This window comes from Somniosus microcephalus, chromosome 13 (genome assembly GCF_052327205.1).
Source record: "Somniosus microcephalus isolate GS21.2 chromosome 13, FLI_Smic_1.0, whole genome shotgun sequence".
NCBI lineage: Eukaryota > Metazoa > Chordata > Chondrichthyes > Squaliformes > Somniosidae > Somniosus > Somniosus microcephalus.
Window position 1 is genome coordinate 146,452,079 of NC_140999.1, and position 72,089 is coordinate 146,524,167.

Genomic DNA, 72,089 nt, shown 5'->3' on the forward strand with positions numbered 1-72,089 from the left:
AAGATAGCAGGAGTCCAAGTGAAAATGGAATTGGACACAGGATCAGCCCTAACAGTCATAAACCGAAGGGACTACAAGCGGCTATTCTCGCATATACCCTTGAGAGATACAAAGATTGTCTTGAAGACGTACATGGGGCAAAAAGTCTACCCCAAAGGAAAAATAAGGGTGAACGTTATATATAACGGCAAGGAAACACCAAAAATGGACCTATATGTATTGCCAGATGGAGGACCACCACTACTAGGACGTGAATGGATCCGGAAGATACAGCTAGATTGGCATTCCATACAAGCACTGACTGTAGATGCCAAAAAGGATGACGACGTCACACCTGGACAACTGTCAAAAATGTTAACTGATGCACAAGAAGTGTTCCAGCAGGGACTCGGAACAATAACAGGCATAACAGCAACGATCAAAATAGAGGAAAATGCAAGCCCAAAGTTTTTTAAGGCCAGACCGGTACCTTATGCGATCCGCCCAGCCGTCGAAGCAGAGCTGGAAGGTTTGGAACGTTCAGGACTACTGTCCAAAAGTGGACTGGAGCGAGTGGGCTACACCCATCATTCCTGTAATGAAGAGGTCGTTGAGTAATACGCCTGGGGAACCAAAGAAGGTTCGCATCTGTGGGGACTTTAAGGTGACAGTGAACCCAGTCCTTCACACTGTACAATATCCGCTTCCGCGGATTGAAGATATTTTCGCCTCGCTATCTGGAGGGAAACGCTTCACTAAGATTGATCTGGCCCAGGCGTACCTGCAAATGGAGGTAGAAGAAGCCTCGAAACAGTACCTCACGATCATCACTCATAAAGGTCTCTACCAATACAACCGGCTGGTGTTCGGGGTAGCATCAGCTCCGACTATTTGGCAAAGGGCAATGGAACAAGTCCTGCAAGGGATTCCAGGGACCCAGTGTTATTTGGATGACATCCTGGTCACGGGCGAAATTGACAATGATCACCTCGCCAACCTGGAGCAGGTGCTCACTAGATTGAAGGAATATGGGCTCCGAGCTAATCGCCACAAATGCGAGTTTTTCCAGAAGCAGATCTCATATTGTGGCCACGTTATTGATAAAGAGGGGTTACATAAGCCCCCTGAAAAGATTGAGGCAGCAGTCAAGGCTCCAGCACCGTAAAATGTGTCACAACTGAGGTCGTTCCTCGGGCTGGTGAACGACTACCATAAGTTTTTCTGAATTTGTCTACCGTACTACACCCACTGAACACCCTACTGCAAATGGGGGTACCATGGAAGTGGAGTGACGAATGTAAATGAGCTTTCCAGAAGAGCAAAGCATTGATCACATCAAAAGAGGTGTTGGCTCATTTCAACCCAGCACTACCAATTTGGTTGGCGTGTGATGCATCACCCTATGGCATTGGAGCGGTGCTGTTGCACAAATTCCCAGACGGCTCGGAGACGCCAGTAGCCTTTGCGTCTCGGTCACTACCCTCAGCCGAGCGTAACTACGCCCAGATTGACAGGGAGGCCCTCAGCCTAGTGTGGGGAGTGAAAAAGTTCAATCACTATCTGCACGGGCAGAAGTTCACCTTGCTGATTAACCATCAACCACTTGTCTCCATCTTTAATCCAAAGAAGATCGTTCCGGTGATGACTGCGCAACGGCTACAAAGATGGTCCCTTTTTCTAGGGGCGCACCAATATGAAATCGAGTATAAGGGCACGAAACAGCATGGAAACACTGATGGGCTATCACGCCTGCCACTGCCTACTGCGGAGGAAGCACCAGCAGTGGATCCTGTCGAAATATTTCATTCGACTATAATTGAATGCTTGCCAGTAACTAATGCTGGTATAGAGGAGGAGACCCGAAATGACCCGACACTGTCTCGGGTATATGATTTGAATGTGAAGGGATGGCCAGCACATGGCGACTCACTTTTGCCAGCATTCTCATCCAGAAGAGAACAGCTGTCAGTATGCCAGGGGACCTTGATGTGTGGATCCCGAGTGGTAATTCCACCCAAGTTAAGGGAGAGAGTGCTCAATGAGCTTCACGAAGGTCATCTGGGAGGGGTGAAAATGAAAAGCCTTGCTAGGGCTTATGTGTGGTGGCCGGGGATCGATCAGCAAATTGAGGACCTGACAAAGAGCTGCTCAGGATGCCAGAAGATCCAAAATGCACCACCACATGCCCCTCTACACCCATGGGAGTGGCGCTCCTCTCCATGGCAACGGGTGCATATTGATTTTGCTGGTCCATTCATGGACTCAATGGCCTAGAAATTGGGTATAGCCCCGCTCCAGGCGCTAGAACTGGCGGTGCGCAAAGTTTATAGCTAGACGAAACTTATCGCTGCCTGGCGAGATATTGGGTTGCATCGCCCCCAAAGGGGATTGAGGCACTAATTCAGCCGTTGCACGGTGCTCCTAAGGCGCAAATGTTCAGGCGCTACTCAATATCGACGCGGACGGGCGCTGCGCAGGTGATCTCAATTACGGGAAACCGCGAGACTTCCAGGCGCCGGCCGACTCTTAAAGGGGTGGGTCAGTCAGCCTGAGCTTCCACACCCAACGCCCTGTAGGCCTCAGATTCGGCGCTCACCCTTCTCTGGCATTAGAAACTTGTTGAGCATGGAGAAGGTTAGACAGAGAGCAGAGCGCTTCAGCACTGAGGCTCTGGACCAGTTGGTGGCTGCAGTTGAGCGCTGTCGAGATGTCCTGTATCCGGACAATGGCAAGAGGACGAATCAGAAGGCTTCCCGATGATCTTGGAGGGAGGTTGCTTTGAGGGTCAACTCCAGCAGCATGGCGACCAGGACCCCTGTTCAGTGCAGGAAGAAATTCAACGACCTGACACGGATCGTTAGGTTGAGTGATGGTTTAGCAAACTTCTGATTCCCTCCATCTGCAGCTGACTTCGGGCACCCTGTTGCCATGATGCCCCAGTGGCCATCTGTTAGCAAGCACCCATGGCCCTTTCTGGGCACACACATGGACAGATGTCTCAAGGCCTCATGTAAGGGCTCTTTCAGCATGGGGTGCATGCGATGATTTCTCAAGGCCTCATGTAAGGGCTCCTTCACCATGGGGGGCATGCGATGATGTCTCAAGGCATCATGTAAGGGCTCTTGCACCATGGGGGGCATGAGATGATCTCTCAAGGCCTCATGTAAGGGCTCTTGCATCATGGGAGGCATGAGATGATCTCTCAAGGCATCATGTTACAGAACTTCCCCTTCTTTCCCCTGCAGTCCAAGCTGGCGACGATCCAAAAGGAGCAGCATCGAACCGCTGGCAGACCTCCACAAGTGGTCACTCTCACGGATCTGGAGGAGAGAGTGCACCAGATTCTTGGAGGACGTCTGTCTGGTCCTGTGACCACTGCATCTGCCGACCCCATTTCCGACAGCGAGGGTAAGACTCTCACGTTTTTCACCTGTTGCCTTCCACTTGGTCCCCCCGCCAGCATGCTTCCTCAGTGTGCAGCCATGTCAGAGCCTTGCCGCAATCTGGCATGCCTTTCCGCAAACCTGTCCTTTTGCTAAAGCCACTCTTCCACCTCCCTGCTTTCAGATGAATCAGCACCAACTCGGGCTCAACGCGCTGAAGCTGCCAGTGCCAGTGCCACCGGAGGCGAGGAGCAGGAGGAATCCGGACCAGCCGTTGCAAAATCCGGGGAGCGGACACATCTACAGACTGGGGATAGTAGTCCCCTAGAGGGGAGGGGGGGCAGCTCTGAGGATGAACCAGTTGCCGGAACAAGCGGCATGCAGCAACGCAAGGGGGATAGGCAAGTTCGGCCACCGTCTCCCCGGAGGGCAAGGCAGGTAGTGATGACTGCTGCACAGAGTGCAGAGGAGGTGCGTCGCCTGGTTGAATTAAGCAAACAGGCCCGGCTCAGACACACGGAGCTGATGGCTGCAGTGGAGAAGATGCCTGAGTCAATAGATTCATTGGCTAAGAGTATGTTGGACTTCGGGGCAACAATGAAGAGGACTTTCCAGGGCTTTGGGGCAACAATGGACAGGACTCTCCAGGGCTTCGGGGCAACAATGGACAGGACTCTCCAGGGCTTTGGGGCAACAATGGACAGGACTATCCAGGGCTTCGGCCCAACAATGGAGAGGACTGTCCAGGGCTTTGAGGCCGCTATGGAAAGGGCTGTTCAGGGCTTCGGACAATCCCTGGAAAGGTCTGTCCAGGGCTTGTCCGAGGCAGTGGAGCGGTCGGCACCTGCCTTGTCTGAAGCAATGTGAAGAACTGTCCAGGGCTCCTCCGAAGCACTGGCACCTGGCACACAGGTCCTCACTGTTGCCACGCAGTTACTTGCTGGGCTCCTCCACACCCAGATTGAGGCAACGCGATCTCTCACTACAGCCACCCTCTCTGCATCAGTTAGGATCACCCCGGGCCCTTCCAGTCCCATACAAGGCCAGGAATCAGTGGAGCATGAGATTGTGGTGGATGAGCCGAGCCGCTCCCCTCAGATAGCCAGTGTGTCGTCCGACCATGGTGCAGGTGTCCTCTCTCAGCAGGAGACCATTGCACATGCCAGCGCTGGTACGTCTGCAGTGCAGCTGCCACCACCTGCAGGGCACACTGCTTCCAGCCATGGTCACATCAAGCATCCTGCGTCCGCACCCTCCAAGCCCAGAGGTCGGCCAGGCCGTCCCTCAGTGGCTTCTGCGCTTCCACACAGTCAGCAGGCATCCCCCAGCCTTGAGCCCGCCACTGGGGTCCAATTACGTAGGAGCAGCAGGGAGGGAAGGGGCCGGGCGTGAAAGAGAAGTCGTTCTCCCTCAAGGGGGCAGTTGTAGAGGGAGGTGCTGAGACGTTTCTTTGTCCAAATTCAAGGACACCATCACCTGTTGTTATATTTGCAGAAGGTTTGTTGAGTTTTGTGGCTTTGCCGAAGAGTTCACAGTTATTTTGTTACTTATGGTTTCTGTTGACATTACGTTGTTTTGCTGTAATGAAAGACTTTTGTGACAATAAACAGAAGTTTCAGTGTGGCATGGTGCACGTGACTACTTTCAGTGATGCTGGCATTCAGAGGCCGTCAAACATCCAAAGTGCGCAGGAGTTAAGACTCTCATCATTCCGCCACAGGGGTCTCGAAAGTAGTCCTGATGAGCCTCTGATGTATGGCCCTTCCACTTTCAGGAGCCCTTCCATCTTCCTCCTCCTCCTCCTCCTCCTCCGCCTGCTCTTCCTCCTCCTCCTCCTCCTCATCCTCCTCCTCCTCCGCCTGCTCTGCTGGTCGTTGAGGGACAGGTGGAATTGGCTGGGTGTGTCGATTCGCCAAGTTGTGGAGCATGCAGCAGACGAAGACGATGTGTCCCACTTGCTCTGGCGAGTACTGCAGGAATCCCCCCGAATGTTCCAGACATCGGAAATGCTTTTTGAGAACACCAATAGTGTGCTGTTTACTGTGCCTGGTCGCCTGATGGCCGCTGCTGATCAGCTCTTCTGCTGGGGTGTCGGCCACACGGAGTGTTGTCATCAGCCATGGGCAGAGAGGATAGCCCTTGTCCCCAGTAAGCCAGCCTCGTGTTCGAGCCAGCCCCTCAAAAAGGTTACAAACTGAGGTCAACCGCAGGATAAAGGCATCGTGGCTGCACCCTGGGAAATGCGCGGTGACTGCCATGATGATTTGGCGGTGGTCATAGACCAGCTGCACGCTGAGGGAGTGGAACCCCTTGCGGTTGCGGAAGTCCTAAGGATGCTGGCATGGCGCCCTCAAAGCCACGTGTGTGCTGTCAGTCGCCCCCTGCAACATGGGGAAGTCCGCAATAGAAGCGATGCCCTGCGCGCGCTCCGCCTGCTTGTGCAGGGTCAGAGGGAAGGTCATGAATTGACGCCTTCGCCTATAAAGGGCATCTGTAACTTGCCGGATGCAACAGTGGACTGTAACCTGAGCGATAGTCGCAATGTCCCCAATGGCTGACTGAAAGGATCCGTTGGCATAAAAATTGAGGCCATCAGTCAGTTTAGCGAACACGGACAGAAAGGTTCTGCACCGTTCACGCGGCTGCAGATCCTGACCAAGCAGGTGGCACAGATCAGTAACAATGTCCCTCCAGAATCGGAGCCTTCGCAAACACTGCTCCTCCGACATGTCAAGGCTTGACACCTGCTGCCTAAAGACCCTCGCAGCATCCCGTCGGATTGGCCGACCTCCATTGCCCCTCCTCCTTCTGGCCAATCCCGGCCCTCTCTCCCGCCGTCTCTCTGCCCCTTCACAGTGTTGGGCCATGAGGCCGTCGCCCTCCAAAGCAGCTCCCATTCCGATGCCAGTTGGTCAAAAGGCTTTTAGGTGTAGTGCTGCAAGTGCTTCGGACAGGTTTGAAGGTCCCAAGTACTCTAAAGCTAAATTCCCAAAACTCTGCTCCACAGTAGCTCGCCAACTCTCTCCAGCAACGATCGCAATGAGCAGGCCAAGTGGCTGAAGCTTCTGCACTAGAGCTGTCCCCTTTAAATAGCGCCCCCCTACTCCGAGAAGGGCCTGCTAGCCCTCCCTCGAACTGTCACTAATAGCGCTAGGCGTTAAGGCTCCGGGCGCCACCCAATATGCGCTCAGGCACTCCTAAAAGGCGTTGCACACTGAAATGACGTCATGATCTGCTTGCGCTCGCGAGCGCACGCAAGCACTTAGCGCAGGCGTTAAATGTATAGTCAATATCTGAGTTGTCGCTATCTTCATAGCGACCGCCCCAACATAGGGTATCGCCCCAATGCTAGGTCTCTTTAGGCGCTCAGCGCCGGCGCTACCAACCGAATTTCTAGGCCAATATTTTTTACAGCCGTGGATGCGCACTCAAAATGGCCTGAGGTGATCAAAATGTCCTCCACCACCACGGAGAAAACTATTGCAGTCCTACGGACCATTTTTGCCAGGAACGGCTTGCCAGAGCAGATTTGCTCTGATAACGGACCACAGTTTGTGTCCAAAGAGTTTCGAAGATTTATGAAAAGGAATGGGGTAAGGCATTACACATCCGTCCCGTATCATCCAGCCACAAATGGATTGGCTGAGAGGTTCGTACAAACCTTTAAAAAAGCACTAAAGGCCATGTGCGATGACGACATTCCACTGCAGCATAAGGCCTGTTAGCCTACAGAAATGCGACACATGCAGTCACCAACCAGGCCCCGGCCATGATGTTCTTTAACCGAAGGTTGAGATCTTGTCTGGATTTGCTCAGACCAAATGTACGAAGAGATGTTGAGAGTAAGCAATTCCAGCACATCCATGAGAAGCCGACAAGGAGCTTCAATGTAGGGCAACCAGTCTTGGCCCGCGACTACCGAACAGAGAAATGGCAACCAGGAACGATATGCACACGGCAGGGGCCACTAATGTACACAGTGGATGTTGGGGAGAACATTGTGAGATGCCATGCTGACCAGATCCTAGAGTTACAGGAACGAGTCAACCCCATGTCTCGGCCATACGTACCAGGTGAGGAACCCGACGTACAGGTCGCATCTACCTCAGAAACAATAGCATTGGAAGCTGATGAATCAACTGACGACAGGGTGTTAGAATCGCCTCCACACCAAGAGTGAGACACTCGGGAAAGGCGTTATCCAGAAAGAATCAGGAAGCCTCCCCAAAGACTGAATTTATAAATAGACTATTTTCAGTTAATGTTGCATGTTAAAAGTGTTAATTGTAATTAGTTGATATTTAATTGTTAAATGAGTGTTATGGTACTGTTAATCTAAAAGGGGAGGAATTGTAATGTATGTACCTTTAAGGGGGAGAACTACTTTTTACAGCTCCTGTATCCTGTAGTACCAGCAGTGACCACACCTGTATAGAAACCCTGAATAGTGATCTGTACAGTCAGTTGCAGTTTGAACCCTCATTCAGTAAACACCTGTTGATCGTTCCCTGCAGTCTTTGTCTGATTATTGAAGGACAGAACATTAAGATACACGGATGTAACAGTTACCCTCCTGCAGGCTATCAAATCCTGAGCAGCAAATTCCTTCTCTCTGCTGAGATGCACCTTCCAATTAAGGCAATGTTGGGATGCTGAGGAATTTATTATAATGAGCCTGATGGCAGGAAACCCACTCGGTCAGGAACGCAGGTGCATGGTGAGCGCAAGTTCCACCCTCCACTTAAAGCACAGGTGAGAAGCGACTGTTAAACAAATGCAGGGTCAAATCTGGAAAAATAATTCTGAATCTGAAAAAGTGACATCAGAGCAGAAGCGTGCCTTATGTTTGGTACAGATTGTTGGCAGATGAGTGATTGGAGGGGGGGTGAAGTCATGCATTGAGAAGTGTGTGAGGCTGGTGGTGCAGTTGGTAGGAGACAGCTTTTGAAAATATATGGTCTGAAGTCATGAAGCTTCTTTGGGCACAGGAGCCAGGTGGTGGGGGTGACACTGCTGGCAGTGATGGGCTCGGTGATGTGGTCCCATATTGTTCTTTCTGGAGGGCCTCCTGGCCCCTGTGAGTAGAAGACCTCTCTTGCAGTGTTGACCCTCTGCACAATGCTGGAGTGCTGTGTGCAAGACCCTGGGTACCTCTTCCCTGGCTTGTTGAGCCATTTGTTTTAATGCTAAAGTACTTTTGGCATTTTTTTTAGATGCGGTAGGCAATTCAGATTTAAGAGCTGAAGCCTCCCATTTGGGAATTCTCTTTAATGTTAATTTTTTTTCAGAAGGCAGTTGAGATGTAAGGGCTCAAAACTGCCTATTTTTACATGATTTCTATTTTTTTCATTTCAGAAGGCAGTTCCCCTTTAAGGGACTGAACTGCTTTCTGAAATGACAGCCTTGCTTTAAGAGCAGGCTGTTCTTGCTGCAATGGCACTACAGCTATGCTACATTGGGCCTCCTGCTGGTATGAACATCACCAGAATGACGTTGCACTGTAAGTTTAGCGTTGGGCGAATGTTAATTAGCCACCAGTGCCAATTTACAGGTCCTGCCAGCGTCACCATTTTCAGTGGCTGTTAACATGGTGGCACCGACAGATTTTTACCAATAGCCAATTTCTAGGCCATAGAATATAAGTATAAAATGACAGTTAAAAATGAAGTGAGGAGAACGGTTAATATAAACAAATTAAATTGGCTGTACAGCAATGTGCACAGTATCCATAACAAAATGGGGGAACTGGAGGCAATAATTCATAGCAAGGAGCCAGAGGTAGTAGGGATAACTGAAACATGGCTTAATAAAGAAACAGACTGGCAGTTAAATATTGCAGGAAATAATGTATTTAGAAAGGATAGAGAAGGAAAAAGGGGGTGCCGTGTGGGTTAGCTCTACTAATATATGGAATAGCATAAAGGCAGTAGAAAAAAGGCTCATCATTTACATTAAGACGGATACAGAATCCATATGGAATGAGATTAAGGGGGCAAAATTCCCTTCATTTGCACCTCCCATGGGGGGTGTTAATGGGGTGCAAATATAGAAGATAGGAACAGGAGTAGGCCATTCGGCCCCTCGAGCCTGCTCCGCCATTCAATGAGATCATGGCTAATCATCCAAATTCAGTACCCTGTCCCTGCTTTCTCCCCATATCCCTTGATCCTTTTAGCCTTAAAAAATATATCCAACACCTTCTTGAATATATTTAATGAATTGGCCTCTACTGCCTCCTGTGGTAGAGAATTCCACAGGTTCACCACTCTCTGGGTGAAGAAATTCCTCCTCATCTCTGTCCTAAATGGCTTACCCCTTATCCTCAGACTGTGACCCCTGGTTCTGGACTCCCTGACCATTGGGAACATCCTTCCTACATCTAGTCTGTGCAGTCCTGTCAGAATTTTATAAGTTTCAATGAGATCCCCTCTCATTTTTCTAAACTCCAACGAGTATCAGCCCAATCGACCCAATCTCTCCTCATACGTCATTCCTGCCATCCCAGTTATCAGCCTGGTGAATCTTCGCTGCACTCCCTCCATGGCAAGAACATCCATCCTCAGATAAGGCGACCAAAACTGCACACAATACTCAAGATGTGGTCTCACCAAGGCCCTGTACAACTGCAGCAAGACATCCTTGTTCCTGCACTCAAACCCTCTCGCTGTGAAGGCCAACATACCATTTGCCTTCTTAACCGCCTGCTGCACCTGCATGCCTACCTTCAGCGACTGGTGCTCAAGGACACCCAGGTCTCGTTGCACTTCCCCTTCTCCCAATCTATTGACATTCAGGTAATAATCTGCCTTCCTGTTTTTGACACCAAAGTGCATAACCTCGCATTTATCCATGTTATATTGCATCTGCCATGCTTCTGCCCAATCACCCGACCTGTCAAAATCATACTGGAGTTTCTCGGCATCCTCCTCATAGCACACACGCCCACCCAGCTTTGTGTCGTCCGCAAACTTGGAGATATTACATCTAGTTCCCTCGTCTAGATCATTAATATATATTGTGAATAGCTGGGGTCCAAGGACCAATCCCTGCGGTACCCCACTAGTCACTGCCTGCCACTCGGAAAAAGACCCGTTTATTCCAACTCTTTGCTTTCTGCCTGCCAACCAGTTCTCTATCCAAGTCAATACCTTGCCCCCAATCCCATGTGCCTTAACTTTACACGTTAATCTCTTATAGGGAAATGGTGTTACCTGTTATCGAAAGCCTTTTGAAAGTCCAAATACACCACATCCACTGGTTCTCCCTTATCTATTTTACCAGTTACATCCTCAAAAAATTCCAGCAGAATAGTCAAGCACGATTTACCTTTTGTAAATCCATGTTGACTTTGTCCAATCCTGTCACTGTTTTCCAAGTGCTCTGCTATTACATCTTTTATAATGGACTCTAGCATTTTCCCCACTACCGATGTCAGGCTTAACAGTCTGTAATTCCCCATTTTCTCTCTACCACCTTTTTTGAATAGTGGGGTAACATTAGCTACCCTCCAATCCATGGGTACTGTTCCAGATTCTATCGAATGTTTGGAAGATGATCAGCAATGCATCTACTATTTCTAGGGCCACTTCCTTAAGTACCCTAGGATGTAGATTATCAGGCCCTGGGGATTTATCGGCCTTCAATCCCGTCAATTTCCCTAACACAATTTCCCTACAAATACTGATTTCTTTCAGTTCCTCCCTTTCATCAGACCCAATGTTCCCTGACAACTTTGGGAGGTTATTTGTGTCCTCCTTTGTGAAGACAGAACCAAAATATGTATTTAATTGGTCTGCCATTTCTTTGTTCCCCATTATAAATTCCCCTGATTCTGACTGCAAGGGACCTACGCTTGACTTCACCAATCTTTTTCTCTTCACATATCTATAAAAGCTTTTACAGTCAGTTTTTATGTTCCCTGCAAGCTTACTCTCATACTCTAGTTCCCCCTTCTTAATTAATCCCTTTATCCTCCTTTGTTGAATCCTAAACTGCTCCCAATCCTCAGGTTTACTGCTTTTTCTGGCCAATTTATATGTCCTCTCCCTGGGTCTTATGGTATCCCTAATTTCCCTTGTTAGCCACGGTTGAGTCACCTTCTTTCTTTTATTTTTATGCCAAACTGGGATGAACAAATTCTGTAGTTCTTCCTTGCGGTCTTTGAATGCTTGCCATTGCCTATCCACCATCAACCCTTTGAGTGACATTCCCCAATCAATCCTATCCAACTCACACCTCATACCATCATAGTTTCCTTTATTTAAATTCAGGACCCTAGTCTCTGAGTCAACTACTTCACTCTCCATCTTAATGAAGAATTCTATCATATTATGATCGCTCCGACCCAAGGGGCCTCGCACAACAAGATTGCTAATTAATCCTTTCTCATTACATAATACCCATTCTAAGATGGCCTGATCTCTAGTTGGTTCCTCAACACATAGTGCAGGAGGAGCATACCACGGGGCTGAGCTCTCCTGCCATGTCTTACCCTTTAATTAATTCAAATTAAATTAAATCAAATCAAGTGTGAGTGCGAGTCATCAAAGAGTGCTGTGAGTTTGGGTAAGTGTGTGAGTTCTTTAATTGTTATTTCTCTTTAAATCATTCCTGATAAGATTACTTAAGCAGTTTAAGTAAAGGGGAAAAGTTAAATATTTGGGATTCTGTTGGTTTAAGAAGAGTAAAACAAGGTTACACTGCAGTAGGAGTAAATTGGCACAGCAGGCAGTGGAAACCAGTTTTCTAACCAATCAGCAGGGGTGACTCATTTGGCTGTAAACAAACAAACAATATAAAAAGACCAGTCCTAGTGCGAGCAAGCACTGAGTGTGAGTCATCAAAGAGTGCTGTGAGTTTGGGTAAGTGTGAGAGTTCTTTAATTGTTATTTCTCTTTAAATCATTCTTGATAAGATTACTTAAGCAGTTTAAGTAAAGGGGAAAAGTTAAATATTTGGGATCCTGTTGGTTTAAGAAGAGTGAAACAAGGTTACACTGCAGTAGGAGTAAATTGGCACAGCAGGCAGTGGAAACCAGTTTTCTAACCAATCAGCAGGGGTGACTCATTTGGCTGTAAACAAACAAACATTATAAAAAGACCAGTCCTAGTGTGAGCAGGCACTGAGTGCGAGTCATCAAAGAGTGCTGTCAGTTTGGGTAAGTGTGAGAGTTCTTTAATTGTTATTTCTCTTTAAATCATTCTTGATAAGATTACTTAAGCAGTTTAAGTAAAGGGGAAAAGTTAAATATTTGGGATTCGGTTGGTTTAAGAAGAGTAAAACAAGGTTACACTGCAGTAGGAGTAAATTGGCACAGCAGGCAGTGGAAACCAGTTTTCTAACCAATCAGCAGGGGTGACTCATTTGGCTGTAAACAAACAAACAGTATAAAAAGACCAGTCCTAGTGCAAGCAAGCACTGAGTGCGAGTCATCAAAGAGTGCTGTGAGTTTGGGTAAGTGTGAGAGTTCTTTAATTGTTATTTCTCTTTAAATCATTCTTGATAAGATTACTTAAGCAGTTTAAGTAAAGGGGAAAAGTTAAATATTTGGGATTCTGTTGGTTTAAGAAGAGTAAAACAAGGTTACACTGCAGTAGGAGTAAATTGGCACAGCAGGCAGTGGAAACCAGTTTGCTAACCAATCAGCAGGGGTGACTCATTTGGTTGTAAACAAACAAACAGTATAAAAAGACCAGTCCTAGTGCGAGCAAGCACTGAGTGCGAGTCATCAAAGAGAGCTGTGCGTTTGGGTAAGTGTGAGTTAGGGTAAGTGGGGTGTTAGGTGCTCTTTTCAAACTTTAACTCTGTGGGTTGTAGTTAATAAGGTCTTTCTGGTGCAGAGTGACTGTTGGTAAACCATTTAACTGGTGTAACCAGAGGGATTGATTTAATTTAAACCCAATTAATTAAAGGGGATACTATCATCTAAAATCGGGCAGAGGGTGTCCATAATTAACAATAATAAATTTAATTAATTACATAGAATGGAGCAGGTGATGTGTTACTGTTGCGAGATGTGGGAGCCGGTGAACCCCATTGAGGCTCATGGTGATTACGTCTGTAACAAGTGTCTGCTGCTACAGGAACTCCAGCTCCGTGTTGATGAGTGGGAGTCTGAGCTTCAGACACTGCAACACATCAGGGATGGGCAGAAGTACCTGGGCTCTGTGTATCAGGAGGTGGTCACACCTATGAAGTTAATTAATTCAGATGTAGCCCATGGTCAGGGACAGGACGGTGTGACTATGAGTGAGGCAGGTACGGGGATCCGGGAGGTATAGCTGGAGGAGCCGCAGCCCTTGCTCTTGTCCAACAGGTTCAAGGTTCTTACTCCCTGTGGGGACAGGAGCAGGGACTGCAGGGAGGATGAGCAACCTCTGCAGCTGAGAGCGAGAGTCCCGAAGGCTGTGTTGCCTACCCGGTGCCAGGGTTAAGGACATCTCCTCTGGGCTGGAAAGAAACTTGCAGTGGGAGGGGGTGGATCCAGTTGTCATGGTCCATGTTGGTACAAACGACGTAGATAGGACTAGGAAGCCGGTTCTGTTAAAGGAGTATGAGCAGCTAGGGGTCAAATTAAAAAACAGAACCTCAAGGGTAATAATCTCTGGATTATTACCTGAGCCGCGAGCGAATTTGGCTCGGACAAATAAAATTAGAGAGTTAAATGCATGGCTCAAAGACTGGTGTGGGAGAAATGGGTTTTGCTTCCTGGGACACTGGCACCAGTACTGGGGCAGGAGGGAGCTGTTCCGTTGGGACAGGCTTCACTTGGCCAGTGCTGGGACTAGAGTCCTGGCGGATCATATAACTAGGGCTGTAGAGAGGGCTTTAAACTAACTAATGCGGGGGAGGTTCCTAGAGAGCAAATAATAAAAATGACAACAGAGAAGGTCATAGACTTAGGTAGCAGTGGGGAAATTAAAAAACAGAGCATGTCAGGAAGGGGCAGAAGGTACGGAGTAAAAGGTAAAGTAATAAAAAGGGAAAAAGCAGGAACTAAGTGTCACAAAACATATTTTAAAGTTCTCTATCTGAATGCACGTAGCATTCGTAACAAAATAGACGAGTTAATGGCACAAATAACTACATATGGGTATGATCTTGTGGCCATTACAGAAACATGGCTGCAGGGTGACAATGCCTGGGAATTAAACATACCAGGTTATTTAACGATCAGGAAGGACAGGCAGGAAGGAAGGGGAGGTGGGGTGGCTATGTTAATAAAGGAAGGAATCACTGTAATACAGAGAAATGATATTGGGTCAAAGGATCAGGATAATGAAACAGTTTGGGTGGAGGTAAGGAATAATAAGGGGAAAAAAACACTCGTGGGCGTAGTCTATAGGCCTCTGAACAGTTGCAACTCTGTTGGATGGAGTGTCAATCAGGAAATAGTTGAGGCTTGAAATAAGGGAACATCTATAATTATGGGGGATTTTAACTATCATATTAATTGGACAAATCAAATTGGGCAGGGCTGCCTTGAGGATGAGTTCATTGAGTGTATTAGGGACGGGTTTCTTGAGCAGTATGTAACTGAACCGACCAGGGGGCAAGCAACCTTAGATCTGGTCCTGTGTAACGAGACAGGATTAATTAAAAATGTCCTAGTAAAGGATCCCCTTGGAATGAGTGACCATAACATGGTTGAATTCCATATTCAATTAGAGAGTGAGAAGGTTGGATCTCAAACAAGTGTGCTAAGCTTGAATAAAGGAGACTATGAAGGTATGAGAGCGGAATTGAGTAGCGTGGATTGGGAAAATAGATTAAAGGGTAAGACGATACATGATCAGTGGTGTACATTTAAGGAGTTATTTTACAACTTCCAAAAAATATATATTCCACTGAGAAGAAAAGGGTGTAAAAGAAAAGACAGCCATCCGTGGCTAAGTAAAGAAATTAAGGATAGTATTCGACTAAAAACAAGGGCATATAAGGTAGCCAAATCTAGTGGGAGGATAGAGGATTGGGAAAACTTTAAAAGACAGCAAAAAATAACAAAAAGATTGATTAAGAAAGGGAAGATAGATTATGAAAGTAAATTAGCAAAAAATATAAAAACAGATAGTAAGAGTTTTTATAGTTATATAAAAAGAAAAAGGGTGGCTAAAGTAAATGTTGGTCCCTTAGAGGATGAGACCGGGAAATTAATGGTGGGAAATATGGAGATGGCAAAACACTGAATTAATATTTTGTATCAGTCTTTACAGTAGAGGACACAAAGAATATCCCAACACTGGACAAACAGGGGGCTATGGGGGGGAGGAGCTAAACACGATCAAAATCACTAAGGAAGTGGTACTCGGTAAAATAATGGGACTCAAGGTGGATAAATCACCGGGACCTGATGGATTACATCCTAGGGTCTTGGGGGAAGTGACGGTAGGGATTGTGGATGCATTGGTAATAATTTTCCAAAACTCCCTGGACTCAGCAAAGGTCCCGGCAGACTGGAAAACTGCTAATGTAACACCCTTATTTAAAAAGGGCAGTAGACAGAAGGCTGGAAACTATAGACCAGTTAGCCTAACATCTGTGGTAGGTAAAATTTTGGAGTCCATTATTAAGGAGACAGTAACAGGACATTTGGATAATCATAATTTAATAGGGCAAAGTCAGCATGGTTTTATGAAGGGGAAGTCATGTTTGACAAATTTGCTGGAGTTCTTTGAGGAAGTAACATATAGGGTGGATAAAGGGGAACCAGTGGACGCAGTGTATTTAGACTTCCAAAAGGCATTTGACAAGGTGCCGCACAAAAGATTATTGCTTAAGATAAAAAATCACGGGATTGGGGGTAATATTCTGGCATGGATAGAGGATTGGCTATCTAACAGAAGGCAGAGAGTTGGGATAAATGGTTCATTTTCAGACTGGCAATCAGTAACTAGTGGTGTTCTGCAGGGGTCAGTGCTGGGTCCCCAACTCTTTACAATCTATATTAACGATTTGGAGGAGGGGACCGAGTGTAACATATCAAAGTTTGCAGATGATACTAAGGTGGGAGGGAAAGTAGTGAGTGAGGAGGACATAAAAAACCTGCAAGGGGACATAGGCAGGCTAAGTAAGTGGGCAGAGATTTGGCAGATGGAATACAATACTGGAAAGTGTGAGGTTATGCACTTTGGCAGGAAAAATCGTAGAGCAAGTTATTATCTTAATGGCAAGAAACTGGAAAGTACTGAAGTACAAAGGGATCTGGGGGTCCTGGTGCACGAAACTCAAAAGGTTAGTATGCAGGTGCAGCAAGTGATTAAGAAGGCCAACGGAATGTTGGCTTTCATTGCTAGGGGGATAGAATATAAAAATAGGGAGGTATTGCTTCAGTTGTACAAGGTATTGGTGAGACCGCACCTGGAATACTGCATAGAGTTTTGGTGTCCATACTTAAGAAAAGACATACTTGCTCTCGAGTCAGTACAAAGAATGTTCACTTGGTTAATCCCGGGGATGAGGGGATGGACATATGAGGAGAGGTTGAGTAGATTGGGACTCTACTCATTGGAGTTCAGAAGAATGAGAGGCAATCTTATTGAAACATATAAGATTGTGAAGGGGTTGGATCGGGTGGATGCGGGGAGGATGTTCCTGATGATGGGTGAAACTAGAACTAGGGGGCATAGTCTTAGAATAAGGGGCCGCTCTTTCAAAACTGAGATGAGGAGGAACTACTTCATTCAGAGGGTGGTAGGTCCATGGAATATGCTGCCCCAAAAAGCTGTAGAAGCTACATCATTACATAAATTTAAAACAGAAATAGATAGTTTCCTAGAAGTAAAGGGAATTAAGGGTTACGGGGAGCAGGCAGGAATTTGGACATGAGTCTAGGTTCGGATCGGACATGGCCCTGTGGGTAGCGGAGCAGGCCCAGGGGCCGTGTAGCCTGCTCCTGCTCCTATTTCGTGTGTCTAATTCTGTTAGATTCAGGAGATGGTTCTGTGATAGTAGATTGGCAGTTAGGATCAGATCAGCCATGATCTTATTGAATGGCGGAGCAGCCTCAAGGGGCCGATTGGCCTACTCCTGCTCCTATTTCTTATGTTCTTATGTTCTTATGTAATCCCACCAATTACACTATAGTTAAATGAGATACTTAAGGGCCCTGGTTTACTAACATTCCCCGCTACACCACAGAGAGCTTAGAAACTATAAACCACAGAGTTTAAGTTTAAAAAAAGAGAGAAATACTCACCAACCAATCACTTACCTGCTTTCTGGTGACGTCACACTTCGATTATTTTTTACTTCTCTCCCTCCCTCTGAGATCAGAGCTCGGAGATTGGTAAGCCTACCTGAGCCTCACCGCTGCTTTTATCACCACTGCCGCCTCGCTCTTCGCATGTCCGCCGCCGCCGCCGCTCTGATGCCTACCTGAGCCTCGCCACTTCTTTTAGTCACCGCCGCCACCTCGCTCCTCGCAGGTCCACCGCCGCTCTGAGGCCTACTTGAGCCTCGCCGCTTCTTATAGTCACCGCCGCCGTCTCGTTCCTTGCAGGTCCGCCGCCACCAGAGATATGGCGATGGAGCTTTGGATGAGGTGAAAGGCTGAACAGGCTGGGGCTCTTTTCTTTAGAAAAGAGAAGGCTGAGGAGTGACCTGATAGAGGTCTGTAAGATTATGAAAGGGTTTGTAAGGGTAGATGTAGAGAAGATGCTTCCGCTTGTGGGGAGACCAGAACTAGGTACCATAAATATAAGATGAGTCACTGATAAATCCAATGGGGAATTCAGGAGAACCTCTTTACCCAGAGAGTGGTTAGAATGTGGAACTCGCTACAGCAAGGAGTAGTTGAGGCGAATAGCTTGGATACATTTATGGGGAAGCTTGATACACACATGATGGAGAAAGGAATAGAAGGTTATGCTGATAGAGTCAGATGAAGAGGGGTTGGAGGAGGCTCGTGTGGAGGATAACCACCGGCTGAATGGAAATCATAGATGGGGGGGATTTTGGAGATCTCGGGGGGAGTCGGAGATGGGGGAGCGGTTGGAGCATTCAGAGATTGCAGGGGAGTGGTGAGAGGAGTCAGGGATCGTGGGGTGGTGTTGGAGGAAGTCGGAAGTTGTGGCATCCAATTATGGGGTCTGGAAAGAGATAAGCTTGTTGGGTGGGGATTCACGCCTGCTCCTCCTAGCCCACAAGTAGTGTTGTAAATGCACTTACCTCATGGATCTGGCACTTCCTGCCTCCTTTTACCTGACAGGTTTCATGAGCCCTGGGAAACACATCTTCCATGGTTTAAAAATTAAAAACCTGTTAAATTGGAGGCATGCAGCCTCCTTAATAGCTTTTACTGACCGACCCACCTCCTGAGTGCGGATTTGTCATCCTCTCCCCTACCTGCCTCTGTTAAAACTGGAAATGGACAGGTTGGGGTCAGGTTTGAGATTTAACACATTTTTACTTCCCACCCACCCCCAACCCACCCGTCCTTATGGGTTAAAATTCCCCCCTCAAAGGTGCAAAGGTGAGAATTGTACCAGGGGATTGATGTGATTATGAGACAGTGAAAGACTTGGCGGGATGAAGCTGTCATAAGCAGAGCAAGGGATTCACTGAGGAAAGGTCCTGTACTGAAACATTGATGTATTCACTCAATAGATGCTGCCTTACCTGCTGCACATCTCCAGAATTTTGTATCTTTGTTTCTATAGCAAGGGAGTTGCTGAGCAGGCCAACAGTGGCAGAGATGCCCTGTCAGGTGAAAGGCCAGAGAAGAGGAAGCTGAGAGGTGGACATCATGTTGAAGAGGGAGTTTTTTTCAGGAATTGAGAGGCCTGGCAGAAGGGTTGGAGGTGGGTAGGGTAACATGGATGTTGAGCAAAACTAGGACATGATCAGTGATGGCATTTTGAATAATTAAAACCTTGGAGGTGTAATGGTTTGCAAGGCCTCATGTGATGGCAAGGTTTAAAGAATGGTTATGGGTGCGGATGGGGAGTTTATGTTTAGGGTGAGGTTGAGTAAGGACAGAAGTGCAGAGAAATCACGAAAGAGGTGCAAAGGGAATTTAAATGAAGGTTGAAATCACAGAGGATGAGAAGATGCTCAGTGCAGAGAGTAAGTAAAGATAGCAGGTAAGAGGTTCTGGTAACAAACTTGCTAGGGGACTTGGGGAAGGCAGTATATAACAAGGACTTTGAAGGAAAAATTAGGGGGTACTATAGGGTGAGGAGGAGGTATTGAAGGAGACAAGTCAAGATAAGTTAAATCTCTGCCTCGGACGGTAGGGTGGGTGTTGCATTCGAATGTGTAGCCAGCTGGCATGACCTTGGGAGAGAGTCAGTGGATAAGCGAGATGCGGAGTCTTTCCAATCTGGGACTCGCAGTTAGCTGATGATCATCCAGAGTTTGGGGTCTGCTTGGTGGTTGGTCAGGCTCGGCACCTGGCTGACTAGCCGGTACGTGGTTGGAATCTGGGACCTGGCTGGCTGGCTGTTTGGTTGGGCCCACAAGCTGGGTGGCCGACAGTCAGGGTGAAACTGGCTGAAGGGTTGGTTGGGTCAGGGACCTGGCTAGCTGAGTGGTTTGATTGAAATCAGGGCTTTTATTTTCCTACCAATTTTAGACAGTCCCTACAAATTCAGATCCCAGAAGGAGCTCTTGTAATATAATTCATACAGTGGAGTTTCTCCTTCTCTGCTGCTGTTGGAGCCTTGTGAGTGTGTTGAGATCTTCCATAAGGTGCTCAGTCATTCCCAAAAAGGAAATTGGAATTTTAAAATTCCAAGGTTATAATTTAAAATATAAAAACAATCCCCTTTAGCATTACCAGCCGATGCTCTAGGACGAGAACGGGAGCTTCAAAAGAGGAGATGGTGGAACATTGCTTCTTGTTGCTGGATGACAATACATTTTAAATCTATTCAGGGAAGCATCTACATGTCACCATCTTTAACTTTATATCTTCAATTAGCCTACGTCTTGAATTTTAGTAATGTTATTACTGTACTAGGAAGAGGTGGGGAGTTGCGGGGGTGGGGGGTTCAGCTCTACCTTACATTGGCTGAATTCTTTTTTTAAATGGCTAACCCAAGGAATATAGAATTCCCTGAAGCTGCCAGTGGTCTAAGGCCAAGAGTTTGATACCAAATATGACTGGAAATAGTCCGTTTCTTCAAATTATTTGTTACAAGGCAAGCTATCTTCCATATACAGAAAGTAAGAAAAAAGAAATCAGAATCCAGAGAATAAAAGAGCATTACTTGTGCCCGAACATAAGAGACAAAAAAAAGCTGAACACATGACCACCTCGCAGCTTGGCCTTCTAAATATATGAAATGGTAACAAGTAAGAATGAAGTATGGAATGAATGAAGAAATTAAGAGATATGATTTTTATTTATCGAGTTCTACAAATTATTACATAAATCATACTTCACTCTTTATCTAGAAAATAGTAATTAACTCCAGCATTAGTTTTTAGGTGTAAATAGTTATTAGATTAGAAATTGCTACATTTATAAGTTGATTCACTGCAAGAAGGGCCACAGCATTGTGCTCTGATTGTAGTGGCAAATCACATTAGAATGTGGAACTTGCTGCCATGTGGAGTGGTTGAAGCAAATAGCATAGATGTATTTAAGGGGAAGTTAAGTGAGCACATGAGGGAGAAAGGAATAGAAGGTTATGCTGATAGGGTTAGATAAAGCAGAGTGGGAGGAGGCTCGTGTGGAGCATAAACATCAGCACAGACCAGTTGAGCCGAATGGCCTATTTCTGTGCTGTAATTTTGATGTAAAGTTCTATGTAAATTCTATCAACAATGGTAGGAAAAGGGACTGCCTCCAGATTGCAGGCTGGCAAGAGGAATCCCAGGGGACTGGATTGGTGGCACACTGAGCTGCAGGGAGGAGGGAGAGTGGTTGTGAACCAGTGCAATCACCAGATTGCTCGACTGTGTCTAGCTTACTTGCATACTCTGAAGCAAAGACATTAAGTCATTATGAAGCTGGTGTAAAGCAAACTGCACAGCATTGATAGCATATTCTGTACCAAGCCTTCTTCCATATAGCTCTGAATGAGGGATATTGAAGGAGAAATCTTGATCCCTTTGGGTGATGCATTCCTTGAGTGACTCTTCAGGTGACCAAAGATTTTTTAAGGTGAGATCTTCATTAAGTAATCAACTGTTTTTTGAGCTATAGATGAATCATGTGTTAAGATTTAGTAATGGCCTTTACATACTGCAAGGTGATGACAGCTAAAAACAGTTTTACTGCTAGGAAGACCTATTTTTTGAGTTATGTTGGAAGCTACAGTACATCAAGTGTGGTTCAAGTATAACTGAAGACACAGTGGTTACTCAGGAAAGATCAACCTGAGGAGCCCTACTGTGAGATCCTTTCTCTGCTGAAATAGTGATGTTGTTTTAGCATGTTCTCAGGGCAGACTTAGAACTGAAATTATATTTTATGTTTAGTTTTCATGCTTTTTTTAAAGTGTGTTTCTTTTCTCTGATGTGTGTCTTGAATCACAATTGCTTTGTGTCATCACAAACTCCATGTAATGAGATATGATGGCACATGAGATGAGATATGGAGTGTCAACTGTGGCTCAGTTGGTAGCACACTCGCCTCTGAGTCAGCAATGGTTGTGGGTTTAAGTCCCACTCCAGGGACTTGAGCACATTGTTAAGGAGAATTTCAGTACTAAGGACTTTGCAAAGACTGTCGGGATACTTGACATTAAACTGGTTGACAGAGGGGCCCCCTGAACTCGCACGTAGGCTGGGATGAGATAATGCCAGCTGCAGTTTTGTTATTGAACGATTGTGGTCACCTTGCGACGGAAAATAGGTTGGACTTCTGCTTCTCCTGTCTGCGGTTAAAGGTCCCGAAAAAGGTTTTAGACCTAGGGTCCATCGCTTGCTTAAAATAGGTAACCATTATAGATGTCACGGGGTATCGCGGTGATTAGTAATATGAGGTAATTTGTTTTGACCCCTGTATATAGGCAGGGGCTTTGTGTGTGTAAAATGAGAAGTGTGGCGATTGCACACCGGGTGTATAGCTGCTTCTCCCAGAGCTCTGCAATAAAGCATTCTTTTACTTTGCCATTCACTCGTGGTCAGAGTTTTATTTGACTCCAAAGGCTTCTGTTGGGATTGTGTCGACCTAGAATATCACCTGGTCCACGTAGCCCCAAATTAGCTACAACAATTGGCGCTGCGAGCAGGGTCACCGAGTGACTGGCCGCCCTGATCAAGCGGACACACGCTCGAGTGATCTAAAAGAACAAAAGAGAGGTGAGATGGCATATGTAAAATTGTGCTAGGATACTAACAACCGTAAGACTGCATTATTTCTTGTAATTCCAGGGAAACTAGGTATAGCCTGGGAGGAGAACTGGAGATTCCAGGGAAACCAGGTATAGCCTAGGAGGAGAACTGGAAGAGAGGAGAGGTAAAGGAGCCGGACCAACCTTTACCTACACGTGACGGACCCCGAGAGAAAGGTATTTGTGTTCTCAGAATCGGGGGGCCGAAGATAGTGACCAAGGGACATAATGTCGAGTAAGGATCTGAAGCGGGGGCCCCCGGGCTCCCTCATCGATACTTTTATGATGGATAGATGTACCCTTATTGAAAGAATGCAGGAAGACGGGTGGGACGTATCCAAAGGTTTGGACCGACAGCGGTCATGGTGGGACACACAGAAAAAGGGAAGAACTAAAAAAGCAGGAGTACTGTTGGTTCATCAATTGGCAGGATTGATAGAACAGGCAGAAAAGGCAGCGGTGAGTCTTAAGGGAAAACAACTTCAGATAGATAACCTCCGAACAGAGTGTGAGGGATGTAAAAAGCAAATAGAAGTCCTCAAAGGAGTTAATGAAGGACAACAACAATGGCTGAGAGAATATAACCGACAAACCTGGGGAGAGACAGGGAGAGAAGAAGCTCTGCCCCCATATACCAACCCCAGCGCACCCCCAGTTTATAATGTAGCACCGGTGACAAGGCAAGACCCACTGAATGACCTAGTGGTTGCTAATAGGGGAAGAGCAGATTGGAAAGCATTTACCCCAGGTGAAAAGGAAGCCGTTATGAGCCGTCTGGGAAAACTACAGACCCGGAGTTCTAACACTAAATTTTGGGCGGAGCTGGATTCAGTTTGGCAGGGTCATTCCCTCCACCTTAGGGACGTACACCAATTAGTGCAGGCAGCATGCCCCGTGGACAGATGGCGGTTGGTACCTGAAAACCAAGGCGCTGGCAATGCCAACACAGACTACCGCAACGGAAGATGGGTGAATCAATGCCCACTAAAAATGAATAAGGAAGAAATGACTCCCGCCTTCCAGTTATACAAAATAGCAGTACAAGGGGTGTTAGGAGAGGCCCCCACAAATTGGAATAAAATAACGTTGTGTAAACAAAAGAAAGGAGAGGGCTCTTCAGAATACGGGGAACGATTGTTCGCCGTCTACGGAGAATCCTCTGGACAGCCAAACGCGGTGAGAACAGACCCAGCCTTTATCCAGGCATTTAAAGATGGGCTGTCCCCCCCCCCCCATCAGGCAATCCTAAAACTAGGAGTACTGACTACCAGAGTATATGATGAGATAGTTGAATGGGCATGTGGCGTTGACGGATTACAGACTAGGGAGAAGGAAGAGGTGCAAGTGAAGAAGGAGAGAGTAAGTGCAGTCCAATCCGACAATGTCGGGTCAGGGACAAAACCGAAAGGCGCTTGCCACAATTGTGGTAAGGTAGGACACTTTATTAGAGACTGTAAGCAACCAAAACCGTTGAAGGAGTATTGGGGTCGGGTATTTCCCATGATTGTGGAGATGTAGATGCTGACTTAGAGGGAGACAAGATAAAAGACACTCCGTTACCAGGGGCTGAAGAGACCCTGTACGTGGACGGGTCCCGAAAATATATAGACGGACAGCCTCGTACGGGCTGGGCTGTAGTAAATAGTCAGATGAGAACTGTACGATCGGGGAGACTTGAAGGAGGCTTGTCAGCCCAAGTAGCAGAATTAGTGGCTCTGACAGTAGCACTAGAAGAGTCCGAGAATAAAATTGTAAATATATATACAGATAGCCGATATGCGTTCGGTGTAGTCCATGACTACATGACTGCATGGGGCAGACGGGGATTTGTAACTACCGGAGGAACCCCCATAAGACATCAGGAAAGAATCGAAGCCCTCCTGGAAGCGAGTAATAAGCCTAAACAGGTCGCAGTAATAAAGATTAAAGCACACCAAAAAGAACCAGCCAGAGACAGTCCAGAATGGACGGGTTATATGGGCAACCAGGCAGCTGACAGGGCAGCTCAGGCAGCCCTGATCTTGGAACGGAAAGAAGCAAACCTAGAACGGAAGGAAGGAAAGCAGATAGCGAAACAATCCGCGGAGTTAGCCTTAGGATGGGAACCCGAGGAACCTGTAGCCAGTGTAGATAGCCCAGGAAATGAAATTAGTATCGCTGAGCTACACGAGGATATATTACCTAGTGAAAGGCAAAGATGGAAAGAACAAGGAGCCAGACCAACAGCAGACGGAGTATGGCGAATAAATAACAAGGTAATGGCCCCCGAGTGTATACAGAATACCCTACTCGAAATACACCATGGATTAAGCCACTCTGGAAAGGAGGCGATGCAACAGACTTTAGGTAAGGAGTGGTGGTGGAAGGGTATGGGGCGGGACATTGCTAAGTATTGTCAACGATGCATCGTGTGCGCTCAGCATAACCCAGGAAGACCGGTTAAGATTAGATTAGGACACCAACCCAGGCCCCGAGGGCCATGGGAGCACTTGCAAATTGATTTTACGGGGCCCCTACCCATGTCAAAGGGTAAGACGTATTGCTTGGTAATCATTGATCAATTCACAAGATGGGTGGAGGCCTTTCCCACCAGAAATTGTACGGCCACTACAGTCGCTCGAATCTTGGCGGAGGAGGTAATCCCACGTTGGGGAATGCCGCTCCAGATAGATTCGGATCAAGGGACCCACTTCACAGGAGGTGTGGTCAAACATATGTGCCAGTTAATGGGAATTAAGCAAAAGTTTCATATACCCTACCATCCCCAGAGCTCGGGGATGGTAGAAAGAATGAACCGAACACTAAAAAATGCGCTGGCTAAGGCCATGCAGGAATCGGGGAAAGATATATGAGCCAAAGTCATCCCTGGAGCCTCCTGAGACGGAGACTACCGGGGAGAGTGTAACCACGAAAGAAAAGACTGACTAAATGAATGTAACCAGCATAAAATTAAGATTAAAGTTGTTAAGTTATTGTGTTAAGGACTCAATCTGTAGGGGCGTACAACGCAGATTGAGAATTGATACTGTTTGGTTAAGGCATAAGGATTACGCTTCGGGGTTACAGAACTCGTACTCGGCCTTGGAAAGGTGACTGCGATTATGCGAGATCTGTTATGGTGTTTGGATCGTTCTGACCTGCTGACATCCAACACCCATTTTAAGTTTTAAGCCTTAATCTACCTCAGAAGGGGTGTGCATAGAAGTTACTAATAATACACCCTTGTATTATTTTCCAGGTCAACATCAGCTGATTAATGCCTGATACTTTGATCTGTTTGCCTGTGTGGGCATTTATTTCGTGGCTTATTGCATCGGTTGTGCTTGTGTGCTTTTATCTTAACGCGTTGTTACAAGAGTGTTATCGGGAGGGCCAGAGAAACCATAAGCCAGTTTCAGACAGGCAGTCCTTACTTAAAATTGAAAATGAAGACCGTAATATGTTTAGTTGCGATAATATGCATTGTTACGGTAACCCGGGGCAGACCGCGGTGTAAGCGTAATTTACACGTAAATACCTTTGTTTATATGTCCTACGAGTATGCTAAGAAAAGGGAGCAGTCCAGCTGTTGGGTCTGTATCCACATCCCGTTACATAGTAGGGGTGGAATACCCCTTCGTCCGGTGGCCTTTAATGTTACTCAAATGCTGATATGGATGCACCACCAGAACCAAACTAACGTACCGTGTGAGGAGGCAGTCGGAAACCGTACTGCCACCAGGGGTGCAATCCGACGGAACCCTTTTACGGAATGAATTGTTCCGCCCTCAGGACGGCGGGTTATGAAATGACCGAGTTTGAGGGATGGTATTATACATCCTATAATACCAGTGTAAACCCCCCTTATCTGGTACTAACAAATACCAGTGGAATGGGAAACCCACGTACGGGAGTGTGTATTATGCGTAACCTAGAGAAAGGTGGGGTCCCGGTAGGAAGCAGTAGCTGCTATAAGATCATTAACTGTACCACCGGGCCGAACGGGACGTCCCAGGCAAATAGGATTCTGATTCCCCCCCGGCCGGGGTACACGGAGTCCGTTATCCTAACGGGACCCAGCACATTCAATCAAGAGCAGGATCCAAATAACCCAAGTCCTGGGCTAGATAGTCTAAAAGCCTATAATGGTACATATTTTATATGTGGTCACCGAGCCTATCCATGGTTACCCCGGAATTGGACGGGTTCGTGTTACTTAGGTTATGTAGTACCCTACATTCACCTCTTGAATGAGATTGGGGAACACCACGAATTTAAGAAATACCGGATTAAAAGAGAGCTAGGAGCTTATCAGAGATTTTTTGGTGTAATAAACCCTCCCTATGGAATAATGAACTTAATGGATGAAACAAGGAGGTTGGCAAGGCTAATAGAGGTAGTTGCCAATGTTACTGGGGAAGCTTTAACAGAAATGAGTACTGAAATGGTAGCCATTAGAACAGTAACCCTCCAAGATCGAATGGCCTTAGATTACCTCCTTGCGGCACAAGGAGGAACCTGTGTCTTGATAGGAAGTGAGTGCTGTACTTATATCCCTGATAGTGCGGAAAATATCACAAACTTAGTAAACCACATGAAGGATGAAGTGAAGAGAGTACATACCAATCCGGGAGAAGGATGGTTGGAGTGGCTAGGACTAACAGGATGGGGTTCCTGGATAACGCATGCATTGGCTATCATCGTTGCGATATGTGTTGCAATATGCTGTCTGCTAACTATAGTGAGAGCTTGTTGCAAAATGGCAATGACACCGGTAATGCCAGTCAGTGTGATTCAGGCGGATGAACTATCGCTTATGGAAAAGGACAAGGAGGACCAACCTGAACCAACTGCCTTCCCTCGGATGAGTCAGTGGTTGTAGGAACAACACTGTGAAGAAAGAAGATTGATGGTCAGCTGGACCAAGAAGATCGTGATCCAGGACCAAAAGGAGGGATTGTTAAGGAGAATTTCAGTACTAAGGACTTTGCAAAGACTGTCGGGATACTTGACATTAAACTGGTTGACAAAGGGGCCCCCTGAACTCGCACGTAGGCTGGGATGAGATAATGCCAGCTGCAGTTTTGTTATTGAACGATTGTGGTCACCTTGCGACGGAAAATAGGTTGGACTTCTGCTTCTCCTGTCTGCGGTTAAAGGTCCCGAAAAAGGTTTTAGACCTAGGGTCCATCGCTTGCTTAAAATAGGTAACCATTATAGATGTCACGGGGTATCGCGGTGATTAGTAATATGAGGTAATTTGTTTTGACCCCTGTATATAGGCAGGGGCTTTGTGTGTGTAAAATGAGAAGTGTGGCGATTGCACACCGGGTGTATAGCTGCTTCTCCCAGAGCTCTGCAATAAAGCATTCTTTTACTTTGCCATTCACTCGTGGTCAGAGTTTTATTTGACTCCAAAGGCTTCTGTTGGGATTGTGTCGACCTAGAATATCACCTGGTCCACGTAGCCCCAAATTAGCTACAACAACATAAAGCTAGGCTGACAATCCAGTGCAGTGCTGAGGGAGTGCTGTACTGTTGGAAGTGCTGTCTTTCAGATGAGACGTTAAAATCGAGACCTCGTCTGCTTTCTCAGGTGGACGTAAAAGATCCCATGGCATTTCGAAGAAGAGCAGGGAGTTATCCCTGGTGTCCTGGCCAATATTTATCCCTCAACCAACATAACAAAAACAGATTATCTGGTCATTATCATATTGCTGTTTGTGGGACCATGCTGTGCACAAATTGGCTGCTGCTTTTCCCACATTACATAAAAACTGACTGTAAAAGCTTTTATAGATATGTGAAGGGAAAAAGATTGGTGAAGTCCAGCGTAGGTCCCTTGCAGTCAGAATCAGGGGAATTTATAATGGGGAACAAAGAAATGGCAGACCAATTAAATACATATTTTGGTTCTGTCTTCACAAAGGAGGACACAAATAACCTCCCAAAGGTGTCAGGGAACATAGGGTCTGATGAAAGGGAGGAACTGAAAGAAATCAGTATTTGTAGGGAAATTGTGTTAGGGAAATTGATGGGATTAAGGCTGATAAATCCCCAGGGCCTGATAATCTACATCCTAGGGTACTTAAGGAAGTGGCCCTAGAAATAGTAGATGCATTGCTGATCATCTTCCAAACATTCGATAGAATCTGGAACAGTACCCATGGATTGGAGGGTAGCTAATGTTACCCCACTATTCAAAAAAGGTGGTAGAGAGAAAACGGGGAATTACAGACCGGTAAGCCTGACATCGGTAGTGGGGAAAATGCTAGAGTCCATTATAAAATATGTAATAGCAGAGCACTTGGAAAACAGTAACAGGATTGGACAAAGTCAACATGGATTTACAAAAGGTAAATCGTGCTTGACTAATCTACTGGAATTTTTTGAGGATGTAACTGGTAAAATAGATAAGGGAGAACCAGTGGATGTGGTGTATTTGGACTTTCAGAAGGCTTTCGATAAGGTTCCACATAAGAGGTTAGCATGTAAAATTAAGGCACATGGGATTGGGGGCAAGGTATTGACTTGGATAGAGAACTGGTTGGCAGATAGAAAGCAAAGAGTTGGAATAAACGGGTCTTTTTCCGAGTGGCAGGCAGTGACTAGTGGGGTACCGCAGGGATCGGTCCTTGGACCCCAGCTATTCACAATGCATATTAATGATCTAGACAAAGGAACTAGATGTAATTTCTCCAAATTTGCAGACGACACAAAGCTGGGTGGGCGTGTGTGCTATGAGGAGGATGCCGAGAAACTACCGGATCATTTGGACAGGTTGGGTGATTGGGCAGAAGCATGGCAGATGCAATATAACGTGGATAAATGTGAAGTTATCCACTTTGGTGTCAAAAACAGGAAGGCAGATTATTATCTGAATGGCAATAGATTGGAAGAAGGGGAAGTGCAACAGTCGCTGAAGGTAAGCATGCAGGTGCAGCAGGTGGTTAAGAAGACAAATGGTATGTTGGCCTTCATAGCGAGAGAGTTTGAGTACAAGAACAAGGATGTCTTGCTGCAGTTGTACAAGGCCTTGGTGAGACCACATCTTGAGTATTGTGTGCAGTTTTGGTTGCCTTATCTGAGGAAGGATATTCTTGCCATGGAAGGAGTTCAGCGAAGATTCACCAGGCTGATACCTGGGATGGCAGGAATGACATATGAGGAGAGATTGGGTCGATTGGGCTTGTACTCGCTGCAGTTTAGAAGAATGAGAGGGGATCTCATTGAAACTTATAAAGTTCTGGCAGGACTGGACAGACTAGATGCAGGGAGGATGTTCCCGATGGTCGGGGAATCCAGAACCAGGGGTCACAATCTAAGGATAAGGGGTAGGCCTTTTAGGACAGAAATGAGGAGGAATTTCTTCACCCAGAGAGTGGTGAACCTGTGGAATTCTCTACCACAGAAGGCAGTAGAAGCCAATTCATTAAATATATTCAAGAAGGAGTTGGATATATTTCTTAAGGCTAAAGGGATCAAGGGGTATGGGGAGAAAGCAGGGACCAGGTACTGAACTTGGATGATCAGCCATGATCGCATTGAATGGCGGAGCAGGCTAGAGGGGCCGAATGGCCTACTCCTGCTCCTATCTTCTATGTTTCTATTACAATAGTGACTCCACTTCAAAAGTACTTCATTGGCTGTAAAGCGCATTGAGATGGTCGTGAGAGGTGCTATATAAATGCAAGTCTTTCTTTCATTTGTAGACATTAAATGAACCAGTATGTTGTATTTTGTCTCATGTTATTGGGTACTATTAGGGAATTGGCCTGTAGCAATGTTTGAACCATGTTTTCCACACGTTATACAGAGCAATCTCATAGAAAATTCAAATACACCTGTATGAGTAATCAAATTTCAAAATGGCTAAATGCTTGGGGCTGTTAAGGGATGGAAGCGACATTGTCAAAATGATTTAGTTTATTCTATAATGTTCAAAGAGTCACACTGAATATAGATTTACTATTACCAAGTAGATACTTCATTCTCAAAGAAGAGTTAAGAGAATATCTGGATTAATAGGCCTCAATAATTTAGCCTAGTGACCAGGACAATGATGGTAACAACTGCACAAATCTTCAGTATCACTAGCACTTTTGAGGTCATTACAGATGCAACCCCAGGTACCAACCATCAAAGTCAAACTGTATATGTCTCAGGTCGCTGCTCCATTGATCAGGAAACAAAATTGCTTTCTCTGCGGTTTTGACCCTAAAGCAGCAACTGAGAACATAACAAAAGTGATCTGCAGGCTTTTCCAACACACGAGGAGGCATGTACCAAAGTGACCTTCTGAGTACCGGCACTCAATTAAACTGTTTTATTTTTTTGGAAACTGGAAAGAGGTTTACTTACAAGGCTGAGTTCCTTGGCAATGTGCAAAGGACCCAAAAACTGATTTGGATAACAGGAAATCGTTAATACTGGAAACATTTCACGAGGTGTCGCTAAGGCTATATAGCTAATTAGAAGTTTAGAAAATGCAAGCTAGTCACAAAGTGGATTTGCAACATGAATAATGCGTGGTTGAGAAAAGAGAAGAGCTTTGATGTCTATTCAAAAGTAAACTGGCTAGTTATTTCCCCCATGATGTTTATTTAGATTAACAACCCCTTACCAAAAATAATTGATGGTTAACTGTTTTCATTCAGTAAATCTTCAGATGTAATTTTCTAATATCATTGTGGATGTGCTTTGAAATTATTACCAATGGCAACTGTAGGGGGTGGCGTGTGGTGGTGTTTGGCGCGTACGCCCAGTCAGTTATGCCTCTGACTGTTTATGAGTGGTTCGAATCGCTCCCACACCCCTGGGTTCTAGACACCGGACTTAAGTACAGGCGGCGATACATAAAAGACTCGAGTAGACAGGTGGTTTGGATGTAAGCAAAACTCAGGATTTTATTAAACAGAAAAATAACACAGTCTTATGAGAAGTTACCAGTGTAAAAAATTACAGGCAAATACAAATAACTATACTTATACAGGGAATGGGGAACACACGGCACATCGAGGGAAAACAATTATCTTAACAATCCTCTTATCCTTATCCCACCCCCTATACCTAACTAGATTAAGCTATGAGGGGCCAGAATTTATGCTCACCAATCAAAAGGGTCTGCTGAACTCAAAACAGCGGTGGGGTTCGGGGTTCGCTCTTGGTGCTCTCTGGAGCCTGCCGTCGTCACGTGGTCTCCGGGTGCTGCAAGGGCGTTGTCCAGATACGAGTACCCCAAAGTTAAAGTCTCTGCTTGGGTGCTTTACCTTGCAGGGATGACGGTTCCTCTTCCTCGGCCGACAGTTTGAGTTTGCATAAAGATAGTCATAGGTCAGATGAGACTGAAAGCCCGATGATTCAAAACTTGTCTTCAGTCGTCTTCCTCAGTTTGTCTCCTCGGTTCGTCTCCTCAGTTCGTCTCCTCAGTTCGTCTTGCCTCCTCGCCTCATCGCGTCCTGCCTTGCCTGGCCTGGATTGTCCGTGTCCGCCCGATGCAGTGCCTGGGCGATTCCAGATGGCGTGGGGAAAGGCATGGGCAAAGGCCAGGGGGTAAGCGCGGGACAGGGAAAGAGCAACAGCCACGAGGGCGAGGAGCAAGGAGAGGCCAGAGAGAAGAGAGAGAGATTGCTACCCAGGGCCTTCAATTATACTCCTTTTGAAAACCCTTATCTGCGTGCCAAATCAGGTTAGTTCTTTGTCTTAATCTTGGCGGGCTATTTTAAATAATGGTGGCTGTTGTGTATGTACCTTTAAGAGAAGAACTGATTCTATACTGCAGTACCGGCAGTGACCACCCCTGTATATAAAGCCATAGCAGGCTTCTGTATTTCAGTCTTGAGTTCCCCTCTGTTCAGTAAATACCTGTTTTATTGTTCTCCTGCAGTCCGAGTATTATTGATACCCGGACACTACAGTGGCAATCTATACTAACTGTTTTTAGATGGCCAGTAATCGCATCTACTGGCCCGATAATTGACTTGTTTTGTTATGAATGTACCTTGATGGGCCTGTCCAGCCTCAATGGCTTCCTTAATCTGTTGCCGATTATTTATGCAAACTGCTTGATGGCCTTAACTATAGGCCTAACTGGATTTTGATTTGTCTCCAATTTGATCTAATACATAATTCAAAGTCCTGTCTGGTTTTCAAAACGCAAAGTTTCTCTTCACAGAAACTGCAGCTTTGGTTTCAATTTCTCCACGAGCTGCCTGCGTCGCAGAGTCCAAGTTTTTAAAATCTCACAGGCTTTCTGCCACGAGGCATGGATGCCATCTTGGGTACCCTTTTTTATTAATAATAACCTTCGGGGAAATGTAGAAATTTTGCAAATCTCACACAACCCCTCTAAACTTGACCTTGAAGTGTCGAGGTGAGAAGAGTTGAACACAAATATAACTGGATATAATCACATCTTACACTATGTAACTAACCCAGCTACATCTCTCTCTCCATCGCTGTCCCCTCCCCCTCCCAATATACCTTTAAAACTATGAGGGTATTGAGAACTACAGGGTCATTAAATTAATGTTCAAAAGCTGAAGATGTTCTTGTGCATGATTTCCCTCCTAAATTGATTTAGCTATGCATGTCTGACAACCCAAATGTAATGAATCATCAGAGAGCTAAGTCTCCTACTTTAGAGGAGCATGGAATGGTCAGCTATTTTGAAAAGTTGAGGAGGACAAGGAGGCATAATGTGCCACAATTGTAAATTATGTAATTGACCAGGGTAATCTTGGTGCTGTGGGCAAAGAAGAATCTGGACTGAAGGATTTGAACAGGGAATAGGGCAGGAGGTCAGCAGAGAGCAGGATGGTGACAACTTGTTTGGGGATTTTGGAGAGGAAGATGAGATTAGAGATCAAGTGGTGGCTGGAGAGAATGGAGGCATTCAGGATGCGCTTTTAAGGGAGGGAGTGAAGGCAGCAATTGTTTCAGAAATGCCAATGCAGCAGAACAAGAAGCACAGGTTCAGGGTTATGAAGGGAAAATGTTTCTTTACACCGAAGATGATCAACAGATGGAACGAATTGTAAGGAAGGCTGCTTGTGGCCAGGACACTAAACTTATTTAGGGAACTAAAGGCTAGAATAGAAAGACAGTAGGGTTGGTATTCTAGAAGGATCTTCATCCAAACCTATTTTTTTTACCTATGAATAGCCGTTTGGCTATCTTTATGGCTAATTACATATGATCGGCAGGAAATTACAGTGTTAGCCATTGGCACTTGAATGTGACCGTTATAAAAGATATACCAGCATATCTATGGAAAAGAATTTCAAAATAAAGATTCAGTGAAAAATTATTTTTGTTTAGACTTGGAATGTCTGAATGCTGAAATTTCCTGGATGGCTTAATGAGGGTGGAACCTCTGCCTGCTCCTTACAAAGCCATCAATGTAATGGGTGTGGGGATTCCAAGCATCAGAGGTCTCACACCCCGGGCCCCCTTTGAGACCTGGCATATGACTGACCAACTGACAATTGTGGGGCCCACCTGGGGAGCCAGGCCAGGATAATAGCTTGGACCGCCAAAGCTTTGTAGATAAGTTGCTTTTTAATTCTGAGACAGATCCCTCTGTACAGAGGCTGTAGGCAGACAGCTTCAGTTTCCTTCTGGGGCAACTCAACATCCTGTTGGCCTGGGAGTCTTCCACTGGAATTTCCAGCCTTTTTCCTGGTGGGGTGCGATGGGGGGGCAGGGGCTGATGGGGTGGTCAGATATACAACCCTAGCCCACCAGAAGCATAGAAATTTTGGGACCTCTGCCTGCCCCCACAAACCTTGACAGGGTCGGGGCAGGTGCCTCTCAGCACTTGCACTGAGATATACCGGCCCTGTAGATTTTTAGGGGCACCATGTATGGGAAGAATTACTTTGATTTTCTGAAATGGCCACTAGAGGGAGTGGACGAAACAAGAACAAGTAATACTGAACTTGACCAGAAAAGTTGAACACTGGAAACAGGAGCATTCTCATTAATAACCTATATCATGATTCTCAGTACCACAATACATAGTTTAAGATTCTGTCCTTGCAGAATTCCAGTTGTAGCATCATCTCCAGATATGAGTTTCGTAACACAGATGAGTAGAAACTGTAACTGGAGAGCTTAACTGAAAAGGCCATATGGTTGCCTGTTGTAATTTTGACAGCACATGTCTGGGAAACAAACTCTTAGAGATTTCATGTAGTTTATTTTTATTTAAGTGAAAGTAAAGCCTGTGTGTTTGTTTTCTCTCTCTTATTATTCAGTTTTGTTCTACAAAATTCTGGGTATAAGTCTGCAAGCCACCATATCTTGTAGATAAAGGGAGATTGTAATATTGAGAACAAATGTATTATCCAACTCCATCTGTCATTTTAATCTCAATGTAACATTCCTCTGATCTTTTACTTATAGTGCTGTAGGGTTGCTATTTTACAATTATCTAGCTGTCATCGATCTGGCAAACAGTAAGCATCACAAAATCAATGTAATTTACCCAAAATAAAGGAAGGCCCAGGCTCCTACATTTTGAATGCTGAGCAATGACACTGAAGATGCTCGATCACTGATATGACTTTTCCCCAGGCAACTTCATGTTGGCCTCACATCTTTCTTACTTCACCACAGAATGCACCCTAAATAGGCCCCAAACCATCTGCTCCTACATGTCTTGCTTTACTATTCTCTGAGCCTCATCACATCTCTCAGAAATGTCTCAAAGCACTTCAAATACAATGAATGATTTTGAAATGAAGTGACTGTTGTTACATAGGTAAATGCGGCAACCAATTTTAATGCAGTAACATTCTACAAACACGAATTAATCTTTTTTTCGTGGTGATGATTGGGAAGAAATCTTGGCCAGGGCACTTTAATGGGACTAATTCCACTTGAGCAGAGAAAGTTGAGAAGAGATTCAATGGAGATTCTTAAAAATTATGAAGAGTTTTGATAAAGTGGATCAAGAAATATTACTTCCTCTGGTTGGGGAGTTAGTGAAGAGGGTTCATCAATTTAAAATGATCACTAAGAGAGTGAGGAAAGAGGTTAGAAGAAATGTATTTTACAGGGAGTTGTTAGGCCATGGAATGCTTTGCCACAGAGAACAGTTGAAGAAGGATAATTGCATATTTAAAGGTAATATTTGAAGTAGAGGAAGATACAGAGCTATAGTGAGGGAGCATGGCTACAATGATGATGAGGCAAATCACTCATTCTGTGCTGTATACTCTTTGGTTCCATGTTTTTTCTATGTTCAATGTAACAGGCAGATTAGGTATCTATGTAATGTTTTACCCAAAGGACAGCACCTTGGATAATGCAGCATTCTCTCAGTACTGCACTGGAGTGTCGGCCCAACGTATGTGTTCATTGCAGGCTTTTTGGATCTTCTTGGATACATACCATGTTAAAAAAATCACAACAGAAATGGTTTCACTCATTTTTATTTAAACATAGGATACTAATATTTTTGAAAGAGTGGGAATCATTTTGGTCCTCTGTTCACTCTGCCTTTATTGCAGTAAGATCAAAGATAGCTCGTTGAAAGTTCTCCTCCAGATGGTGTAAACCTCATATAAGCGATTTGAACTCAGTGCTCTTACTTTTGAAAACTGTTGGAAAATTCTTAATGAGACATGGACCACTTTATGTGATATCTGTTTCTGTAAAGGTTTGCTAATTCAGGGACTCAGTGGCAGTTAAAATTAAACACATATTTAATATTACTATTCCCACTGACCCAGCTGTTTGTATTTTACACCTTTCACTGGAGCTGCTGTTCAGTGACCCCAAAAGCAAACTCCTACAATTAATGCTGTGTGCAGCCCATAAGTGTATACATACTGTGCTGGCAGACACACTTTATTAATATGTAGCTCAAAATTCTATGAGATGACCATCTCTGTGAAAATAATTGGCCTGCAATAAACGAATACTTGATATTTAACAAACCTGCAACAACTCAAGGATAGAATGTTATAATTAAATCTGTTTAATTTAATTTCCAAAAAATATGTAAATACCGAACTATATCCAGTTCATAAATTTTTAACAAATGTTGTAAGTTTTAAGTCTGCCTTAGAAACCCTCTCAGGTATAGCGATGCTGGTCTTTCCATAAGTGGTCCAAGCATCTTATGTTCAGGGGAGTGTGCCTGCAGTGCCTGACAGTGAAGGGATAATTACAAGTCCTAGCCCTTTTGTGCTATCCCAGATCAGGCGTATGCCCCAAACGTTCACCCTCAACTTAAGTTAGAGATAGCCGAATTCCATAAGATGCTTAAATGGGTCTAAAGGTTCAGGCTATCTCTCCCTAAAGGAAAGGAATGACTGATGATGTTACTGTCCTCCAGATAGCACTTTTAATAAGTTGAACTAGACTGTAACCTTCCGGATATTATGAGGGTCCAGAATACTCCCCCAGAATTCTGCAACTCCTTACAAAAGAGTGTACAGAATTTGGGTTTGCGAGTTTATACAGAATTACTCTTTGAGGCAATTCTAAAAATATGTAGCTTTATTTAAGAGCCGACTTTAAGTTAACAGCTGTTAAATCAGTCGCAACATTAACATTTCAAAATACAATTAGCTTACATTTCTTATTTCTCAGAGATCCTTATTCTCAAATCTTTACTTCGTTACATTTCTTATTTCTTACTTATTTCTAAATCCAGAACATCCACCAAAATCAATTACTTTGACTTCCCGAGACTCATAGTTAAAGCCTTACAGAGCTGCCTCTGAAGTGTTGAGAAACGCTTTGCCCATTCAGCGAGTTCTGACTTTTTGTTGAAAAGGTCTTATTTTTATACTCTTTTGGCAGTGGTTTCTTCTTTGAAGTTCTCTGCTGATGTTAGCTAATTGTCTTTATTGATACCTCTTTCGAATGCTTTCCATCTTACTGTCAATTCAACTATTGCATGCATTATTATATCTATACCTTTAGGTGTTCCAAAAACTATCATAAAAATAATGACAGCAATGGTTTCTGTTTGATACCATTCTTATCGAAGATTCTTCATTCAATTCTTAATATTGGCTTTACTGGTTTTTAGCAGATATTTTGACTCCGTGGTGCTCCAAGTTTAATACAAACACAATGCAATTGCTTGGTGTCATCTATTGAAGTTATATCTTCAAAGTGTCCTTGTTGGTATGGTTTTTACTATGTCAAAATTAAAGACACTTTGACCAGAGTGTTTCATGCATTTCTTGCTATCTCAATTGGTTGCATATTTAATCTTATGTTTCCTGTCATCCAAGTTTAACATAAAAACTATTTGACCAGCAGGTGTTTCTTTTACTTGATGTCATGCTTTCAAAGGCACATGCCTCTTTTAATGTTTGTGTTTCTGTTTTACGTGTTAGTTCTTAACACTTTAAACTGGGCAGTTTCATTGTGTTGGTTGCAAACCGTAGACTTTTCAGAAGCACCAATGGTTTGCTTCAATCTTTCATTGTTTTAGTATATTTAACTAATTCCCATTTCAAAGCTTGTTTACAACTTTGTTATCAACTGATCTTTACCTCAGGAGCCAATATTCTGTTTGCAGCCTGTGTCTCTGAGGCTTTAGATTTTTAAACCCAGTAAATTCTGTATTAATAATATCAGTATTCTGTTCATATTATGGTGTATTTTTCTGAAATATGGCTTATTCCCTCACAATAGTATAATCCTGGTATGTAACAATAGAACTTCCATGCGGTCTGGATATCATGTATTTTGCTTGAGGCCTGACATGGATAATCATTTTGTAGGTGGACTGAGAAATACTTGGTGAGACAAGATTAGATATGAAATGTTCAACTGCTTTATTTCACAGACGTCAAGTGAATGTGCAGAGTAACAGTCAAAGCCAATTCCACTTCTTTTAAATCAAACTCATTTTTCTGGCAAAATATAATAAACCATGTGCCTAGTTCCTTTATTGGGCTGACTTGCTTGTTTTTGGCATGAATTTTCTTTCTAGATGACTTCCAAGTGATTTGTTGCATTTTAGCTTCTAGCTCCAAGCTGCAGGACTACATCTCGCTGTAACTTGTTTTTGGAACCTGACTACCCATGAGCTGCTTTGTTCTTTCTTCTTCATGTTTCTAGCCAGAGGGAGAGCTGTAATTCATGAATCGACCTGTCAATAAAAAACAGCTACCTCTCCTAACCTTTGTAATGAGAATTTTTTTCCCTGAAATTGGCCTGGTTTTTTATCTGGTTTTGCACCTCTCCCAGGAGATCACATGGTTTTGGGTGGGGTTGGAGAGAGTATATAATGGCCTGCATTTTCCGATCCCTACGGATGTGTACGAGCTGTGTACACACCCGTAGGGGCCTCGCAAGTGCCGGTTTCAGGGCCTCTTAACAGATCACACGCCTGCCCTAGAGAAGGGCCTCTGCGGGCAGGGAGTTCCACTTTCTGCAGCACCTCCGCCTGCTGAAATCCTTTAGAAATCTTACGCCTGGTAAGGCCTGCTTTTACCAGCATAAGAGTTTAAAAAAGTAAAAAAATAAGTTTTTTTTCACTCATTTATAATTTAAAAATACGTTTTAAAAGGTATGTTTAATTTTAGCCTTGTAAAAAACTTCAATTTTCTTTTCCAAAAATTACATTTTTGTTTAAAATATTTATTTTAATGTCATTTTAACTGATTCTAAAAATGTGATTTAATTTTTTTTTAATATTTTGATGTTTTTTTGGAGTGATCTCCATTCATACTTTTGATGGGTCTTAGCTGAGAGACCTGTCAAAAGTATGAAGGGAGATTCCCTTCTTCCATTAGTTCCCCATGGCCCACGTGATCCCAGGGACACTTGCGAACCGCAAGCACCCCTGGGATACGTGGGCCCTGCACATTTCGTCGCGGAGAGGCCCAGGAGTGGAAATGGCTGGACCTCGGGTCAGGGCATAAATTTTTTCCAGATCGGAGGCCTCCGCACGCAGAAAGCCTCCGATCGGAAAATATGGGCCATTGTGATACACAAGGTATCACAATTGTGTAGGGCAGGCTGAATGGACCACAGGATCTTTTCCTGTCCATCATTGCTCGTATGTTCGTAGGTTTAAAGAAAACTTATGGTGTTCTCAAAATGAATGGGGAACATCCTGATTAAGCCAAAAAGAAAATACTGCAGATGCTGGAAATCTGAAATAAAAACAGAAAATGCTGGAAATACTCAGCAGGTCATCAACCTGAAACATTAACTCTGTTTCTCTCTTCACATATGCTGCCTGACCTGCTGAGTATTTCCAGCATTTTCTGTTTTTAATCCTGATTAAGCCACCTGAAATAAGACAACTGACCCCCATTCCTGCAAAATGTAAAATTTTCCATTTAAGGTACCCATTGTTAACATCCAGCATTCCCAGAAAGTATATAGCATGGTTAGATGCTCTGTTCTGCTCCAACAGTGTGTGTCAAATCCAACCTCAAAGAGACACCTCCCGAACTAATATTGCAACATCATTCCATTTCCACATCAGCCAGCCTGAGAACTCTCTGAATGAGACTGTCAATACAGTTCTGAATTAGGGGTAGTTTTCTGTGTTGGCTCTTGCCCACTAGGGACTGCACTGAAGTTTCTCAAAACCTATTTTATGCAGGGACCTTACATGCAGTGGTTAAAATGTAATTTGTTAAGAAGTGGTTCTTAGCCACCTCACGCATTCTGCCTCTTTAATCTTTTGACCACCCTCCCTGTAACATTTAGTACTGCCAGTCGGTGAATAATCCCAGCAAAATGCTAATCTTGTTACTGAAATCTGCTAAGCAATAAGGTGACAGGACCAGGCTGTGGGCAGGGGAATATTTAAAAATGTGTGAAGGGGTGTGAGCACCAAGATTTACTTTCTAGGTGAGTCCAGTACATAGTACTCTGCAACCGCATCCCCCTTCCCCTTCCCACACGCACATACACAATTTGGATTTTTGACACTTTATGAGTAATTTTAACCCCTGGGCAGAAACTGCCGGGATACGCAGGCTGCCCACCTGGGAGGGGCAGTGGAAATCAAGCGGCTCGGAGGTCACCTAGCTGGCACTGGGAGGTGGAGAGTCCAAGAGGGAATGGTGGAAAGAGGGAGCCTGGCATGGCAGTGGCTCAAACTTTCTTTTTGGACCCAGAGGAAGATTCCTGTTCTTGCTGACCCCACAAAGATAAGATTTAAACTTATCTGACAGGGTCTGGACTGGTGCTCTGCTAGGTTTAATAGGATGTTAAAATTGCTTCAGAGTCCTAATGACACCATAGGACTCCAATTTACATTTATTCATGAGGCACAATTGTAGAATTTCTTTTGCATAATAAGACTACAAATGTAAACACATACAGATGGAGGAGAGAGGAAAACGAAACCCACATCAATGTATAAGTTAGTTGGAGGACATGAATACCAAATGTGAGAAAACCTAGATTTTCATTTGCAGTTGATACAAAAAAAATATTTGCTTTGCACACCAGAAAAAAAGGGTCTAAACATTTATTTGTGCTCAATACCTGAAATGATATACTAAATAATGTGATAATACGGGTAGCAGAGGAGAAAGTGATATTCCATATACAGGTATTCTTTTTTCCTTAAACTATATCTACCTTGTTGTAAGTGAATGGCATCTATTTTATTTCCTTGACAAACATCTACAATAAAGATTATGGATTGCACAATGCACACAGTAATCCCTTTGTAGCCACTTACAGATGAAAAATATGATGTAGCTAGAAAACCGTCAGTGTCCCTTCAATTATTGTTATACTCACTAACAACTGGAGATTCAAATCCAAAATCCTGAAACTAAATCACCAGGGATACCACACGCACACATTACGCACAATCTCTAAATGACTACAAATGTTGACTGCCCACATCTCAGCAGACTCCAGGGAGATCAGATGCACATGCGACACTAATAGGAACATTGTATTCCTCATTCAAATGTCAAGGGGATCATATTCATATATCCCACAGGATTATTTGAGATTACCTTGTACCTGAAACCTGTCTGTAAGTCGAGTCAACGATATGGGTATCATGAAGAATGCTCATGACCTGAAGGACATTGCATCTTCTCATACAAATTTGGTGCAGAGAGATTTTTGTACAGGAGAGCAAGTACAGTGATTTCTTCACTGAATATAGAACATCTTTGCAACCACCCCAAATGTTTTGCTCACAAAGCTGTCAAATAAAGCCACAGCAGCCATCTTCTCTAAGGAGATAGTGGGGGTGAAATTCCCATTGTTAGCGCCTCCAGTGGGTAGCGCTAATGGGGCGCAAGTGGCTTTTCGCCCCCGCGAGGCGATAACCGTGCCTCCCGCAAAATTCCGCAGGAGGTTAGTGGCGGCGCTACTGGGCATCGCCCCGAGCATCTGCACTCGGAGATGATGACGTCATCTCCGGGCACAGCGCCCCCGGTAGCGCCTCAGGAGAAAAATTCCCTCTCGCGCCCCACAGCAGCGCTGGGCGATGTTACCGACTGCTGCAGGGATTGCGAACAATGAGGCCGGCTGCTTGCGCGGCACCATTTAAAGGCGTGGTGGCCAGCTGACATGAAAAAAAATCGGTGATTAAAAAAAAATTATTTCAGAGCACCGGACGCGGGCTAAATGCCACGATCAGTCAGCCCGGTACTCAGCTGATTGCGCGGCACTCCCGCACCCTGGTGCTCCAGCAGATGGTAAAAACAATGCAGAGCTCGCCGCGGGAGCCCTTCCCTTTAATTGAAGGAAGAGCCCCTGCAACACGGCAGCACCATGTGTGGCCACATGTGGCGCTGCTGAGCACATCGCCCCGGATCGGGACATTCCCCGCCTCTTGTGCTCCAAGAGGAAAATGGAGTGCTTGATGTAGCACGCCACTTCCCTCTTGGAGCAAAAAATGGGAATTTCTCAAATGTTTGAAAAGGTTAGCGCCTGGTGCTAGCTTTTCAAACATTTTTGACTTAGCGCCCCAAATGGCCCTCTAGGGGAATTTCTCCCCAAGTAATTCTAACTAAATCTAGGCTAGGATCAATGGCAGAGCTCATTGCATTGACTCTGTCATTGAATGAACTGTGAGAGAACTGTAGCACATACAGTGATTCTACTGGGGATTAAACAGGGTTTAGGACCTCATTCCTCCAGCATGGTGTGCAGCGAGGACACGGCATAGTACTGATGACAGCTGTTAATGTAGATTGTTCACAATTTATATTAATGGTTTAGACTTTGGCATCAAAAAATAAATTTCTGAATTTGCGGACGACACCAAATTAGGGGGGATAGTCAATACTGAGGAGGACTGCAACAAATTACAAGAAGACATTAATAAACTTGCAGAATGGGCATGTAATTGGCAAATGAAGTTCAACACAGATAAATGTGAGGTATTACATTTTGGTAAGAAAAATAAGGTCACATGTTACTTGGAAAATATGAATCTAAATGGGGTAGAGGAGCAAAGGGATCTCGGAGTACAAATACACAAACCACTGAAAGTAGCGACACAGGTTAACAAGGCCATAAAAAAGCAAACCAAGCACTAGGGTTTATTTCTAGAGGGATAGAATTGAAAAATAGAGAAGTTATGCTAAACTTGTATCAAGCCTTGGTTAAACCACACTTGGAGTACTGCGTACAATTCTGATCATCATATTATAAAAAGGATATCGAGGCACTGGAGAAGGTGCAAAAAAGATTTACAAGGATGATACCAGAAATGCGATGGTATACCTATCAGGAAAAAGCTGGGTCTCTTTTCTCTTGAAAAGAGAAGCCTGAGGGGTGACCTAATAGAGGTCTTTAAAATTATGAAAGGTTTTGATACAGTAGACACATGTTTTCAATTGTGGGGAAGAGCAAAACTAGAGGGCATCAATACAAAATAGTCACCAAGAAATCAAATAGGGAATTCAGAAGAAACTTCTTTACCCAGAAAGTGGTGAGAATGTGGAACTCACTAACACAGGGAATAGTTGAAGCGAATAGTATAGACGCATTTAAGGGGAGGCTAGATAAGCATTTGAGGGAGAAGGGAATAGAGGGTTATGCTGATAGAGTTAGATGAGGAAAGATGGGAGGAGGCTTGAGCGGAGCATAAATACCGACATGGACTGGTTAGGCCGAATGGCCTGTTTCTGTGTTGTATATCCTATGTAATCCTATATAGCGATGGGTCAAACACAGGAAGCAGGACTCTCCTAATCAGATGATCAGTGAAGCTGTGATCACCTGACTAGTGGAAAATATTGCCCAGTCACAAATCAAAATAAATGCTTGGTGTTCATTGTCAGGATCCTGTAGAAATAAATGGTAAAAACAAGTAAGAGTACTGCTATACTAAAGACTTATATGTGTATATTGAAACCCTGAATCATTCTACCAGCTGCACCTCGAATTGTGCTCAAAGACAAAGGGCCATTGTACATGGGCTGGATTTTGATACAGGAGGCATGTAGGAGGCGGGACTACAACTTTCGGGGTTGTAGTCCCGCCTCCATTGAGTTGTGGCCAACCCATCCGATTTTCACTTGATTGACCTTGTTGAGCCCACCCAGCGGGCTCAGCAGGCCAATTAAGGGCCACCCAGCAACAGGTGGCGTCACAGATTGACATTTCTGTTAGAGTTTTTTGTAACTAGCAGGATAGATAAGAGGGAACCAGTGGATGTAGTGTATTTGGATTTTCAAAAAGCATTTGAAAAGGTACCACACAATAGGTTATTACACAAAATTATGGTTCATGGGATTGGGGGTAATATATTAGCATGGATTGCGGATTAGTTAATGGACAGACAACAGAGAGTAGGAATAAACGGGTCATTTTCGGGTTGGCAGGCTGTAACTGGTGAGGTACTGCAAAGATCAGTGCTTGGGTCTCAGCTATTTACAATATATATTAATAACTTACATGAGAGCACCAAGTGTAATGTATCCAAGTTTGCTGATGATACAATGTTAGGTGGGAAAGTATGCTATAAGGAGGATGCAAAGAGGCTGCAAAGGGATTTGGACATGTTAAGTTAATGGGCAAGAACATGGCAGATGGAATATAATGTGGAGAAGTGTGAATTTATCCACTTTGGTAGGAAAAATAGAAAAGCAGAGTACTTTTAAAATGGTTAGAGACTAGGAAATGTTGGTATTCAGAGGGACTTGTGTGTCCTTGTACATGAATCAAAGAAAGTTAACATGCAGGTACAGCAAGCAATTAGGAAAGCAAATGGTATGTTTGCATTTATTACAAAAGGATTGGAGTTAAGAGTAAAGAAATCTTACTGCAATTATATAGGGCTTTGCTGAGAGCACACCTGGAGTACAGTGTACAGTTCTGGTCTCCTTACCTAATATACTTGCCTTAGAAGAAGTGCAACAAAGGTTCACTAGACTGATTACTGGGATGGAGGGATTGTCCTATGAGGAGAGATTGAGTAGACTAGGCCTATATTCCCTAGAGTTTAGAAGAATGAGAGGTGATCTCATTTAAACATTCAAACGGGTGTGACAGGGTGGATACTGGGAGGATGTTTCCCCTGGCTGGGGAGTCTATAAAAAGGGGTCACAGTGTTAGAATAAGGGGTCGGCCGTTTACAACTGAGATGAGGAGAAATTTCTGCACTTAAAGGATTGTGAATTTTTGGAATTCTCTATGCCAGAGGGCTGTGGGTGCTCAGTCGATGTTTATATTCAAGACAGAGATCGATAGATTTTTGGATACCAAGGGAATCAAGGGATATGGGGATAGTGCGGGAAGGTGGAGTTGAGGTAGAAGATCAGCCACGATCTCATTGAATGGTGGAGCAGGCTTGAGGGGCTGAATGGCCTAGTCCTGCTCCTATTTCTTATGATCTTAGGTGGTTACCTATTTCTTGGCTTCATTTGCCAATGAATGAGATCACTTCCTTTACTGTTGAGTTATACTGTTGCTCTAGCATTGTAATACAGCAAAATTAGCACACATAGTGCAAATGCGATACTGATTGGAGTTTTCAGTCTCAGAACATGAATGGGGTAGATATACTATACATATCCACTCACAAGCTTGGCATCACCTTAGTACGAAAACAACCTTAAAAAAACACAACCATAGTCCAACTTGGCACTGCTGTTATTTGAAGATGTTTGCCAAACTGAATGTGAAACTTATTTTCATACCCAGGTAGACCTTTGTTTCAGTAACATTGGGATAGTCATAGCATGGTTGACAGATATCAATTGAGACCTCAAATAATTGATTTCAGTCACCGGTTTTAGAACAGAACTACAACCTAAGACTCCATGCTTCATTCATACCATGAATATTTGAAATTCCAGTGTTAAATTATAACTTGAAATTAAGTGCAATTTTGAAAAAGTAATAATGACACGAAACCAGGGAACAAAAGACAGATTACTAAATAATTTAGCTGGCATTGTGCCTTTAAAATAGTAATCTCAATCAGACATATCGTGAGAAGTTCTATGAACAGCTTCTTTAATTTTTAATGAATTTTTGGTGGAGCAATGAAATTGCTTCACACTTTCCCCCCATTGTTTTATTTAATTATATATCTGCTTTTGTTAAGAAACACTATAGTATTTTTACACCATGAAATGACAGAAGATCAAAGGTTCCTATTTTCTTAGCGTCTACATTAAATGGCTACATGTTCCATTAGTTCCAAGCTTTGTCCTACTGTGTTCTGTATTGTTGAATTCTATGATTGCGAAAAACATTCTTCCAGAAAAAAATACATGACAGGCTTTTAAAAGGCTGCAAACTCCTCAATTAACCCTTTGCGTAGAAAGTAGTGATTCTGTACCTGATTGATTACAGAAGTTGAGTCTGCTATCAATGATGGCATCGAATATACTTGCCTTAGAGGGAGTGCAACAAAGGTTCACTTGACTGATTTCTGGGATGGAGGAATTGTCCTATGAGGAGAGATTGAGTAGACTAGGCTTATATTCCCTAGAGTTTAGAAGAACGAGAGGTGATTTCATTGAAACATTCAAAAGAGTGTGACAGGGTAGATGCAGGGAGGATGTTTCCCCTGGCTGGGGAGTCTAGAACTAGGGGTCATGGTGTTAGAATAAAGGGGTCGGCCATTTAGGACTGAGATGAGGAGAAATTTCTGCACTCAAAGGATTGTGAATCTTTGGAATTCTCTACCCTAGAGGGCTGTGGGAGAAATCTAGGAAGTTTCTCCCTGATTCTCAAGGTTAATTGATTCAAAAGCCTTAATATTTGAATTTAACATTACAGTCTCCATTATTTAAGCATGCCCAGTTATGTGCCACACTTGACAATTCATGGTCCCAGTTATGGTTATCTGTATCTTTACTTATCCATGTAACCTTGGGTTCCTGGGAAGGATAGTGCCGACAAGTAAATGAGGTGGTGGTGATGTCTTCACAGATGTCGGGATCTGCCTGAAGTGATATTTTTCTCCCCATTTGCTCCTGGAGGCAGAGATGGTGTCACTAGTGATAATTAGAAGTACTGCTGGCAGTTACTATTTTTTCATACAGATAGCCCACACAGGTTCTCCTCAACCAGAGAGAGAGGCTTGGGAGTCAGAAGTGCAAGTTATGAATTGTGGATTTCAGGTGACAGTCTATGAACATTTTTTTTACTTGAATAGTTGGTTGTTGCTGCTGATACTGTGGAATGCACAAGGCAATGTAAATCATGGCAATAAGTACAGATGAAGGAGTCCATTTGATTCACCCTTCTATAAAAACCTATGACCCCCCCCCCACCCCACCCCACAACAAACCACAGCATCTAACTGCCTCTTGAAAGACTCCAGAGTTTTTGCTCCCCTGATTCTGCAGCACTGGGAGCCCCAGCTTATTATAGAACCACTTCTGCTTGAACAGTCCTGAAATATAAAGGGGGGCATTCAGTGTCATTGGTTCAAAAAACTAAGCATCACCTGCAGAATTAGAATTGTTGGAGTGTATAATATGCCATCAGGGTCAATTTCAAAAGAATTCATAAGAATTTGAGACCAAATTGAATGGGAAAAGGTTATTTAGTCCCTGTAGCTTTTTCCTTCCAATGTACCATGTATTTGGCTGGTTTTGGCCACTTGTTAATTACTTAATGTCCTGAGGAGGATGAATAACCAGCAGAAAAACTTCTAAGAAGAGAAATCTAGGATGTTTCTCCTTGATTCTCAAGGTTAATTGATTCAAAAGCCTCAGGATTTGAATTTAACATTACAGTCCCCATTATTTAAGCATGCCCAGTTATGTGCCGCACTTGACAATTCACGGTCCCAGTTATGGTTATCTGTGTCTTTACTTATCCATGTAACCTTTGGTTCCTGGGAAGGACAGTCTAGGGGAGCATGTTTTAAATCAAAGTACTTCCATATTTTATACAAAAAGTGTTTGCCTCAGGAGAATTTTGATTGACAATATGTAAAAACATATTTTTTTGTACCTGGAGGAAGACCTTCTTTCCTTGCTCGGCCATTCTGATGATACCACTAATAGGGAACATTGTTGCGTGGCTCCATTAGAAACAGCAGGGCTGCGATTTTAGTCCAGCTTGAAAGCCATTGTAAAACAACAAGACCCCAGTAAACCATGCAACTGGCTGTGAAATTTGCATTTCTGACTATTAGCATGGTTTCACACTGTCAGGTGACTCTGGAGTGGCTCTTAGATCAGTCCAAAGTCATAATCTGTTTCTAATGGGACCACTCTGGGTTGTGTGTGTGTGGTGGGGGGGGTGGGGGGGCTTGTTTGGGGGGGTCCGGGGGTTGAGGGAAGAATGTTCCCTATTGGCAAAATTACCTAAGTAGTCCAGCAGGAAGCAAAACCCAACTTAAAGGCTGCGTGCTGGAAAGAATATTGATACTTTAAAAAAAAATTCGATGAAAATTCTCCTGCGGCTAATATTTCCCTCTATAAAATAAGGGATTACTTTGAATCAAAGCTACACGCTAGATTTTCCTTTCCTTTAGTTACCAGATAGTCAATGTTCATTTTTAAAAGATTGGATTGACCTAGCAGTAACAACCTTTGCTGAGAGTCTATTACCTTGTGAGGAAAATATCTTCTGTGTTCATATTCTCTAAACAAACAAGTAGGCTAATTAATAATCTGTTGGCCTCATTTGCCTCACCATTCTCATTGGATTTCATTGTTTTAAACAGCTGTGTGCACCAATGCGAAAGGGCCACATACTCTCCTCCCTACCACACTGCCAAACATGATACAGATAGAGCAGCTGCACAAGGCCACAAGACTACTTGGACCCAATATATTCAATGAGAAAAGGAGGTGTTACAATATTGATTTCTCCATATGTTCAATATAACAGCACATTCTTCAAATCACTTTATAGAGATTTTTTGTGTAATATTTCACTACCTATGGAAGCTCCTTTATTTTGCAGGGAAAATATGTCCAAGTTGAAAATAGGACGTAAAAGCTGCTGAATCAATGGAACATTAGGGGCTGGGTTTTCCTCAATGCCAGAGAGCTGGGGTATAAATTTTTCTTGCCATTGCAATCCCATCATGACTTTGATCCATTATCCTGGGTCAGGGATCATTAACCATGTAGGGCAAGGCCCCTTGTGGAATCTACAAAGGGACCCTGCAAGGAGGAGGAAATTTGCTTCAGTGCCAGAAGGAGTAGAAACTGCTGTTAAAGAGGGCAGAAGGACCTCAAAGATTTTTGGAAATGTTTTTATTAAGGGCTTTAAATGAGACCAGAAGGGAAAGTATGGTGGCTACTACTAGGCCTTCTCCCTTCTACAGGGCCATGACTAGCCTTCCCACCACTGCAGCAGTCAGTACCGCTTCTGATCTTACCTGTGATCAATGGTACTGCAGTGAGAAGGCAAGGAAATCGGCTGGTATCCCTAGCCCCACCCATTATTATCAAAGGTTGATAAATCCCCAGCTAGGTGGTGGGATTCAATAGGATGCCTCCCTGCTTTACATTACTTTTTCCTCTGCCACTATATCACCTGATTTCGGGCAGTATAGAGAAGGAGAATCTAGGCCTAGAGTTCTTATTGTCTTCTCTCCTCATCCCAAAAATGGCTGCCTCAGGTTTTCAATATGTAAAATGGTGTCATGAATTGTGTGATACTCTGATTAGGTCACAAGTTTATTTGTATCTGTGATGTGTCTAACATTCCTCAAAATGTTTACTTATGAGTACATTTGGAAAACATACAGGAAAGTGGTCAAAGACTTAAAGAGGAAAGTAGGAAAATTCCAAATCTGAAGAAAGGCTTAGTCATTATCTGTGAAAAATTATTCCGTTATGGGTGATTTCTCCTTTGACGTATCAGACTCCATATAATTCTGATAGGGATTACTCTACTAGCTATATGGCTGGCCTGTTGTGTGGTGTAATGGGATAACTGTGACTGGCGTAATCTGAAATAGGCCAGCAGCAGGACTTCTGTTTAAAACAGAATTTTGATCTGGGCGTCATTTATCTTGTCATTTTATGTGTTTATCAGGATTCAACTGTGTTATTCCTTCATGAAGAGAATGATTTTATCAATCATACTGTTTTAATGGCAGCAACTATTATTACTAGAAGCACAATGGAGAGAACAAAAGCATTGTACGCAAATCTAAATGGTAACATTTACTACAGTGTACTGGGTTTTTCATGTGAATTTGATTTTATTCAAACTTAAACTGCTGGATTCCCTGCCCAATAATTATTGCTGCTCTCCTCTCAAACCGATACACTGAGACAAGTGTTACATTGCTGTCATTTTGCTGGCATGGTGATGCCACAATATATGACATAAAAGATGTAAAATTCCCTGGACCAACATATCTTAATGTTAGCTAGAGACTGAGAAAGGCATGTAGAAATGTGCTGTATGCTAATAGTAAACCAAACAATATACTGTAACTGGCAAAAGTTACATGAGCCACCTTGAGAAAATGACAGGGTTTTACTGTCTACTGAGGAAAATATCAGAATCCATTTAGTCTATTTTCACACACATCATTATAATTTATTTTATTGAAAATGTTAAAACAGCTTTAAATAACAAACAATTGCAGAGAACCCAAGACTTTTCATCATATGCTAACCAGTCTCACTTATGTAGAAGCAATGAATCATCATCTCACAATCTTATATTGTTCCATGCACTGACCCTGAAGGAGCTGCCATTTATGCAGTATACTCCAATAATTAATATCTGTTAAAAATTGTAGAAAATTAGTCAATCTCCTGTGGCATTGTACATGGGCAAACAAGACCAACTGCAGTCTTCAGATGAAGCAGAGTTAGAGGTCGATGGATAATTGGATGCATGTAGGCGTAATTCAGTCGCCATTTTAAATTCATATATTCTGGCATCCTCTTTATATAATACTTTGACTTTGTTATTTACAGTTAAATAGGGAAACATTGAAATTTGAGAAGCAGAGAAATAGAATTGTTTAGAACATAGGAGCTTCTCTAAAGCACTGGCTAAGGAGTTAAGTGATGCAACACTGAGGGACTAGAGCATCACCACTGGGAAGAGGTTATAAATACAGTGAGTCAAGTTTATACCGGAAGTTTCCATAATACATGTGGACATAAGAATTTTTAATGGAAAATTTGACAGCAGAAATTAAGATTTTGTAGATAGGAAGTGCATGCAAATATATTTTTACTACATTATAGGTAGATATGATTGATGATATTCCTGATATCTAAAATTCTTACAAAATCTGTATATTCCTTTTCACTTGTAGTAAATCACACTGCACCGTTTGTGAGAAATAAAACTACGGTATAAATGCAATGTACAGGAAACTTTCGATTTACCGGCACCTAAATAACCGGAAATCTCGGTTAACCGGCAAAATTCAGGAGTAGGTTTTACTTCATATGTATTTGCCTTCTTCCATCTGTGCTGTGCAAGGGTGTGGCTGCAGCTGTTGCTAAGCTACAGAGACGCTTGAAACTTGAGGCCATTGTTCTACAGTTGGGTTTGTTGCTTTATACGGAGCTGTCAGCTCTCCCTATCTTTTACTATAGCGTTCGGTTATCCGGAATTTTTGATGAACCGGCACCACATCGGTCCCATCCGTGCCGGATAAAAAAAAGTTTCCTGTAAATATTGTTTGGAGTTACTTCCCAATTAATTTATTTAGTAGGCACCTGAGCCGTTTAGACCAGGAGGATTGCAGGTTTGGTACCCAATATGTGCTGAGTTAAGTGATCTTGGCCAAGGAGGTGGTAGGGGCTCTATAAGTAGCCTAAGCCCTGTAGATTAGGGAGGGAAAGCTAGCCAACATTCCTGATCCTTTGTGCTATTCGGTGACCACTGCTGAAAATACATGCGTGCGATTGTCAGGTAAAGCCAGGACTCGGCTTAAATGTGATGCCTTCCATGATCAAATGGCCGGCTAACTCTGGCTATCAAGGCACACACATGTTTAAAGGCCATTCAGATGAGCTACTGGAAAGCAACTGTCACCTGCAGTTTGTGCTGTAGGAAGGACTCTTCAAGAGAAGAAGGAAAGGAGAAAAGGTTGGTGGAGAAATCAGGACCAAAATATATATTCAGCAGTTGCATAGGTCTTAATATGTGCCTGTGCACCAAAATTGGATCTTGAACATTGATTATTTGTGACCTTGAAGTTTATTTTTGGAATCCTTCAGCTACAGTTTCAACCATGTTATGTGTACATAAGTTGGGACGTTTCCTGACAGTGAAGGATCTGTGCATCAATTGAGTTTGGATTTCTATCATAATAACTGACCATTTTTGTCCCTCATTTTACACTGGGGCCAGTGACTGGAATCTTCCTCAAACTTAAGCAGACATCCACGTCTCCTAAAAGTGAAAGGGTTAATTTGCTTTCACTGTTAGAGCTGCTGCACTTGTTAATTATGCAATGAGGTGCAGTAATTTGGTTAATGGTTCAGAGATTTTCTTAAAATTGCTCAAGTGTAAACTGGCGTAGTCCACCTGAATGCACTGAATAGACATTAATGGGTTTTTGTTTGTTAAGTGTTTATTAAGCAGCAATTAATGAAGAATGTGCAAATTTACTCAGTTTAATTGATATGCATGTGGATTTAATTGTGCATGATTAAAGCTGGTTTAAAGTACCTGAGGGTAGTACCAGAGTTTGAGGGGTGAGTGGAACAGGAGATAGTGAAAGAATCAGTTGAAGAGCTTGGTGAACAGAGCAACATTGGTATCAAGTTGCTCTTTACTGGACACTTTGGAGAAGGAGGAGAAAAGGCAATAGAAGACCACAGCCTGTGAGGTCCAAAGTATAGGATGTGGACCTCCAGAGCTCAACAGTGAAGGATCTGTGCATCGAGTTTTGATTTTTATTATAATACAGTGCAGCACAAGTATTAAAGATGTGCCATCTACCTGAACCTCTGAGTAGAAGCTGCCTTGACAGGGATGTGATTGCTGACCTCTCGGCTTCTGCAACCAGATCACCAGCATAGAATGGCACTCTCCTCAGATATGCAGCACCAGTTGGAGAAATAAGATCCAATTTTCCAGTTCTGTGGCATTCCCTAAGGTCAGACACAATTAATGGCAATTAAATCACCACTCATGCAATTATAGACAGTGTCCCTACTTTTATCAATGGTATGCAACCACTTGCAAAACTTTCTGCAAGTTAATGGTTGTTTTTTTAGGGAGTTGTTGTGATGCACATGTCTTAAAGTAATCACAAATATTTGAGGGGAAGGTTATTACTAGGAGACATGGATGAGGCACCTGTGTAGAATCTTTGGGTTCCTCAAGAAAGGGTTTATATCAAAGTACATTTGTAAGGCAGAAATACAATTGAACAGTCCTTTAGCTTCTTAAAACAATGGGCTAGATTTTCATTCAGCAGTCGGGAAGGAGGCGGGACTACAACTTCGTGGTTTTAGTCCTGCCTCCATCGACGTCCGGCCAATTGACGGCGATTTTCCCCTGATTGACCTTGTTGAGCCCACCCAGCGGGCTCAGTAGGCCAATTAAGGGCCACCCGGCAACAGGTGACGTCACAGACTGAAATTTCATCTGTCAAGAGTTTTTGACAGATGAAATATCAGTGTTTCACAGTTGTTTGAAGCTGTCAAACACTGACAGTCTTACTTCTAACCTGAGTCCTTCTACGCAGACTCAGTTAGAACTGTCACTGGTACTGAAGGCTGTCACTTTTGACAGATCGCAGCCATTCAGCTTTCAGTGCCGGCTAAGTGATGGACTCCCGACGCCTAGAGGAAGAAAGGCTGTTAAGGTAAGTACAGGTAATTTAAACTTCTTTACACACTTTAGACACACCAAACACACTTACCTATGCACCCATCACTCACCTTTACACCGACATCTTCAACCTGATGGCCCACCTGCTCTAACCTGGCGTGGTTTGAAGCCGTCGGGAATCCTACACGACATCCCTCAAAATAGGGATTAGGCTAAAAAACTGCCTGTTAACTACCTGTTAACAGGCAGTTAATTGGCACTAATCCCTTCCCGCCTCGGGTCGGCGTGTCCCAGTGCGGGGCGGGTACCCGCCTCCTTTGAAACTTATGTGGAGGCCGGTTTTGGGCGGGATGGTGTCGGGACCCCCGAATTCGGGATTTTTGCTCCCCTGCACGCCTGAAAGCCCGCCTCACGGCACACTGAAAATCTGGCCCAATGTTTCTGTTGTTCAATGGCAATCCACAGAGCAGACAACTCCTGCTGCATAACAGTGTCCAACTGGGTGGTAGATTTTGCAGCACTGCCGAGATCAGAATGCATTATCTTGTGAAATGAAACAAGTGATGTGCTCATGCTTGTGAAGTATCCTCTATTGCATTTCTAGCACCAGGAGCTAGGAATACTAGGAACACAAATTAACTCTGTTTCTCTCTCCATGGATGCTGCCTGACCTGCTGAGTGTTTCCAGCTTTTTCTGTTGTTATTTCAGATTTCCAGCATCCACAGTATTTTGCTATTGTACACAAATTAAGTTAGCAGGGTTCCAGTCATGTGGAACCTACACTGCAGCGGTGGGACCTTCTGTGAATCACCTCTGCTCCTTCTTCACTTATGATCAGTAACTAGTGTTCCCTCTTTAAGCTCTTTAAGATCCTGGGCTGGTGCCTGCTTCCAGTGAGTTGACTGGCGCAGAGCGCTGAGTTGATGATTGCAGCCTCATGAGACTGAGTTGTTCCTGTTGAGGTTGTGGACTTTTAGCAAAAAGAAAACTAGGATGGCATAAATACTACTTTTAAGCTGATGGTCAAAATCATGCGCATACGGAATGTATGCAATTCTCTTTACAAAGCAAAGGCATTGTCATCTCCACACACTTCAGCATTACCCAAGATCCCTAGGGAACTCCTTTGCTGTGCAACTCAATCCTTGGCCATCTGTTGCCATCCTTTGCCCTTTCTCCACTCCACTCAAATCTCTCTTCCATTGTTTAAGCTCGCCATGCACTAACAGTGGATGCATTTTAGCCCTAACTACAAGTTAACTGTTAGATTAAAGTTACCTGGGCCCACTGCCTATCTCCTGACTATCTCTTTGTTTTCATCAGTGAGTACTGAATATTTGCTCAAATTTGGCTTCCAAATTCCTGGACTTCTCTTGATGTCAAGACTACGCTCTCCACTGAACTAAACTGTAAGGCCTAGAAATTCAGTGGGCTGCGCCACCCATTAGCGCCATAAGAGGGCACTTAGTGGGTTGTACGCCACTGGCCACGCCTCCTGCTAAATTTAGCGGGACGCTAATGGCGGCACTAGCCGTTAGCGCTGCACTGCTACCGATGATGTCATCGGTGTGTGCAGTGCCCCGCTACCGCCCCGGTTGCGAAATTTAGTAGCGCCCCCTGCTTTAACGCCGGTCGCAAGTTGCGACCAGTTCAGGGGGGCCTACCTGCAGCGGTAGAGTCGCTAAGGTGCGGGGCGGCCATTTTTTTGCTGGCTGCCTGCCAGCACCTCTCCGCGCCACCGTCCCCGGCCTCCTGATCCCCCCCCCACTGAGTGCCGGCTGTGTCCCAAGAGCCCGGCATTTCTCCTCGGTGCCGGGCTCTTTTGCCGGCACTCGCGCTCTTCGAGCGTGCTGCAGCAGGCCCCTCCCCTTTAAGAAGGGGAGGAAGGCCTGCAGTACCGCAGCGCGCCGTGCCGCAGCGTGTGGCGCTGCGGCACATTGCGCTGCGATCTTCAGTTGCAGCACCCCAAGAGAGATGCGGGGTGCCTCGAGTAGCACCATGCTTCCCTCTGGGGCGCTGAAAGTGAATTTGCAGCGGGTGGCCGCGACTCCTTCCGGGGCGGTACTTCCGGCGCCCTGGGGCGCCACTGAATTTCTAGGCCTAAGACTCTAATCTGCTATTTGGTTGCTTAAGTTTATGGTAACTTTGTCAACGCTACACCCCAAACCCTACCACTGCTGTTATCTGCTGAGCTTATGAGTGTCTTACTGGTCCTACTGGTTTTTCTGCTTCAGCTACAGTGTGGTTCCTGGGCTGTCATCCATTTCTCCACTGCGTATGGATCTTATGGCGCCCTCCAACTTTGCCACCGTTTTTCTGCCCCGTAATCGATTCTGCACACCTTCTAGCTCTTCATTCCCATGGAAATACCTCCAACAGTGCGTCCTCCGATATGCTACCCTTCAAACAGCTCCTGAATCACTCGCCCTCCACACCTGTCTCCGAACCTGGACATCAGTTCTTCAATGCTCCCAGCTGATTCCACCCTGCCTATGTCCCACCACGGGACCTCTGACTTTAACTCTAGACCGAGTGCTTTCTCATCCTTGGTGATTTCAACCTCCATCTCAACGAATCATGCTATCTCTTCACTGACTTCATTGCACTCCTATCCTCCATTAATTTCTCCCTTTAAATAAACACCCCTACCCATAGCCACGGCTACCTCCTCAACCTTGCCAGCTTACGTGGCTGCTCTACTCCCATCATGTCAAACACAGGTAAGGCCATCTCTGATCATTTCCCTGCATCGCTTGCTGCCCACATCTGCCTTCCCCACTTCCTTCTGTGTCTGCCCTTGGGAAAACCTCTCCTTTAAGTCACTTACAACTGCACTTTCAAATTCTCAACTTTCTAGCCTTTGGCCCTCACCCTCCATTCACCACAACATTTGTGCAGCTGTTCGATCTGTTCAATCACACTTCACTTCTACTTTTGATGCCCTTGTCCCCATTAAAACCTTTACACTCTCTCACCCTGGTCGATCTCCATGGTACGGCTTCATCTCCGTTTCCTTAAGTCAAAGGGACGCAGACTTGAACGTTTATGGTGGACAACTTGTTTAGTCAAATCTGGCTGGACCACATAAAGCCCTACCGGGTCCTGCTCTCCTTGGCCAAAACTGCTCACTATTCCAGGATCATCCTGGAATGCAAAGGAAACATCCGGCTTCTCTTCACTACAAATCATCTTCTTAAACCCCTCTCCCCTGCCTCCTCCACCCTCACCTCCAACAACAAGTGCAAGAAGCTCATGGGCTTCTTCAACACTAAAATTGAGACCATCCATTCAGCTGCCTCTGTGGCTTCCCTTCCTTCCCCTAGCTCACCGGGCCAAATTTCCCCTAAGGTTCCCCCTGCCCTAGCCCTGAACTTGCATCTTTCTCCAGTTTTTGTCCTATCTCCCCTCATGTCCTCTCCAAGCTCATCTTGTCCATGAAACCCACCTTCTGCTCCCTTGATCCTATTCCCACCAAACTGCTGAGCACACAACTTCCCTTCCTAGCCCACATGTTAGCTGATATTGTTAATGGTTCATCTCCTCATGTATTATCCCCCTCCCCTTCAAATCTGCCATCATCACCCCTCTCAAAAAAAAACACCTTTGACCCCTCTGTACTTGCAAGCTTCCGCCACATCTCCAACCTTCCTTTCCTCTTCAAAGTCCTTGAACGTGTTGTCGCCTCCCAAATCCATGCCCATCTTTTACGCAACTCCATGTTTGAATCCCTCCAATCAGATTTCCACCCCACCACAGTACTGAAACAGCCCTTATAAAAGTCCCAAATTACATCCTATGTGACTGTAACCATGGTAAACTATCCCTCCTCATCCTTCTCGACCTGTCTGCAACCTTTGATGCGGTTGACCACACTATCCTCCTCCAACGCCTCTCCTCCGCCGTCCAGCTGGGTGGGACTGCCCTTGCCTGGTTCCATTCTTATCTATCTACTCATAGCCAGAGAATTACCTGCAATGGTTTCTCTTCCTGCTCCTGCACCATTACCTCTGGTGTCCCCTAAGGATCTATACTTGGCCCCTTCCTATTTCCCATCTACATGCTGCCCCTCGGAGACTTCATTCAAAAACATGTCAAGTTCCACATGTACACTGGCGACACCCAGCTGTAACTCATCACCACCTCTCTCGCCCCTGCACCCCCTGATTTGTCACATTGCTTGTCTCACATCCAGTACTGGATGAGCAGAAATTTCCTCCAACTAAATATTAGGGAGACCAAAGCCATTGTCTTTGGTCCCCGCCACAAACTCTGTTCCCTAGCCACCAACTCCATCCCTCTCCCTTGCAACTGTCTGAGGCTGAACCAGACTGTTTGCTACCTTAGTGACTTATTTGACCCCGAGGTGGGTTTCTGACCACATATCACTGCCTCAGCAAGACCGCCTACTTCCACCTCTGTAATATTGCCTGACTCCACTCTTGGCGCCACTCATCTGCTGCTGAAACCCTCACCCATGCCTTTATTAACTCTAGACTTGACTATTCCAATGCTCTCCTGGCCGGCCTCCCATCTTCCACCCTACGTAAACTTGAGCTCATTCAAAACTCTGTTGCCCGTATCCTAACTCGCACCAAGTCCCATTCACCCATCACCCCTGTGCTCGCTGATCTACATTGGCTCCTCGTCTGGCATCGCCTCAATTTTAAAATGATCATCCTTGTTTTCAAATCCCTCCATGGCCTCACCCCTGCTTATCTCTGTAACTTCCTCTAGCCCTAGAACCCTCTGAGATCTCTGCTCTCCTCCAATTCTGGGCTCCTGCGCATCACCGATTTTAATCGCTCTGCTGTTGTCGGCCGTGCCTTCAGCTGTCTAGGCCCTAAGCTCTGGAATTCCCTCCCTAAACCTCTCTGCCTCTCTTTCCTCCTTTAAGAAGCTCCTTAAAAGCTGCCTCATCTGTCCTGTGTGGCTTGGTGTCAAATTTTGTTTGATAATGCTCCTGTGAAGTGCCTTGGGACGTTTTATTATATTAAAGGCGCTATATAAATACAAGTTGTTGTTTTTGTTGCTGCTGTTGTTAATACCTGCAAACTACTTGGATAGCCACATCTTGTACTGTAAAAGTGTTGATAGTCATACCAGCGTACAGCAGTTAAAGTTAGTTGCCCCTTTTATTACTGCTGAGGTTTGCACATTCTACAGCTGAAGTAATACACTTTGCATTCTTTATAGCATTTTGGTGTCTTTTAAGGGAGTTTGTGATTTATCACCATTATTTCAGATGTGTTCTGATTGCTGACTTGTAGATTAGATCTAATGCACCTGACCTCTAAGAAAGTGCCCTGAGTGAACTTGTGTTTTCCTATGACTGCATTAAAACGTGTGTGCAATAAATGAGAGCTAATTATTTCAATCAGTACATGAAGAGTAAACAAACCCCCTGGACTTTCTTTTATATTCTTCAGTTCCATTACAGATTTAGGCCCTCTGGTCCAACCTGCATGCATTTAATGCCCACCGTTGATGAGTGCAAATAATGTAAACGAATTGTTCAGTCAGTGGGACGTAAATTGTTATATACACAACACTTAACTATCCATAAGGATGCAATCAGGTTAACAGGAAAATATGGTAGAAACAGGGGATATGCTTGGGGAAACTGCACATTCCTACATCTAAGCGGAAAATTACAGTCTACTCAAATGTTACATTTCAAGTTCAAAATGTCTGATTCTTTCCTCATTTCAAATATAGAACATCAAATTGCCAAGTGGTGTATGTGCTTCTGTTTAAAGGTTTTGACATAACTAGACTAATCAAGTTAATGTTATGAGCATTTTTGTAGATTGGTCTTAGTTGAGATGGGGTACTGTAACATGTTGTGGTGCGTTAAACCCAAATGAAATGCATTTCTTTCCATTCAATATTGTATTAAATTAAGGCATTTCAAATGTATCTGTTAATCTATGATCTAACAACTCCTCATTCCTCCACCACCTCTTGTACATGATAGAACCTTTCCTTCTGGTATCTTATTAGTGTTAGTCAAGACAATTTTTTGAAGTAATTAATTTTAAAATTGGACAACTTTTCCTGTAGCTAATAATTAGATATGAGCCAAAGTTAAATGTACTTTGGGATTTTTTTGGAGAATCTGAAGAGTCAAATTTACCAGACATTCCAAAATGATCATTCAGCAATATTTTTAATGATCCCAAAAGATACCTGATGTGATCCTCCAAGCATTAGAATATCTGGTAGTTTTTTTTTGCAGTGCTGTCAGTTTTTTTCATTATCTCTTCCCTGCCTTCCCAAAGGATAGCTTTTCCCAAAACTTGACAATTGGACCACAATGGCAGGCAATGCTGGGATTCAGCCCCTGAAACCACACAAGTATAAAATGGGTTTTCATACACAGCACACTTAGGTTACAATTAATGGCTTTCTCCTTTATCAGTTCTGGTTGAACCAACTGATGGCTTTTTGATGTGTGTCTATTGGCATTAGCAAATTATACTCACATTTATAGGCTTTTAAAACTCAGGCTTCTTGTCACCTAACAAATTGTTTTATGTTTATTTAGAAGAATGCTTATACTTTGAAGTCACATTGCCAGTTTTGTCACATGGCATTTATAGGAAAGTGCATTAGTATATTGAGTTGTTGTCAGCACACTGTTTGGAACCAAGATAATTTAATGATGGTCCTTTGAGTTTTCCTGGATCAGAAGGAAATTAAGAGTCTTTCTAAGTGGCATGACAATGGTTAGATCATTGCCCTTTGTGGAATCAGGAAGGGGGATACTCTTAGTCTTTTCTGACCCTTTTTAAATATGCCAATCTACCAATCAAATGAATACTCTCCCTTACCCCTAGACAATGCAGCCTGGTGCACTGACCTCTATAAGCATTATTAACACTAACTCATGGAAGAGACAAAAAACAGAGAATGAAAATTGTGGCTGGGAAATACGTAAGTCAATCAAGCAAGGTTCTGAACACACCTTAATATCCTCCTCCCTTAGGGACTGTAGCTTACCAACACTTACCACATCCATAGCAACATGCTCTAGATGGTGACAATCCTCGAAGAAAAATCCTTCCTGGGATCTAACTCCACTCTATATATTTTATTGGCATGCTCTCTAGCAGTGCTATCACTGGCCATTTTGAATATCTTGTCCAAATCTACTATATCCTATCCTTTCATAATTTTGAGAACCTCAATGATATCCCACTGAGCCTCACTGAACATATGAGGCTAATTTTAAATGCCTCCGCCGGTGTGAATGGGAAGGTAATGCCCTGAAAATGGTATCTGGTCGCTTATTGCCTCATTTACACTGGCTGCCACAATCTTAGATAAGGTCCTGCGAAATGTGACAGTGAGTCAATTCTTCTTGTGCATGAGACTGTACAATCCTTTATAGGATGCTGTTTTAACTTGATCATTACATTGAGTGAAAGGAAGCACTAAATAGTTGCCAGATGGCTCACAAACATTTTTAAATTGGTGTAAAGGTTTACACTGACACTCCATCTCCTGGTGAGGTCATTAAACTTCTTTCCTTATTGCTCCCATGTTCTTTGCAACATAACCACCTTTTACCAGGCCTTCATGCGACAGCTCATGGCAGGGAAATAGGGCATCACTCCTCTGTTCTATTTCCTGCAGCAGCTGTCAATGGCCTTCTGCAACCAGCCCCTTTTTACTGGCAATCTGTGGATTGCAAGCTGTTCCTTTTTTATGAAATCTTGCTGTTCTACGCTGCCATTAAAATCATTATGTTCTGGTAAAAATCACTCCTCAGAAGTACTCCAGGATATTTTTCTGCAAGTTACAGGCTTCCACAGTGCTCACTCAGGCTTCCCTGTTCCCTATATAGGTTCTCCCAAGCCCCCAAAATGCTTCAATGCCTCTAATTAGCCACAGGCCTCCAATTTCCTGTACCCTCATGACTACACCCAATAGAGGCCTTGGTGCCTGCCCATAACATACGAATTAGCCCTGAGAAAAAATTGTGGCACTGGGAAGTGGCCTGGCGTGTAGTGCTATTTAAAATTCTTTTTAAACCTCTCATATAAAATTCTTGTTCTCTACCGCTCACCCAAGTACCATAAAAATTTTATTACTGAGATATCTTCACTGTTCTCCTCCCTCAACCTCTGCACCGAACGTCTTCTCATCCTTGGTGATTTCAACCTCCATCTCAATTCATCATGCTCTCTCTCCTCTCAGTTCACGAGCCTCCTATCCTCCTTTAATCTCTCCCTCCATGTAAACTCTCCCTCAACCTTGACATCTCTCATGGCCTCGCTACTCCCATTGTGTCAATTGCAGATAAGGCCAACTCTGACCATTTCCTCATATCGCTCTCCACCCACATCCCCCTTCCACCACCCCACCCCTGCCCCCAACCCTACTTCATTCTGTGTCCGCCCCTGCAGAAAAACTCTCTCCAAACTCTCTTACAACTGCACTTATGAAATCCCAACTGTCCAGCATCTGGCCCTCCATTTACCATGACATTTCTGCAGCTACCGATCTGATCAACCACACCCTCACCACCACCTTGGATGCCCTAGTCCCTACTAAAACAATTACCCTCTCTCACCCTGGCCAGTCCCCATGGTACGGCTCTCATCTTTGCTCCCTTAAGTCCAAGGGTCGCAGATTTGAACGGATATGGCAGACAACTGGTTTAGCCATTCACCGCCAGATCTGGCTGGACCACATAAAGCATTATCGGGTCCTGCTCTCGTCTGCCAAAATTGTTCACTATTCCAGAATCATTCTGGACTACAAAGATAAACCCCGGCTCCTATTCTCTACTGCTAACCATCTTCTTAAACCCCTCTCCCCGTCTCCTCCACCCTCACTGTAAAGTCTGTAGGTATTATGGCGAATTAATACACAGACTACAAGAGTAACTTTAACAGGACTTTACTATTCGAAGGTCAGGGCGAATCTGCCCAATAAATCCTGACACAGCACTTATATACCGGTGTGGTCACCGTCGGTATTACAGTATACAGCAGCCAAGATAAAGTAGTGCCACACCTAAAATAGTTCTCTTAAAGGTGGACGGTTACATACAATAGTTCTCTTAAAGGTAGAACAGTTACATACACTACAATCCTCCCTTTTTAGCTTACAACATACTTATTCCCCATTAACATAACATCTATACAACTTATGCAAAACAGTTCACAGATTCAGTCTCTCTGGAGGCTTCCTGACTCTGTCCGGATAACGCCTCGGTGGTGTAGTAGTTTTCGGCGGGGTAGTAGGTTCTTCTGGCAAGGTCGATTCGGCTTGAAGGACAGTGTCAGGTTCATCTGATTCCAGTATTACCAGATCGGAGGTAGGTGCTCTGGGTATCTCTGCTTCAACATTAGCCGGGTAGCACGGTGGCATAGTGGTTAGCACTGTTGCCTCACAGCGCCAGGGACCCGGGTTCGAATCCGGCCTCGGGCGACTGTCTGTGTGGAGTTTGCACATTCTCCCCGTGTTTGCGTGGGTTTACTCCGGGTGCTCCGGTTTCCTCCCACAGTCCAAAGATGTGCAGGTTAGGTTGATTGGCTATGATAAATTGACCCTTAGTGTTAGGGGGATTAAATACGTGGGGTTACGGGGATAGGGTGGGATATGTGTTGGTGTAGGGGTTACGGGGATCGGGTGGGATATGTGTCGGTGCAGGCTCGATGGGCCGAAATGGCCTCTATCTGCACTGTGGGGTTTCTGTGATTCTGTGATTCTGTGAAGGTTGTGGAGTAGGTTGGTCCTTTGTGGATGACCCTATGATCTGGTCAACATGGCGCCTTATTATGCTGTCACCAATGTCCACGGTATACATCAGCGGCCCTAGCCTTTTCCCAATAGTTCCAGGCTGCCATTTCTCGGTACGGTAGTCCCGGGCCAAAACTTGTTGACCTATCTGAAAGGATCTAGTTGGCCTTTCATTCATGCCCTGAAATTGTCGGTTCTCTACGTCCCTTCTGACGTTTGGCTGAATCAAATCCAGCCGGCATCTTAGTTTTCTATTGAAAAACATCATGGCGGGAGTTTGGTTTGTGACCACATGTGTTGCATTCCTGTACGCCAACAAGAAGTTATCTACCTTATGTTGTAGGTTGATGTCTTCATTACCCATGGCCTTTATGGCCTTCTTGAAGGTCTGGACAAACCTTTCAGCTAATCCATTGGTGGCGGGATGGTATGGGGCTGACGTGTAGTGCTTGACCCCATTCCTTTTTAAGAACTTCCTGAATTCTTCGGACACAAATTGCGGTCCATTATCAGAACAGATCTGTTCCGGCAGCCCATTCCTGGCAAATATGGTCCTTAATACTGTGATGGTTTTTTCCGTGGTGGTGGAGGACATCTTTATTACCTCCGGCCACTTGGAGTGTGCATCCACCGCGATTAGAAACATTGAGTCCATAAATGGACCAGCAAAGTCGACGTGTACCCTTTGCCAAGGAGATGAGGGCCACTCCCATGGATGCAGAGGAGCTTGTGGTGGCGCATTTTGGACCTTCTGGCATCCTAGACAGCTCTTGGTTATTTCTTCGATGTCTCCATCAATACCTGGCCACCACACAAACGCTCTTGCTAGGTTCTTCATTTTCACTCCACCCAGATGCCCCTCGTGAAGCTCCTTTAGCACCTTATGCTGAAGTTTGGGTGGAATCACCACTCTAGATCCACACATCAAGGTTCCTCGGCACACTGACAGCTGCTCTTTTCTTTGCGAAAATGCGGGCAGCGTTGGTTTGCCCTGTGTTGGCCATCCCTCCACTGTTAAATCGTAGACTCGTGAGAGAGTCGGGTCATTTCTTGTTTCATTTTCGATCATCGAATTTGTTACTGGTAGACATTCCACTATGGATGAGTAGAACATCTCTACTGGGTCCACTGTAGCCGCCTCTTCTACTACTGGCAACGGTAGGCGCGATAACCCATCAGCATTTCCATGCTGTTTGGACCTTTTGTATTCAATGTCATATTGGTGTGCCCCAAGTAACACGGACCACCTCTGTAGCCTTTGCGCTGTCATAGTGGAAACGGCCTTGTTAGGGTTGAATATGGACACCAACGGCTGGTGGTCTGTCAGTAATGTGAACTTCTTGCCCTGCAGGTAATGATTGAATTTCTTTACTCCCCACACAAGGCTGAGGGCCTCCCTATCTATCTGAGCATAATTTCGCTCAGCGGAGGTCAATGATCGGGACGCAAATGCGACTGGCCTTTCCGAGCCATTTGGTAACTTGTGTGAAAGTACTGCTCCAATTCCATAAGGGGAAGCATCACAAGCTAGACGAAGAGGTAACGTTGGGTTGGAATGAGCCAACACTTCCTCAGAGGTAATCAACGCCTTGCTTCTGCGAAAGGCCTTCTTACAGTCCTCGCTCCACTTCCATGGTACTTCTTTCCGCAACAGAGCATTCAGCGGATGCAGCACCGTGGATAGATTTGGCAGAAACTTGTGGTAATAATTAATCAACCCCAGAAACGATCTCAACTGTGATACATTTTCCGGAGCGGGGGCCTTCACGACAGCTTCTATCTTGTCAGGTGACTTGTGCAGCCCCTCCTGGTCAATGACATGACCACAGTACGAGATCCGTTTCTGGAAGAACTCGCATTTCTGGCGATTAACTTGTGGTAAACCACTTTTATCGTTCACTATCGTTACAATATAGTTATCACTGTTATATCGTTACTCTATGGTTATCACTGTTCGCACTGTTGTATCACTATATGAGGTCGCCTCTTGTCACACTGTTATACCTGGGCTGACCACTGCTGACCCCGCCCATGGCTCCACCTACCTGCCCAGGTATAAAGGTGGTCGACTGGCTGGTATTCCTCCTTGTTGGATCCGATCACCCACGAGGGTGGGCTCTGTTATTTAGCCAATAAAAACCTATAGTTACTTTCTTAACTCGTCGCTTTTCATTGGATGAATTGATAGGTATATCAATTTTATTGGCTAAATATTAAAATGTCGTTCCCTGAGCAGCAAAGCGAGCAGCAAAGCGAGCAGCAAAACGACCAGCCAGACGCCGAGCTACAACAGCCACAGCAGCCAGCTTGGCTGCGAGCCCTCAGACCACCATACCTGGATCTAAACCCCCAGGCTGCAAACTCAGCCCTCGACTTCGAACACTGGCTGAGCTGTTTCGAGTCCTACCTGGGAGAATCCGGCGTGCCTCAGAGATCCAAGCTAAGAGTTCTGACCGCCCAAGTGAGCCCTAAAGTATTCGCACTCATCCGGGACCTTAAAACATACGAGGACGCCATCAACCGGCTGAAAAGACAGTACCAGAGCCCGGTAAATTCCATGTATGCCAGACACCTCCTAAGATCCCGCCCGCAACAGCCAGGAGAGCCCGTGGATGAATTTTTACGGGTGCTACAAGCACTCGGCAGAGACTGTAACTTTAAAGCGGTAACGGCGGCAGAAAATACTGAAGACAATGTCCGCGATGCCTTCGTGAAAGGCCTGCGGTCCAACTACTCACGGCAAAGACTACTGGAAGCAAAGGACCTCGACCTGGACAAAGCTGCAGCCCTCGCTCGCTCTCTAGAAGTGGCCCATCGGGACCTCGAGGCATACTCAAGGTACTGTAACTCGCGACCCTGGGACTTGGGACCGACCCCGACCGCAATACCCCCCGCAGCAACCCCCCTGGGACCTACCTCAGCGTCGGCGTCCCGGACCCGATCGAGACCGCCACCCCTGGTACCGGCTCCGACATCGGACCCCCGCGATCGGGCCGCCGGCTGCTTCTTCTGCGGCCAGGCGAAACACCCGAGGTCGCGCTGCCCTGCCAAAAACACGACCTGCTCGACCTGCTTGAAGAAAGGCCACTTCGCAAAGGCCTGCAGAGGGGGATCAACAGAGGCCAGCAGTGCCTCATGCGAGCTGTGGGGGCGGCCATCTTCCATCAAGGCAACAGAGGCCAGCATCCCCACATGTGAGTCATGGGGGTGGCCATCTTTGATCCAGGCAACCGACACCAGCAGTGCCTCATGTGAGTTACGGGGGCAGCCATCTTCTCCGCCATTTTGTCCAACCTTGTGGGAGACGCCATTTTACCCACCACGCTCGACCGCCACCATGCCTCTAGACCCGACTACCGCCTCACCCGCAGACTACAGCAACTCGCTCAGCTATACACTAGCCTCCGTCACACTGGACCAAGCCCGCCCGCATCACCTGTCCAAGTCCATGATGGACATCAAAGTAAACGGCCACGCCACGACCTGCCTGTTCGACAGCGGAAGCACGGAGAGTTTCATCCACCCAGACACGGTGAGCCACTACTCCCTCCCTGTCCAGCCAATGCGCAACCGGATCTCGATGGCATCGAGGTCCCACGCCACAGACATCAGCGGCTACTGTGTTGTGACCCTGTCGGTTAAGGGTACGGAGTATAAAAATTTTAAACTCCTCGTCCTGCCCCAGCTATGCGCTGCTGTCCTACTAGGGCTAGACTTCCAATCCCACCTCCAAAGCGTCACGCTAGCATACGGCGGACCCCTCCCCCCACTCACAGTCGACAACCAGCAGATTTTAAACCGCCCACCGCGTAACACCTGCGGCCTATCCACCCTCAAGGTCCCGCCACCTTCCCTGTTCGCTAACCTCACCCCCGACTGCAAACCTGTCGCTACCAAGAGCAGGCGGTACAGCGCCGGGGACAGAGCTTTCATTAGCTCTGAGGTGCAGCGTCTCCTGAAGGAGGGCATCATCGAAGGGAGCACCAGCCCCTGGCGTGCCCAGGTCGTGGTCGTTAAGACCGGCAATAAAAACCGCCTGGTCATCGACTACAGCCAGACCATAAACAGGTACACCCAGCTGGACGCATACCCCCTTCCCCGCATATCTGATATGGTCAATCAGATCGCACAATACCGAGTATTCTCTACCATCGACCTTAAGTCGGCCTACCACCAACTCCCTATCCGCCCTGAGGACCGCCAGTATACCGCCTTCGAGGCGAATGGCCACCTCTACCACTTCCTTAGGGTTCCCTTCGGCGTCACCAATGGGGTTTCGGTCTTCCAAAGGGAGATGGACCGGATGGTTGACCAGAACGGGCTGCGCGCCACGCTCCCCTACCTAGATAACGTCACCATCTGCGGCCGCGACCGGCAGGACCATGACGTTAATCTGGAGAGATTCCTCCGTACGGCCTAACGGCTGAACCTCACCTACAATAAGGAGAAATGTGTGTTTAACACCTCGCGCCTTGCCATCCTCGGCTGTGTAGTAGAGAACGGAGTCATCGGCCCCAACCCCGAAAGAATGCGTCCCCTCATGGAGCTACCCCTCCCCCACTGTCCAAAGGCTCTGAAGAGAACCCTGGGGCTCTTCGCCTACTATGCCCAATGGGTGCCCAATTATGCAGACAAAGCCAGACCCCTCATGAAGTCCACATCCTTCCCCCTTACGGAGGAAGCGTGCGCAGCCTTCTCCCTCATTAAGGGAGACATTGCCAAGGCCACAATGCACGCAGTGGATGAGTCCATCCCCTTCCAAGTGGAGAGCGATGCATCCGACTTCGCCCTAGCCGCTACCCTTAACCAGGAGGGGAGACCAGTGGCCTTCTTCTCAAGGACCCTACAGGGCCCTGAGATCCGACACTCGTCGGTCGAGAAGGAGGCCCAGGCGATTGTGGAGGCGGTACGACGCTGGAGGCATTACCTGGCAGGCAAACGATTTACCCTCCTCACCGACCAGCGTTCGGTCGCTTTTATGTTTAATAACAAGCTGAGGGGCAAAATCAAGAATGGCAAGATCTTGAGGTGGAGAATCGAGCTCTCCACCTATGATTATGATATCTTGTACCGGCCAGGTAAGCTGAACGAACCCCCTGATGCTCTGTCACGAATTACATGCACCAGCGCGCAAAGTGATAGACTTCAGACCCTCCACAACGACCTCTGCCACCCCGGGGTCACCAGACTTTACCACTTCATTAAGGCCCGCAACCTGCCCTACTCCATCGAGGAGGTCAGGACCATGACCGGGAACTGCCAGACCTGTGCCGAGTGCAAACCGCACTTCTTTAGGCCGGACAGAGCAAGCCTGATCAAGGCCACCCGCCCCTTCGAGCGCCTGAGCATCGACTTTAAGGGGCCCCTCCCGTCCTCTGACCGTAATGTGTACTTCCTCAACATTGTCGATGAGTACTCCCGTTTCCCTTTTGCCTTCCCCTGCCCAGACATGACCAGTACCACGGTCATTAAATGCCTGAACGACCTCTTCGCCTTGTTCGGGTTCCCAAACTATATACATAGTGACCGGGGCTCCTCCTTCATGAGCGAGGAACTCCGTCAGTTCCTACTAGCGAGAGGTATTGCCGCAAGCAGGACCACCAGCTACAACCCCCGAGGGAACGGCCAGGTGGAAAGAGAGAACGCGACGGTATGGAAGGCCGTCCTCTTAGCCTTAAAGTCTAAGGGCCTCCCAACCTCCCGCTGGCAGGAAGTCCTCCCGGCAGCGCTGCATTCCATCCGGTCACTACTTTGCACTGCCATTAACGCCACCCCCCATGAACGAATGTTTGTTTTCCCCAGGAAGTCGACTACGGGAACCACTCTACCAACCTGGCTGACCTCTCCGGGGCCAGTCTTACTGCGAAAGCACGTGAGGGCCAATAAAACAGACCCCCTGGTCGAGAGGGTGGACCTCCTGCACGCCAACCCCCAGTACGCCTATGTAGCATACCCAGACGGGCGGGAGGACACAGTCTCCTTACGAGACCTCGCACCCTCGGGCACTCCGGAGACACCACCTTCACCCCCACCCCCCCAATTCCAGCCCAGGTAGACGGCATGCCGGAACCCCACGAGCCTTCGCCGACCACGCAGACACCAGCATTAACACCGGATAATGCAACACCGCCGCTGCGACGATCAGAAAGGCTTACGAGGCCTCCGGACAGACTGACATACCAGAACTGGTAGTACACTTCACCCCGTCGGACTCAAATCTAAACAAGGGGTGAATGTGGTAAACCACTTTTATTGTTCACTATCGTTACACTATAGTTATCACTGTTATATCGTTACTCTATGGTTATCACTGTTCACACTGTTGTATCACTATATGAGGTCGCCTCTTGTCACACTGTTATACCTGGGCTGACCACTGCTGACTCCGCCCATGGCTCCACCTACCTGCCCAGGTATAAAGGTGGTCGACTGGCTGGTATTCCTCCTTGTTGGATCCGATCACCCACGAGGGTGGGCTCTGTTATTTAGCCAATAAAAACCTATAGTTACTTTCTTAACTCGTCGCTTTTCATTGGATGAATTGATAGGTATATCATAACTCGAAGGCCATATTCCTTCAACCTGGTGAGCACCAGTTTCAAATTTGTGAGGTGTTCCTCCTCGTCTTCTCCCGTAATCAGGATATTGTCCAAGTAACACTGCGTGCTTGGAATACCCTGTAAGACCTGCTCCATGGCCCTCTGCCAAATTGCTGGAGCCGAAGCTACTCCAAAAACCAGTCTATTATAACGATACAAGCCTCTGTGCATGTTGATTGTGAGATACTGGCGCGACTCTTCCTCGACTTCCATTTGTAAGTATGCTTGTGCCACGTCTATCTTGGTGAAGTGTTTCCCGCCAGACAATGAAGCAAAGATATCCTCAATCCGCGGGAGCGGGTATTGTACCGTGTGAAGCACCGGATTAACTGTGATCTTGAAGTCTCCGCAGATGCGGACCTTTCCCGGTCCCCCTGGCTTGTTACTTGATGAAGACTTCATGACGGGAACAATGGGCGTGGCCCACTCACTCCAGTCTACCTTAGACAGTACCCCTGAACGTTCAAGCTCTTCCAGTTCTGCCTCCACAGCAAGTCGTATCGCGTAAGGTACTGATCTGGCTTTGAAAAATTTTGGGCTTGCATGTTCTGCAATCTTGATTTTTGCTTTAATTCCTCTCAGTGTTCCCAGTCCTTGCTGGAATACCTCTTTAGTTTCGTCCAATATTCTGGACAACCGTTCAGGTTTGACATCTTCCTTTCTGGAATCTACCGTCATTGTGTTTAGTGAATGCCAGTCTATCTTTATTTTCCTGATCCACTCCCGTCCCAGAAGTGGTGGACCTCCCTTGGGCAGCACATACATGTCCATCCCTTGGTGATCTTTGTCCTTGTATCTCACCTTGACTTTTATCTTTCCGATGGGGTATACTTTGTGCCCCGTGTATGTCTGCAATACTATCTCCGTATCCCGTAGGGGAATATGTTTGAATAACTTTTTGTAATCTTGCTTATTCATGACCGTCAACGCCGATCCGGTGTCCACTTCCATCTTCACTTGAACTTTTGCAATCTGTAGTGTGACCCAGATAGTTTGTCGGTCAGCTTCTTTACTCACATTGTGAATCCTCAGACTACCCAGTTCCTTGCTGTTGGAGTCTGAGTCCGAATTCTGTTCATCTGGACTCTTCCCAGTCACCTTATGTACCTTTCTGTACTTCTTCTGCGGTGACTTATTATTGCTGGTCTTCTTTCCTGACCGGCATACCTTAGCTATGTGACCAAGCTTGCCACATTTTCTACATTCCTGGTTTATAAACCAGCATTGGTTCTGGTCGTGTGTTGTCTTCCCACAACGATAACATTTCATTGTACCCGAAGTCATTTGATCCACACTGAGTACCGCTGTCTTCCGCTGCATTTCCGCCGTGCCTCTCGCTGCGGCTTCGTGCGATGCTGCATTAAGGACAGCCTTATTAAGTGTAAGATCATTCTCTTCGAGCAGTCGTTTTTGTGTTCCTTCCTTCGACATCCCGCACACGAACTTGTCTCTCAGTGCCTCTGTCAGATTTACCCCAAACTGACAGTATTTTGCTAGCCTACGCAGTTCAACCAGGTACTCCGCGTTGCTTTCCTCTTTTTGTTGCGTTCTCACGTAAAATTTTGATCGTTCCACTAACATCAGCGGTGCGGGGTTAAAATGATCCTTCAGGACAGCAACAATATTAGTGAAAGACTGATCCGCCGGTTTAGCTGGTGATAGAAGATGCTTCAATAACCCGTATGTCTTCGCACCCATTGAGTTTAGTAAGGTTAGAGCTTTGTCATAATTTGCTATCTTATTGACGTTACAATATATCTCGATGCGTTCTACATACGTGGCCCAATCTTCCACATCGGAATCGAAACCGTTGATGTTACTACGCTTAGGCATCTTCACACTCTTCCTGAGAAACAACAACGAAATATTTCTTTAACTTTTTTTTTTTCAAAATGGCGGTTTCCCGCGCTTGTCTTCTTTCCCCGCCCACTTTCAAAATGGCGGTTTCCCGCTTCTGTCTTCTTCC

The 72,089-nt window shown here is 45.2% G+C and overlaps 2 protein-coding genes across 3 annotated transcripts; both read left to right on the plus strand.

Annotated features, from left to right (window-relative positions):
• The first annotated feature begins 22,063 nt into the window (after nucleotides 1-22,063).
• Nucleotides 22,064-28,010, plus strand: LOC147108644 (uncharacterized). 2 transcript variants are annotated; one of them, XR_015080618.1, is made up of 2 exons: nucleotides 22,064-22,610; nucleotides 25,881-28,010. XR_015080618.1 is itself a non-coding variant. In XM_086005338.1 (2 exons), exons 1-2 carry the CDS (start codon nucleotides 24,445-24,447, stop codon nucleotides 25,904-25,906), a joined length of 570 nt encoding a protein of 189 aa, XP_085861464.1. In that variant the 5' UTR covers nucleotides 24,353-24,444; the 3' UTR covers nucleotides 25,907-28,010. The 2 variants fall into 2 exon arrangements, 1 of the variants encoding a protein (XP_085861464.1); XM_086005338.1 differs by lacking the exon at nucleotides 22,064-22,610 and adding an exon at nucleotides 24,353-24,988.
• On the plus strand, nucleotides 22,609-24,342 carry LOC147108645 (uncharacterized). The gene is made up of 2 exons (XM_086005337.1): nucleotides 22,609-22,691; nucleotides 22,733-24,342. Exon 2 carries the CDS (start codon nucleotides 22,871-22,873, stop codon nucleotides 24,158-24,160), a length of 1,290 nt encoding a protein of 429 aa, XP_085861463.1. The 5' UTR covers nucleotides 22,609-22,691; nucleotides 22,733-22,870; the 3' UTR covers nucleotides 24,161-24,342.
• Nucleotides 28,011-72,089: the final 44,079 nt, after the last annotated feature.

Coding starts and splice junctions, on each gene's coding strand:
- LOC147108644 (XM_086005338.1), top strand. CDS start 24,445: ATGACTGCATGGGGCAGACGGGGATTTGTAACTACCGGAGGAACCCCC. Junction 24,989..25,880: donor GGCGATGCAACAGACTTTAG/GTAAGGAGTGGT, acceptor ATTATTTTCCAG/GTCAACATCAGCTGATTAAT.
- LOC147108645 (XM_086005337.1), top strand. CDS start 22,871: ATGTCGAGTAAGGATCTGAAGCGGGGGCCCCCGGGCTCCCTCATCGAT.